Consider the following 62339-nt stretch of genomic DNA (forward strand, 5'->3'; position numbering starts at 1 on the left):
AGTTGGTGAGAGACTTTATTAGTCTCTTAAAGCATTTGAATTCTCATTGTAATCCAAATGAACGCTTCAACAATAACCAATTGCTTGATAGATTCATTAGGGGATTACGACATAAGGATATCTACAATAGCCTAGTCATTAGAGGTATCACCACTTGGGAAGTAATCACCACCAATGCGATCCAATTGGAGGATAATTTAATGATTCAAAGAGAAAGAATGTCTATTGAGCTTAAATCTATTAGCTCGCAAGCATCGGGGCATCAGCCAATGACCCTAAAGCCTATTCAACTAAGGAGCCAAAGATATCTGAGATGACTTTAGCAGATCTCACCAAGGCTATTCAAGAGAGTCTTAGAGACAATCATGCTCCACAAAACAATCATATGTATCCAAGAAGGGAGCAACAATGGTGCTCAGTATGCTATGGACCGCATAGTACCAGTGAATGCCCTACTTTTAGAGTAAAATTCAATGGGAACTGCAATGCCTGTGGGAGGTATGGCCATCAAGCTAAGGATTGCATAGTATTTAAGCGCGCGATGGCCAATAGACCAACCTTAGCATGGACAGACACACCTCGAGTGCCTGCATTGATGCCGGCCCCACCTCTTGAACAAACTGCACAACACATGGTCCCTAGGGACCAAAATGTTGTTCAAACAACACCCTTACCACCTCCACTACTAAGACCGCAACCACCACATCCAAGAATCACTTCTGTGAATCAAGTGGGTTGTGAGTCATCTATTGCTTGTTTGGAAGGCCGTGAGGAAGATATAGATTCTAATATTGCCTATGGGATGGATGTGCTTGAAGAAAGTCCACAATACTACATGGAGGAAAAATTGGGGACAAGTCAAACCTGTCTATCAAGTAGCTGCTCTTGCGGCAAGAGGCCAAAATATCAATTACACTGCTAAGAGACCACCTCTTCAATGCTATGAGTGTGGAGGTCCACATCGTGTAGCCGAGTGTCCTATTAGGCTACAAAAGAACGCCACACTAATGCAAACCAATCAAGCGAGCATGTCTCCCAATGGCGATACTCATGTGTAATCGATGTGGCATAGATCATTTGATTGCCCAATGTCCAAATAATCCAAATGCGCCAAAGATCACGCCATTAAACTTGATTGAGATTACCAAGGAGCCATCACAAAGTACACCTGTGGTACCAATAAACGTACTCACACGATCGATGCTCCAAAAACAAAATTATATCCTTGAGGAAAGAGACACGGCATCAATTGCCCAATCTCAAAAAAAGAAGAAAACACGAAAGAAGAGATCGCAAAAAGCAGCGAAGCTAGACCCCAGTTCAAAGACGAATATAGGGACTCGTGATGCCCGTATATATGAGCAACGCTGAAGAGGATTCCGATTCAGGTGAAACCATGGAGACCAAAACAACCACTAAGATAGAAACCAACAAGGAAGATCTTCATGAGCCACAATGGCCAGGATCCAAGAAGAAGATTAGAACTTATCCAAATCCTAGAGGAGATCGAGAGAGTCAAGCAATTAAGGAGTTTGGTAGAAGATACCCAAAGAGATCTAGAGCCAGCACCTAAGCAGATCCAGATTACAAACACAGTGTTCCCTACGCAACAACAACCTCACCAAGTCCATAGATCCTTAGCCATACCTAGTGTCATCCAAGAATAAATTGACTTAAAGTCATGGGAAAATGGACGTACTCACTTCTTGATGGAAAGAATGTTTACAGAGGGACTACCTGATCCTATCGAAGAAATGGAGATCCCATCTTCCCCACGTCAAGGGACTAAAGCCCAAAAGGTGCCGTTAAACATTGCCAAATTGATGGATTTCATGTCTTCAGAAGTTAGAAGCACCATCATGTCCAAACTATATAAAGACCCTGAACTAGTCTCAACTTTTTGAGCCTTCCTCAATGGAGAACTGGAGTTTGGGCTACCACAATTTGCACAGATGGAGCTGGGGAGATGCCAATAGAGGAGGAACACTTAGATCCACAACCCAACCTAGATGAGAACCTTGTTATACGAATACCTGTTAACAAGTTGGGACAATACTTTGAGGGTGATGAATCCAATGCGACCATACCAATCACTACTAAGGGATTAACTGTGAGGGGAATCCTTGATGGTGGCGCTGGGGTTAGCATTGTGACTAAAAATTGATGGGAAACTATGGGAAGACCTCACCTTGCGACCACAACCATAGTAGTGAAGATGGCCAATGGGTCTATTGTTAAACCTATTGGGATGCTAGAAGATCTCAAGATCAAGGTCTTTGGACATAAAATGAGGATTACCTTCATTGTTATGGATTTCTCCAAACACACTATGGCATCGGAGATGATCTTAGGACGTCCTTTCATGAGGGAAGCAAAAACGGTGCATGACTAGTCTAAAAACCATGTCTACTTGCAGTTCCAAGATTCTGTTATTTGAGTGGTAGTCGATCACATCCTCTAGGAAACATGTTTATAATTGATCATAGATCTGACACCACAGTTCACTCGGCCCCATTGTAGTATTGCTACACATGTAAAGCGGACACTGATGTTGGGGAAGATTCTCCTTATATGGATGTACTACCTAGGATGATTGAGTCGGACAATGTGGATTGGGTCCACCTAGCAGCAACCATAGACACTTGGGGAAATAGGGGGACGACCTGGGTAACACCTGAGGGGGATGAAATGCCACCACTTGTACCCTTAAATATGCTTGAAGCAATGCATATAGCTTCTGATGACCTACAAGATGAAGGTTTGATTGGCATTGGAACCAGTACCGCCTCACAAGACTATAGCCCACACGATTTGGGGTCAGAATCATCAATTGAAATTGACTATGAGGATGAAGAATCTGAGTTAAATCTTAGTGCAAATGTGGGGACAAACCATTCAGGGCCCATTGGTACCCCAAATGACATTCTATCCAAGGGAGCGAAAGACAGAAGAAGCGATTCATCTAGTGACTCTTCATTATAGATCGGTTGTAATCGAAAATTAGACAAGAAGAGTAAGAGATATAAGAGGCGACAATATCGAGAAAATGTGCGTGCTAGAATAAATGAAAAGAAATCTACAGCATAATGGCTTAATTATATAGGGGCATGTGATGCTCATCGAAAGTTGGTAGATAAATGGGGTGTACCTTCAAAGCGTTATGTGGTGTAGTCCACAACCCATTGACATCACACAATTAGAGGCTACAGAGAAGCCAAAGTTGAGCCGTACCGTAAGGAGACGACAAAATCGAGAGTTAGGTCAACAACAAAAGGAATCGGAAGTGAAATCACAGTCCACAAAACAACAGGACCCCACAGACTTAAACCCTGCACCTGAACATTTCAAATCCTACACCACAGAGGAACGTAAGGTTGTGTATACAAAGGCTCAAAGAAAACCTATCGATGGAAGCAATGGAGTCTATGATGGCCCAGCGATAGTTAAGGAAATAGAGTTAGCACACCTAGGAGAAGAGTCCAAACCTATTTTCATTGCCCAAGATCTGACAGAGACTGAGGAGTGTGTACTTAAAGAACTTCTCAAGGAATTCAGGGAATATTTGCCTGGACATATCATGATATGAAAGGTGTTCCACCTTCCGTGGCGCAACATACAATCCCCATGAATAGCATGGCTAAACTAGTTGAGCAACGATCCTACCCAATGAATCCTAAATATGCAAAAATCGTTCAAGAAGAAATTGAAAAGCTTGTGGAATGCGGATTCATATACCCTATTGAGCACTCAAAATGGGTGTCTTCAATAGTGATTGTGCCAAAAAAGAATGGGAAACTCAGAGTGTGCATGGATCTCAAGAAGGTCAATGCCGCCACTAGGAGGGACCGTTACCCCTTGCCATATTCTGAACATGTGCTTGAAAGAGTTGCAGGGAAGGAAGCTTATAGCTTTTTAGATGGGTACTCTGGCTACAATCAAATCACAATTGCGCTGGAGGACCAAGCTAAAACAACCTTTATAAGCAAATTTGGAGTGTTCGCATTTCATGTCATGGCTTTTGGCTTAACCAATGTCCCTGCTACCTTTCAAAGACTAATAAACACTGCTTTTAGAGAATATTTGAGGGAGTTTTGCGAAGCTTTATTAGATGACCTTTGTGTTTATTCCTCTTGGAAAGAATATCTATCATGCTTACGAAAAGTATTTGAGAAGTGAAGATTGTATCGCATCTTCTTAAACCCTTTCAAATGCCAATTTTGGGTTAAACATGCAGTCATTTTAGGGCATATAGTGTCCAAAAATGGGATTTCCACAGATAAGAGCAAAAATTAAAGCCATTGCTAAATTTCCACCTCCTACAAACTATAAAGGAGTTCAAAGGTTCATGGGCCATGTTGGTTATTACCGACGGTTTATTTTAAACTTTTCCAAGGTAGCTCGTCCTTTGTACAAGCTTCTTATTGAGTTTCAATGGACCGCAGAGGGTGACCATGCTTATGAGTCATTGAAAAAGACCTTGACTAGCGCTCCTATTCTACGAGTGTCCGATTGGAATGTAATTTTCCATGTGCATATTGATGCATCGAACTTTGCTATTGGGTGTGTTTTAGCTCAACCAGGAGAACATAAACTGGACTACCCCATTAGCTTTGCAAGTCGTCAATTGAATGATGCCGAGAGAAACTACACCACTACAGAGCGAGAAGGTTTAGGTATGATTTATGCAATGAAGAAATTTCGCTACTACCTTCTGGCCAACAAGTTTGTTTTCTATGTTGATCATCAAGCATTGTTGTATCTAGTAAATAAACCTTGTTCCACGGGAAGAATTACACGATGGTTGGTAATTCTCCTTAAGTTTGATTTTACCGTTGTGGTGAGACCTGGTAAAAGACATGTCATGGCGAATCATTTGTCTCGCATACCCAATGGTGAAGCCCCTACTGGAGTCGATGATGAGTTGCCCGATACTTCTCTATTCCTAGTCGAAACCATACCTAAATGGAGTGAGAAGATTGTGAACTTTCTAGTTAATGGTTTTCCACCCAAAGAGCTTCGTAAGGACATAGCTCGAAAACTGTTAAAAGAATGTGAACCTTACTCTCTCATTACAGGAACTCTCTACATGCTAGGGAAGGATGATATTCTTAGACGTTGTGCCCGTGAGGATGAGCATTTATACATACTGCAAGAAGCCCACATGGGTATAGCCGAAGGACATTTGAACTAACAACTAGAAAGGTGTTGCAATCAGGCTATTGGTGGCCTATCTTATTCAAAGATGCATCACTCTTTGCAAAAGGATGTGATGAATGCCAACGTTACAAGATCACACAACGAAAGGATAAGATGCCCTTACATCTTGTTAAAGTGACTCAACCATTTGAAAAATGGGGTTTGGACTTTGTAGGCCCAATTAGTCCGGCAGCTCGTAGCACTCAATTTCGATATATTATCGTTGCCACAAACTATGTGACAAAGTGGGCGGAAGCGAGGGCGACACGTAAGACCGATGCGAGGTCAACTGCCAAGTTTCTCTTTGAAAAAATTATTACAAGATTTGGTTGTCCCTTTGAGATTGTGAGTGACAATGGTACTCATTTTATAAATGGAGTAATAAAAGAACTCACTACCAACTTTATGATACCTCACCATAAGTCCACACCTTATTATCCACAAGCAAATGGCCAAGCTGAGAGCACCAACAAGACCTTAATCTCTATCTTGGCCAAAACGGTGGAAGCTCATCGCACAACTTGGGATTTAAAGCTTACATCAGCTCTATGGGCTTATCGTACTGCGTACAAAGTTGCCATTAACTACACATCGTTTAAGATGGTGTATGGCCAAGAAGTGGTTATGCCATGGGAGTTTGTCGTTCCTAGCCTTCAAGTAGCTTCTCAAGAAGGTTGGGATGGTAACCCCTTAGTTGAGTGATTATATTATCCTTAAAAGGCTAGATGAAGAGAGGCAATTAGTGGTGCAAAATGCACTTGTGGAGAAAGATAGGAGGAAGAAATGGTTTGACCGTCATCTAAAGAACAAAGATATCAATGTTGGTGAGAAATTCCTTATGTATGGAGTGCATAACAAAAAGAAAAAGTTGAAATATGCAAAAAAAGGACCATATAGAGTATGTGAGATCACCCCACAAGGAACCATTCATGTAGAGACTCTTGATGGAGTTGAAACCATTGGATTCCTCAATGGGAGCAAATTTAAAAGATACTATGATTCTTTAAGCCAAGAGGAGCTACATGCCATCCATAAAAAAGAGGCAGCCAAGGCACAAACAGAATTGAATAAGATACAAGCTCAAGATGAGGCTAAGGAGCGACAATAACACATAAGACGCCAACGAGAGGCTAACCTTGAAGTTACACATGCATTCCACGTTGAAATCGACGAGTATTGGTTGGACTCTGACACACCTCTATGATACCCTATTGAGCTAAACAACACCTATGGAAAAGTGCTATATAACGCCTTATTGGACACGGATGCTAAATATAATCTGCTATCATATGGGGTGTGGTGTCAGTTAGGGAAGCCACCTCTATCTGAGAGTATTATCAAAGTCAAGGGTGTCAACAAGAAAAAAACTTTGGTTTTCGGAATCTAGCACACTTCTGTCAGTTATGACAATGGGGTTGTAGCTCAAGACTTTTTGGTCATGCCTATTAAAACTATGGAGGGTAATATAAACCTAGGACGCACATGGATGATAACGACCAAATACACTATTGATTGAGGGACAGGGGGTGTCACAACACAGAAACCAACTCTTAGTGCTGCCACTCAAGCCATAGTCCTTGAGATATTGCCTCTTAAGGAAATAAAACCCAAAACATTGCATGTCCAAGAGATTGAACCATATGTCCCCATAGCCCAACTCTCTAGAGCTTCAACTGATGTAGTTGAAATAAAGCTTGAGACACACAAGACCCATCCTAATATAACAAAGAAAACATACAAGTGGGTCCCTAAGGCTTCTTTAGCGACCATAGCTAGTGCTAAAAGACAGGAGCCTGGTAAGAGACGTCCCATTAGTCCCAAGAAATATAAAGAAACGTTGCGTTGGATTCCTAAAAAACTATTGGAAGCCCAAGGCTACTATCAAAGAAATGATCAAATCTGGGTACCAAAACGTAGATTGTGTTCTTACCTGTCACCTGACCCATGTGCGCCCAATCCTGTAGCACCAAAACAAATTGAAGATCGCGGAAAGGAAAAAATCACGGAATGCTACACACCTGCTCCAGAGCTAGTTTGGGTACTGAAGAAAGAACGATTTGTTCAACCTAGCTCAGGAATAGGGAAATCAAATGAAGCTTCTTGCTCTTCGTGTAGTTCCTATACGGAAATAGAAGCTTCGACACAACCTCCACCTACCATTGTACATATCCATACAAGCAAGAAAGAGTTTGCACCTCCCGTTGTAAGTTCACCACCTACAACAATGTTGCAAATAAAATCATGGGAGAGTACCTTACCACTCTTGCAACTAGACGAACCGCATAGGGCGGTCAAAAACTATTGGTTAAAACCTTCACCCATAACAACTTGGAACAATTGGTTTCAAAAGGTGACGACATCATTCCAAAAGGTATGATCTACCCAAGGAAGGGGAGAGTGTTTGCTAACATCCATCATTCACTTGCTTCCCTCTTAACCTTCCTCCCTGACCTCTCAATCTCCAATCTTAAGGAATGTATATATAAAGCATTATACTCACAAAAACAATATAAAAAAGTGAAAGAGCAAGAGCCATAACACAAAATCATAAAAACACATTATGCACAAGAACACTGTTAGGAAATAAGACGTAGCTAAATAGATAATTGAGTAGATTACTTAATGGAGAGAGACAGATTTATATACACGAGATTATAGAGTAGAGAGAGAGAGAGAGTACACACGATATACGTGGTTCACCCAATGTGGGCTACGTCCACGGGAAAGCAGCCACTCAATGGCTTTAGTACTTCAAAACAAGAAGTAGTTTACAAATGGATTATACCCTTAATGGAGCTCCCGCCTTGCTTCACTCTCACCACCTCACACTCACCTTGTTGCATCAACTTCACACTATGAAATGTGTGTAGAAATGGCCTCCTTTTATAGGCCAAAAGGGCTGCCCTCTCTTATGAGAGACAGCCATCTGTAGCCGCCCTTGTGCGAATAAGTCCAAATCGGACCCTCCAATCCGCCCATGTGTGGCCGCCCTTGAGAAGACAAGTCCGCTTTTGAATTCAGCCACCGGCCATTGACTTTTGACCACCGGCCAACCGACCGGTTGTTTTCCGACCACTTTCCGGCCGCCGTCCGGCCATAATATTCCAGCCGCCGTCCGGCCATAATATTCCCCCGAGGCCTTTAAAGTTGCCCCTGATTCTTGTTCGTGAAAATTTTGGTTTTCGGTGAGTGATTTTCCTTCACGCACGATGGCTTCTCCTCATAATGGGGGCCTTACAAATGTGCGCTTTTACCACAGAAAATTACAAGGGTAAATCAGGCTCCATACTTAACAATCCTTCACTTGGAGACTGATCTCCAAACCAAACCTGTGATTACTTTCCATTCTGGCTTCTTATCCTTGAATGCCAATTGAAGATGAGCAAAAGCTCAACTTCTCCTTGTTGACCACCTTTGTAAACATGTCTGCAGGATTTTCACTTGTATGCACCTTTCCTAGCTTTAGTTGTCCCTCTTCCAAAAGAGTGCGTATGAAGTGATAGCTCACCTCAATGTGCTTTGTCCTTGAATGAAAGGCTGAGTTCTTCGCAAGATGGATAGTGCTTTGGCTATCACTGTACAAGACACAATTGTCTTGTTTAAATCCAAGCTCTTCTAAGAATTTGTGAAGCCACAAAATTTCTTTGCTTGCCTCTGTCATTGCTACATACTCTGCTTCCGTGGTAGAAAGTGAAACCACTTTCTGCAGCTTTGAAGCCCAGCTTACTGCTGTGCCTCCAACCGTGAACACATAGCCAGTAGTGCTCCTTCGAGTATCTTTGTCACCTGCCATATCTGCATCAGCATACCCTTCTAGAAAAATATCAGTTCCTCCAAAATACAAAGCATTTGTTGTTGTCCCTTTTAGATACCTAAGTATCCACTTCACAGCTTGCCAATGCTCTTTACCTGGGTTGTCCATGAACCTACTCACAACTCCCACTGCATGTGCAATGTCTGGCCTTGTCCAGACCATAGCATACATTAGAGAACCTGCCGCTGCAGCATATGGAACTTTAGACATATAAGCTATCTCCTCTTGTGTCTTTGGACACATATCCTTCGTTAGTTTAAAATGACCAGCCAAAGGTGTAGAAACTGGTTTTGCATTTTGCATTGCAAACCTTTCTAGTAGCTTCTTGATGTAATCTTCTTGAGATAGCTTTATTGTCTTCTTCGTCCTGTCCCTTGATATTTTCATACCAAGTATCCTCTTTGCAGCACCTAAATCTTTCATTGAAAAAGATTTGGACAGCTCCTTTTTTAGGTCTTTGATGTCCTGCATGTTAGCACTTGCAATCAACATGTCATCAACATACAACATTAGGATGATGAATTTCCCATCTCCCAAATTCTCCGTGTAGACGCAGTGATCTGAGTTGCATCTTGTGAATCCATGATCCAACATCCATCGATCAAACTTCAAGTACCATTGTCTTGATGCTTGCTTTAAACCATACAAGCTCTTCTTTGATCTGCAAACCATTTTCTCCTTACCTTTTACTTCATACCCCTTTGGTTGAAGCATGTAGATTTCCTCCTCTAAGTCACCGTGAGGGAATGCTGTATTTACATCCATTTTCTCGAGATTTAGATCATGAGCAGCCACAAGGCTTAAGACAAGCCTAATTGAGTTCATTTTTACAACAGGAGAAAATATTTCATTGAAGTCAATACCTTTCTTTTGAGAAAAACCTTTTACCACAAGCCTAGACTTGTACCTTTTCTTCCCACCTTCTTCTTCCTTTAGCTTGTACACCCATTTGTTTTGAAGTGCCCGCTTACCTTTAAGAAACTCAACCAACTCCCATGTTTGGTTGCGATGTAGTGAGTCCATCTCCACTTGCATGCTCTTCGTCCATTCTTCTTTGGATTCATGTTGCATAGCTGCTTCATATGATTCCGGCTCTCCAGAATCTGAGATCAAGAGATGGTTGAAGGAAGGAACAAACCTTTCTGGAGGTCCACTTGCTCTTGTAGATCTTCGGGGAATAGGTTGAGGCTCCTCATTTGGTTGACGTTGTTGCACATTGTCACCGTTTGCAGTCCTTGAGTCTTCACCGTCCTCAAGCTCCATGTACTCATCACCTGTTTCTTTTGTTTGTTTTCTTTCCAAGTAATCTTTGTACATATTTTGTTCGTTAAAAATTACATCCCTACTCCTTAAGATTTTACCATCTTCAGGATTCCATAGGCGATACCCAAAGTCTCCTTCTCCATAGCCAATGAAGAAACACTTTTTGGACTTTGCATCTAACTTTGATCTTAAGCTTCTATCTATGTGCATGAAAGCCTCACACCCAAACACTTTGAGAAATGCATAATTCACCGGTTTACCTGTCCATGCCTCTTCTGGAACTCCCCCATCCAATGCCGTTGAGGGTGACCGATTGATTAAGTACACAGACGTACTTACAGCTTCCGCCCAAAGCTCAAGCGGTAGGCCTGTATGTAGCCGCATGCTTCGTGCTCGTTCCATGATTGTCTTGTTCATCCTTTCCGAAATCCCATTTTGTTGAGGTGTCCTTGGGGTTGTCCTTTGCCTCCGAATGCCATTGCTAGCACAAAAGCTTTCAAAAGCTTGGCTGCAATATTCGCCTCCATTGTCGGATCTGAGGCATTTAACCTTGGTACCTGTTTCATTCTCCATAAAGGCTTTCCACCTTTGAAATATGGAAAATACATCGGATTTATTCTTCATGACATAAACCCATGTTTTTCTAGTCGCATCGTCTATGAATGTTATATAGTACAATGAGCCACCAAGTGATGGTGTACTTGCAGGACCCCAAACATCAGAATGAACCAACTCAAGTTTTTTATTTTTTCTTTCATTTCTAGAATTTTGAAATTTTACCCTCTTTTGTTTACCATAAACACAATCTTCATAGAACTCTAAGTCCACTTCTTTCAAACCTGGTAGAAGCTTCTTTGTTTGAAGGATTTGCATTCCTTTGGCACTCATATGCCCAAGTCGGTAGTGCCACACCGCACTGTCAACTTCTGTAGTTGCTGCACAAGCTGAAGGTTGCGTGCTAATAGTACACAAGTAAAGTGTACCGACTTTTTCACCCTTGGCAACCACCAAAGATCCCTTTGAGATCTTCCACCGGTTGTTTCCGAATGCAATGTTGTGACCTTCATCGTCCAATTGTCCTGCAGAGATCAAATTTTTGCGAAGAGAAGGAACATGCCTAACATCTTTAAGCTTCCATTCATTTCTGTTAGCAGTTTTGACAGAAACTGTACCTTTGCCGACAATCTCACAAGCTTCATCATCTCCCAAGTATACATACCCAAAATTACCTTTGGTGTAGTCTTGGAAATGTTGCTTGTGTGGTGTCGCATGGAATGAAGCCCCAGAATCTACTATCCAGGAATTAGACACATTGTCTAATGAGAGAATTAGAGCATCTTGCTCTACTTTACCTGCCACATTGGCCTCCGATGTTGGCTTGTTGTCTTGAGACTCTGTCTCCTTCTTCTTCTTGGACTAGCAATCCTTCTTGACGTGGCCCTTCTTGCCGCAGTTCCAACATTCAAGAACTGACTTTGTGCGTGACTTGCTCCGCCTTGAGCGATCACGATCCTTTTGGTTTTTGAACCTCTCCTTAAGCCTTCCTCTTGTTTCCACTGATAGTGCAGCACTTGATGATTCTCCTGTGCTTCTCCTTCGCATTTCCTCGCTTAGGAGAACACCCACAACATCATCAAACTTAAGAGTATTTGTGCCAGAGATAGAATTACTTACAGCCATCACAAGGCTGTCCCAACTATCCGGTAGAGATGATAGTATAAGGAGAGCTCGCACTTCGTCATCGAAATTGATTTTCACTGATCGAAGTTGACTTATGTTTGTGTTAAAGTCATTTAGGTGTTCTGCAACTGAACCATTCTCTGCCATCTTTAGATTGAACAAGCGCTTCATAAGAAATACCTTATTGGATGCCGATGGTTTCTCGTAGAAGTCGTCAAGTGACTTCATCAAGTCCTCCGTGGTCTTCATCTCCGAAACATTGAAGGCCATCGTTGACGCCAAGCTTAACCGGATTGTTCCCAGTGCCTTTCAATCAAGGACAATCCATGCTTCATCTGCCATTGTTGCGGGCTTCTTCGCAAGACCACCTAATGGCAAATAGAGGTCCTTCTGGTAGAGATAGTCTTCAATCTGCATCTTCCAATGTTGGTAGTTTTTGCCGTTGAACTTCTCAATCTTGAGCTTCCCTTCCTCCGCCATAACTCCCACTCAATTCAAGGAATCCTTTCCTTGAGATAATTTAGCTACGAACAAACCTTGCTCTGATACCAGTTGTTAGGAAATAAGACGTAGCTAAATAGATAATTGAGTAGATTACTTAATGGAGAGAGACAGATTTATATACACGAGATTATAGAGTAGAGAGAGAGAGAGAGAGAGAGAGAGAGAGAGAGAGAGAGAGAGAGAGAGTACACATGATATACGTGGTTCACCCAATGTGGGCTACGTCCACGGGAAAGCAGCCACTCAATGGCTTTAGTACTTCAAAACAAGAAGTAGTTTACAAATGGATTATACCCTTAATGGAGCTCCCGCCTTGCTTCACTCTCACCACCTCACACTCACCTTGTTGCATCAACTTCACACTATGAAATGTGTGTAGAAATGGCCTCCTTTTATAGGCCAAAAGGGCTGCCCTCTCTTATGAGAGACAGCCATGTGTAGCCGCCCTTGTGCGAATAAGTCCAAATCGGACCCTCCAATCCGCCCATGTGTGGCCGCCCTTGAGAAGACAAGTCCGCTTTTGAATTCGGCCATCGGCCATTGACTTCCGACCACTGGCCAACCGACCGGTTGTTTTCCGACCCCTTTCCGGCCGCCGTCCGTCCATAATATTCCAGCCGCCGTCCGCCCATAATATTCCCCCGAGGCCTTTAAAGTTGCCCCTGATTTTTGTCCGTGAAAATTTTGGTTTCCGGTGAGTGATTTTCCTTCACGCACGATGGCTTCTCCTCATAATGGGGGCCTTACAAATGTGCGCTTTTACCACAGAAAATTACAAGGGTAAATCAGGCTTCATACTTAACAAACATGACCCTTGTAATATTTGCACTCTAACCATCATCTATTTGCGTGTACAGATATGGCTAGTACGATAGAGTCATCCACATCTACCTTGGGTGAGAGGTACCCTCGTTACTTTTCACAAATGTTTCACACGGTCTTTCCGGTGCTTGCCCGTGAATGGGATTTGGTAGGTACGCTAGCATGTGAGAGGAATTTTGAGGAGTTAGAATGGCTGATACGTCTCTTGACCACGATCGATCCATACTTAGTAGAGAGTGTATCTCCCATTGCACAAGTCTATCCTTTTGACCAAGATGACTATAGGCGTCTAGTGATCTTCTTAGTAGACATTGGTGCCTCTGATGATGAAGAAGATTTACATGATTATACGGATGGCACATATGGTCTCACGGATGATGACTTTGTTTTTCTCGACGACGAGGATAGGGGTTTAGCCTTAGGGTTTCCCCTTGATCTCTACAATATCCTATTCCCTTGACTCTCTAGGGGGAGTGCAAATAATTAGGCTAGGGTTCCTTATGTTTTTCAATTGTGTTCAATAAGTGTTGGTACCTTTTCCCACTGATGTGCCTCCTAGAGGTATTCTTTGTGTTTCCTAGTGTGTACATGAAGGTGTTGCTGTTGTTAGGATTTGGACCTTCATGAAATCTTTCTCTCGTTCACACTTCAAATCAAGCACGACCATCAACACAAACATGTGTTTCTTGTCCATTAGCATTGCCCCTTATCTTTTTGCATCCATGTTTGTCTGTTGTAATTGTGATTGGTAGCATAATATTCAACGCATTTGCTTAGTATCAAACATTAAATTCAATGTAATTTTTGTCATAATCACTTGTCTAGGTTTAAAAATCAAGCAGTCCAACTAAGCTAATTTGACCAAGCTAGGTGTTAAAGATCTTCTCTTAATACCATGGGGAATGCCTTCTTAATAATCAATGGTTACTTATGCTCTTAATCCGATTTAGGAAGCATTGTGTGAAATGTACTAGGGCTTTCTAGTGGGCTTAGTCCCTATTGACCTTTAACTTAAGTATTATAAAGGGAGTTTACTAATGTGATGAGCCTGGGAAAGGTAACATTGTTATATGACCCCCCAAAGTTACAAAATTAAAATGCTGGAAACGAACAAACCAACAAAAAAATCAAAGTGCCACAATGTAAAATCTTAAGCTGGAAGAGAAACCTCAGCTTGATTTGGTACTCCACTCACATGTATCGCCTATGATACTAGAGCCCTAGAGGTTCCCACTATGAGCGTTTTTCCTTGAAAAGCAAAAAACCCAAGGCATACAAAATAAACACGCACATCAAAATTGAATCACTGTGAAAAGACTTTGGGGGGTCAAAGAAAAGTAAATAAGTCAGGAGATGATTTCATGAGAATTCCTTTTATCATAGCTTAACTACCTATAGTCAGCCCTCGGACATGAAATACTTGGCCTCGTGATTAAACAACTTAATTGATCAGAGAAAATTGAGAAGCTTGCCCATGGTATTAACAGTCGATCTTTAGTGCCTTTCGATCGTTAAATTAACACCCCAAACTTGTTTAATTTTTTATCTTTACAACTGTTTATATGTTTGATTATATTGCAATTTAATGTTTATTGCTGACAAATGGTTTAAAATTCTGTTACCAATCAAATTGTCTGCTTACAGCTGCATATGTTTTTTAATTGTATATGAAAATGCAATTACTGTGCCAATGTTGTTTGATTTTGTAGTGACTGAAGAAGGCTATGGACATTCATCGCAAATGCTCTTCCACCTCGACGAACGAGCTTCAACTCAATAGCTTCCGAGGACGGAATCTACATCAGGAGGGATGGCATGTTAACCCTCACGCACAATCCTATCACCTAAGACGGACGTCGTATTATTTATTTGGTAGAGTCAGGTACCGGGTTTGTCGGTCCAATAAGAAAAGGGTAAGAGTGATCGCCGATGAGAGACGCACTCTAATTGGAACATTCAAGGGATTAGTTGGTTAAGCATGGGCGCTCAAGTGTGAATGAGGCGAGCTCATATAAAAGTCAACTAAACCTAAAATTCACTCATTCTCTCATTTGTGCAATTGAAGAGTGCTCTTGCTCCATCTCCATCTTCTTCTTCTTCATCTCCTTGTGTGTGTGTGTATGAGAGAGAGAGAGAGAGAGAGAGAGAGAGAGAGAGAGATCAAGCATTGCGACGACGGCACGGCGACGACGAAGCGGTTGATCGCAGCGCAGCGAAGCGACGACTCCTTCTTCTTCGCGATGAGGAATCCTCCACGACAACAAGCGTAGAGCGGTGAGTGACGCACCATCACCATCTTTGAGCTTACTAGTTTAAGCTAATTGCGTGCTTGGAACCATTTGTGGCTCGCACACAGTGTATCGGCAAGTTCTTTGCATTGACACGTGCGACAGAAACGCAGAGTAGCGGACCGTGAAACAAAATTTTGCGTATAAAAATTTTGGCCACCAACAAGAAGACAACATGGGACCTAATTCAAGCCACTGTGCCAACACGCCTTGAACCCAAGATTCAATGGCAAGAATCCCATCTCAACTTGCTGTAACCAATCCACCACCGGGGTTGATGTGTCCCATTATTGGAATAAAACCACTTTATTAAAGAGGTCAGACGAGTCCCAGCACAGGACCGGTTTTCTATTGGGAGTTTTACCCAAACTACTCTTCCACTCACACCTGCTTGTCTGTTTTTGGTTTTTTCAATGTTATACAAGACGTCTGCCACGTTCAACATTTCAAATTGTAATATGAGGCGTGTCATTCGCTGACAGCTCCCTTCACACGAGAACAACGATGGCGAGCGTTCGTCTCTCTCTCTCTCTCTCTCTCACACACACACACACACGCACGCACGCACGCCCAACGACCTAAAGCGGAATGTTGTCTGTTTACAGCTGCGTGGTTACACCACTGTGTATACGCGGGGTGCTGTGGAAACCAGAGGTTGGCTGAGGCAACTGAGATTTGCTCGTTTCAACGGTTTCAGATCTCCTTCAAGGTCAAGTAAGGCGTTGAAGGTCAGTATTCCGATCTTTTTCTGCTTTGGGAAGTCTTCTACCTGATCGAAAATGAAATGCAAAGTACCCTTTACCAATCTGTTACTTGGGCATTTGGCTTAGTCGTCACATCTGCAAAGCTGAAGAATGGGGTATGGGTGCATTTGGATCCTTTTACTCCAGTTGAAAACTTTCAATCTGCCTAGCTACATTGTATTATATAATTATGAATAAGTGGAAATGAGTTGAGTTCAATATTCGATTTAGACAGGAGCATTTTTGCCTTTGTAGTGCATTGGGTGGATGGAATGAGCATTGTAAATTGAAGGGCTCTTTTTAGAAAATGTCTTTGCAAATTTGCAATTGTTTGGATTAAGTGAGTTTTGGTTGGAAACTATGCTTCATTTTCTACAAATGGAGGAGGTGAAGGTATTGCTTAGACTATTACAACCATTACAACTAAAGTTGATTAGCAAAACAATTGTATAGAGAAAAGATACATTTTGACAAGAGAAGCTACAATACTCCTACAGAAGGGTCATCTCCTGGGTTTCCCGTCTACATCTAGTAAGTGAGGGCTTCTTTGTGGTTGTGCCCAGCCTTGTGAGGCTTTTCTAGAGTCTAGGCATCGTGGGGGATTTACTAGCTTTTGTCAAGTGTGCCCACTACTTGGCCTTTTCAGAGGGCGCCTCTTTTATGAGCACTTGACCCTTGATATTCCCTTTTTAATGGGTCGTGGGGTATATATTTGGGTCGGGCAGCTTGTGAGGATCTCTATATAGGGGATGGGGGTCGTCCCATGAATCTCTCTTGTTTTCAAAGATCGTCCCGTACATGAAAAGCATCAAGCCCAAAAGTATCTATTCCCAAAAGCTACCGCCCAAAGTTGCCAGCACAATTGACAGAAGTCCGTACAGCCTGCCATGTCATCAGCCAACGCAAAAAGGGGGCGTCCATACATTTGCCACATCATCAAATTTTCTATTTAAGTCACTTTTTGTGTGTGTGTGTGTGTGTGACATGTGTGTGTGACATGTGTGTGTTTTTTTCTTAAGCCCCATTAGTTGGGGTCACCATAAGTTGTTGGGGGTTAGGATTTTAATTCTAGCCCTTCTTCAATACTTAGGCCACTCGGCAAGGATCCGTAAGTTGGTAAGAACTTCATCTTCGTGCTTCCGCTAGGCCCCTCGGCCAAAATCTACAGGTTGGTTGGGGCTAGGCTTAGGGAGCCCTAACCCGTTGGGTCTTTAGTGGCTTGACACGTCAGCAATTTGTGACAATGCCTACGTTAGGGGCGAGTGCACACACACATATATATAGAAGCAAGGAGGCCTCGGCCTACGCTCAGGGATTCTGAAAACGGAATCAGGTTCGGTTTGTGGAGCTTCACGCTCCAAGTACAGACGGAAACGGAATTGAGAGCTCGTCTATCATAATTTTTCGCACGTGAAGGAATTGACCATCAAGTCTGAGACTTAGAATGGAGCGGTTAGTTTGGTCTTGTGCTTGTAAAAAGATTCTCCCTAATAAAGATTCTCTTTTAAGGGGGGGACCAGAAGATCTGTCAAACGGGAGCGCACACGAATAATCAACAAGCTGAAAATAAATAGACTTTCAACCAAAAGAGACGAGGGAGAAGATTGACACAATATTTGGATACCAGAAGATGGGCTGGTCTCCCCCCCTTAAAGAGATTTTTTAATAGGGAGAATCTTTTACAAGCACAAGAACCGGAGTAACCCCTCCGCTCTAAATCTTAGACTCGATGGTCATTTCCTTCCTGTGCGAGAACTTTCGAGAGACGAGCTCTCAATTCCGTTTTCGTCTGTACTAGGAGTGTAAAGCGCCACAGATCGGTCTTGATTCCGTTTTTGGAATCCTTGAGCGGAGGCCGAGGCCTCCTTGTTCCTTTAGGTCACTCCAAGTGAGGAAAAACGAACTCCATGCTCTGTCTGTTAGAGTTTTGGCATCTCAAGTGAAATGTTCAATGTGATCCCATTATTTAGTTTGGCTTTTAGGTATTTATTTTACTCATTTGTCAAAGTTTGGGTAGGGCAATTTACTAGGGTTGCTATATAAGCAACCCTCAGCCCCCATTGTATTCACATCAGTTATTCATTGCCAAGGTTGGTTGGTTCAGGAGACTCTCTCTCTCTCTCTCTCTCTCTCTCTCGTGCTTTCTCCCCTTGGTCTCGACTCTCCACGCTTCCGCATCGTCGACTTTGACATGGTATCAGAGCCTTGGTGGAGCAAGGCGTAGTATCCAGAGAAGAACCATGAAGATAGTCCGGCGGCGCCATCAACTTCCCCTCTACCGCTTGCGTTTTGAAATGCAGGCCCCTGTGGACGCTTCCTTCTTCCGTGTTACACCCTCCTAGGCGAGCATCTTCTCCTGCGACAGCGTTTTAAAATGTTGCCCCCTTGTTGCTTGTGGAAAGCGGTGCCCCCCAGTGCATGCCAGTGATTTGCTGGCATTTTAAAACGCTAGCCTCTGCGCTAACGCCCACGACGGCATCGACAACCCCTCTGTTGCGAGCGGTTTAAAACGCCTAGCAGGCTCATCTCTGTTGGCCTCTTCGACAACATTTCAAAACACGGTTCGCCGGCAACCAATCCCCCCACTAGGCTTTTGCTTTATTTGTGCTAAAGGTGCCTACCGACAGCGTTTTAAAACGCTGCCAGTGGTTAGCCATTAAAGGCATGGACTTCAAAGAGGCCGTGCCGAGCCGTGCGGAGCAACTTGGAGACGAGGAGATTGGATCTCAAGAGAGGAGCGTCAAAGTACTCTTTGAGGAGCAATTTGGGAGAAGTACAGCTTGGAGCCCATTTCATGTGGAGCTCTCTCCGAGAGTGTGTGGAATAGCTTGGAGATTGTGCGGCCGCCCTATGGAGTGCGAGAAGGACTAGCAAATTCCAGATCTTGCATCTTCAATATGGCCCCCCCTTGCTCGAGTGCCCGCAACATCGACCAAAACCAACAAATGGCTATGGGTAGCAGATCAACCGCCATCCAGTTAGCGGCCTATGCATTGACAGAGTTCTCAAGGAAACCGGCAAATTGTTTGGCTCGAGATTGTGCAATGTGAAGCCAAAAGCAAATCGATGAGTTCGTCAGAGGACAGAGGCAAAGACAAGCTTGGCAAGGGTGACAGTATGAGTACTCAGTTAGCTGCCTCGGTGTCACGTGCACATCTAACCGTATGTGCATGTGTACAAGCTGTTCTTGCTTCTAGGGTTTAGGAAGCCTAGGAAGTGTTCTGGCACCTTTGTAAGCCTGTGCACAGGCTGTGCATGTCGAGGCACTTAGAGTAGCTGCATGCCCTTTGATTGCACAACCCAGGATCATTAGCATTATGATATAGTACCTAGCATGAGCATTTTCCACCGCATGGTTCCAACTTCGACCTTGCTTGTGAAACACCTCTTATAAGTCATTTAATTAAAAGTGACTTTTGGAATTCTTGTTTGTAAGTTTGTTGGGAAGTTTGCCCTACCCAACATCTATTTCCTATAAATGAAGACCTAGCACTAGCAGAAGAAGGCAGAAGAAGCAGGGACATAGAAAGGGCATGCACCCGTATCAGACAGGCAAGCACCCTCAGGCTCCCCAATGTTTTCTCAAGACAACCTACAGCGTTTTCAGCCACAAGCACCAGCGTTTCAGTTTGCAGCCCTTAGCCTGGCGAGAACCCGCTCCCACCGGGTTGCAGATCCTCGCCGTGTTCCCATCTACATCGAGATGAGCCTAGCGTTTCCAGATTTCAGCAGAGCAGCCTGGCGTTTTTCAAATTCAGCACTGACCAGCCAGCGTTTTGCAATTTCAGCCAAATAAGCCAGCGTTTTTGCATTTCAGCCCTAGCACGACTCGGCGGTTGTAGATCAGCCCCCAGTGCCGCCATAGTAGTAGATCCCCAGCAGACTACCTAGCGTTTTCAGCTTTCAGCCTTGACGCCGTCGTCATCGACACCATCGTCGTCGTCGACATCGTCATCGCAAATCCCGGACTTGACGATGACACCTTCGTCGTCATCGTCGCAGTTTCCATCGTCGTCGTCGACATAGTCGTCATTAGTACCACAACATCTAGAAGCATTGTACTAGACTTTGTGCAATCTAAAGCAAATACCTCTCTAGCAATACAGAGGGGGGTCCTTGGAGGGGGGTTTGGGACCCCATCTAGTGTCGTCTCTTCTCTCTCTCTCTCTCTCTCTCTCTCTCTCTCTCTCGCACTCTTTGCACACTCACTCACAGTTTGCATTCCACTCTCGTGTTTTGGTCATTGCACATTCTCTCATTAAGTCAAGGAAGGCTCTCCCTTCCGTCAGTAAAAGGAACCTTGAGCACCCACTAATAACTCATCCTGAGCCATTCACCATCGTTCACTTCCGCTGCACATTACACTCGGTACCCAAGAGGTCTAACAACAATTGTTTTAAATGTGGCATGACGGTACCCACGAGGTCCAACAACAATTGTTTTAAGTGTGACATGATGCTTTGTTTGGCTCGAGAGTTTGAAGCCAAAGGCAAAAGCAAGAACTCACAGATAGACAAAGCCAAAGGTAAGCTGGACAGAGATTATGGTAATAAATATTTGACAGAGGAGATCGGCATGGCACACGTGGTGGCGACCATAGTGGCCACGACACGAGATTTCTAGTCAGAGGGTAGTTGCCGCCACTAGCTTCAGCCAGAGAGAGGCTTGTGAGTGGCAGATGGGCAAATAGTGCTCCATATAATTAATTTCAACCCTTGTGTTGGCGTTCAAGTTATTGGTGTTTGAACCCGTAGGTCGGAGTTCAAGGCGCATGCATCTGGCAGGGAACCAATCAGACGTATCTAAAACACTATGGATGAGTGTACCAATCCATTGTTTTTGGTCAGATTATAAACAGGATGTGTTCCAAAGTTCATTGTTTGGAAAGTATTTTGGACGTGATGTGTTCACAATTCACGAATGGGGATTCTTGGACATAGTGTACTGTGTGGTCTACAATTCAATTTTCTAAAAGGCAACTGATGCTCAAGGTGGCTTTCTTCTAAGGTACAAAGTTGAGCGTAGCAAATCTGAGGTATATCCAACAAGGAGCTGTTGCTCGGGTGTCCATGGTAGCTTCTTCATCGACTTGGTCTCACTATTGATGTCCACTAGGAGCTGCAGAGAGGGTGTTTAAGAGTTTTGGCATCTCAAGCGAACTGCCCAATGTGATCCCATTATTTAGTTTGGCTTTAGGTATTTATTTTACTTATTTGTCAAAGTCTGGTTAGGGCAATTTACTGGGGTTGCTATATAAGCAACCCCTCAACCCCCATTGTATTCACATCAATTATTTATTGCCAAGGTTGGTTGGTTCAGGAGACTCTCTCTCTCTCTCTCTCTCTCTCTCTCTCTCTCTCTCTCTCTCTCTCTCTCTCTCTCTCTCTCTCTCTCTCTCTCGTAACTGAAACCCTAGCCTAGCCTGCAAGCCTTCCCCTGGGGCGAGGGGCAGCCCTATGGGGGGGGGCGTCTGTATCCCTCAGCCCTGTCCCACCACCGCCAGCAAAACTGAGAACTGTCCCGTCACCACCGCCACAGCCCAGCAGAACACGAGCTGTAGAGCCCCCGTTTTTTTGTTTCTGCGAGCTACACTCGTTTTCAATGTTTCAGCGAGCTGCAGAGCCCTCATTTCGGCGAGTGGCAGAGCCTTCAAGATTCATACTATTTTCCTCGTTCTCTGCTCATTTCCTTTAAGCTACCGTTTTCATCATTCTCTGCTCATCTCCTTTAAGCTTGAGCTTGGTTCCCATAGTCGGGCCTGCTCACACAATAGAGTCGAGAAAAACACCATCAACCAAGTTTGAGCTTGGTTCCCATAGTCGGGCCTTCTCACACAACAGAGTCGAGAAGCTCCGAAGATCCAATGGCCTCCTTCAATACACCAATGGCCAGCACACACAAGAGTTTCCTTGCGGTGGCAAGTTGCAACTGCTCCTAAGAAGGATCCCACCACTCGTCAAGAAGCAACGATTACTGCTCTTGAAGCTCAGATTCAGGAACTTATTGGAGAGAATGAGATACTCAAAGAACGCTTGCTTAAGTTAGAGGAGACGAAGATAGAGAGCCAAGCCCTACTCGCAAAAGCCCAAGGTGTTGAAGCGTCTCTTACTGAAACTGCCAAAGCAGTGAAGGAAACCCATGAAGCGACACACGAGAAGATCAACACCAAGATACAAGTAGGTTTACAAGAATGCAAACTACAAGAATCCCTTGGCCTTAAGGTCAGGATGAGAGGACTTCACGCACCTTGGTGCACAAGCGAGGACACTCTCGAAGAGGCAATCGCCAAACTCAATGACATTCTTCAACCTGTCAACATTGAGCCTGAAACCATTTCTTGGATCAATGACACACACAAGCATGTGCCACCCGAGCATTGTATTCTCACCTTCAAGGACAAAGAAGAACGGAAAAAGCTACTACGCCAATCTTGTCTCCTCAAGGGAACAATGTTTCGGATCACCGAAGAATTAACCACAAACCAACTCAAAGCCAAAGCAAGTGAGCTCAAGAAGGTACATGAAGCCCGCAAACAAGGTAAATGGGCAGTTTACCGAGGTGGTAAAGCCATCATCCAAGATTTTCGAAACCCTAAATTAGCTCTCTCCACAGTTGACCCTCCCTAGGTTTTTTGTTTTCCCCATTTCCCTTTCTTTTTAACCTCCCAATGGACCCTCAATCCTTTATTGATATGTATCTTCATCGTCATCTTCTGCTTAGTCGGAACCATTGTAATGTTTGTTTTTGGTCCATGGGTCATATCTGATCTCTGTGGACGATAATACAATTCATCTATCTATCTATCTACCGATCTCGCGCTTTCTCCCCTTGGTATCTACGCTTCCGCATCATCGACTTTGACATGTCTTCCGACGACAAGAACTAGAGTAACCCCCCTGTTCTAAGTCTCAGATTCGATGGTCAATTCCTTCCCGTGCGGGAAATTCCGAGAGATGAGCTCTCAATTCCGTTTTCTTTTGTACTTGGAGCGTGAAGCTCCACAGATTGTTCCTGAATCCGTCTTCTGAATCCTTGATGTAGGCCAAGGCCTCCTTGCTCATATATATATATATATATAATTCTTGGAACATCAAAACCAACGTGAACAAAGCTAAGATGCAAAATGGGAGGGAGGTAGGGAGAGCCAAAACAAATAAAAAAGGCACTGAAAGACCAACGAATTAGAGAAGCCCATGAAGCAAGCGCTGCCACTGACAAAGGACATTTCAACTATGGAAGCATGCATGATGGGAGGCTCGTTGGTACCAATAAACAAGGAAGACCCAAAGAGGCGCTAAAGAATGAACAAGCATATCAGACTACCGAGCCTGAATTGTTATTTTATACTGATTAAGGATTGTGACAGCTGAAGTGTGTGATGGTAGGTCCAGTGACCACCAAAAAGAAACAAAAACACAAACTAGAACAGAAAAAATCAGAAATTGAGGTACCACGCACCACCCACGCGTGCACTTAGAGGCCCGAGGTTGCTTGCAAACACAAAGTGGCACGTATTGCAAAAAGGGAGTGTAACCCACAAGCGCTGTCTCAAAGTGGTGACGTGGCTGCTCGAAACCCTAATTCTGTTGAAACCCTAACCCTAAAATCAAAAACCCTAATTTTGTTGAAACCCTAACCCTAATCCTAGCCCTAACCCTGATTTGTTGATGTGGCAAGCTGACACGTGGCTTGCTTACGGACACTAGCGTGATTTACGGAAAGCTGGGCAGATTTTGGCTTTTGCTTTTACTCAACGCAAGAGATGAGAGAGAGAGAAGCTTTTGCTTTTATTTTATAAAAGCATAGAAGAATGAGAGAGAAAAAGCTTCTGCTTTATTTTAAAAGCTTTTGATTGGACAACTTTTTGGAACTTGCTTTATTTTATAAGCAAGAGAGAGAAAGAGCCTTTGCTTTATTTATGGGCTTTTGATTTTCAGCTTTTGGGGCTCTGCTTTTGGCATCCCTTGTAACTTTAAATATGTGAGCAGGCCTCTCACAACTCAGAGCATCTGGACGCAGAGTCTGAGTGTGAGCGCCTGCCTGCACTCTTGTACTTTGAACTCAGATTAATACAAAAAGAAATACCGAAAGGGGCGCCAGTCTTTGGGGCCAATATCTCTAGGCACAGAACTCCGCCGGGCCAGTGTCGAAAAATAGCAAACTGTGAACTGTGAACTATGAACTGTGAACTGTTTTGAAGTGGTTATTTGGTGCTGTTGTGGTAGATTCTTGACTTGGAGTGTCCCAAGTCTGTTACAAGCGCGCGCGCGCACACACACACCCCCGCATACTCACACCAGTGTGCACACATATCTAACTCTCGAGGCCAGGTGGGTGCACTACAGCTTGGTTGGCGACTAGCTCCATGGGCTGCAACAGAGGGGCAGTGGGCAGGAGCTCTCCCATGGCAGATGGCAGTGGGAGCATCCTTGGGCGATCGTAGGTGGAAGGCAGTGGTGTCAACCTCTCTCTCTCTCTCTCTCTCTCTCTCTCTCTCTCTCTCTCTGAGCCCACCCATACTAGAGGTACGTTGCTCGACCGAGCCACTGAGCTAGGCAGATCCTGACGCCCATGACCTTGGGGGGTCTCCCACCACCGACAAAAGCTGCAACAGAAGATACAGATCACTCTAGCTCGACATGCAAGACGCCCAACCAGAGTAGTGACCATGGATGAGGTTGATGAGATTCGACAGTGACCGATGAGAGATTTCATCTGAACCCACCAACCCCAACCTTGAACACCCCCCCCCTTCCCCCCCCTTCCCCCTCCTATATCTCGTCTCAATCCCGAATCAACTTCAGATTTATTTCCTTTCTCCTTAGTGCCTTAGTGTTTTTAGTTTTAGTTTTAGTGTTGGTTCTTTGTAATGTCCGTACTTAGACATGATATCAGATTCACCAATTGTAACTTTTTGGTCTCATAGGTCATTTTGGCCTTTTGAAGACGTTAATATAACATTTCATTTCATTTCATCTCTCTCTCTCTCTCTCCCCCTTGCATGTATGATTAGGTGGGAAGTAAAGTGATTAAGGTTATGCTAATCCTAGTACCAACTTTTTGTGGGAAAGAATACTTGACGTTCATTTTTAAAGGTGCATCATATAGGTCAGTAATCATGGTGCTCGAGTTAAGTTAGTATGAATGTGCAATAGTGGGCAATAGAGTGTGTATGATAGATCGAGAGCAATTTCATTTATCACACGTGTGCCACTTATAGAATTTGAAGTACAATGAGTGATCACATTTTAAGCAATGCAAGAAAAGTGTGTTTCTTTTTTACCTTCACCTTTGGACTTTAACCTGGACCCTTTTATTTGGGCTATCAAGCTATCACAAAAACCTTAAGTAAGCCAATGTTTTAGAGATCTATGATGAGAATATCTGTCCTTTGACCTGGACCCTTTTATTTGGGCTATTAATTTATCACAAAAACCTTAAGTAAGCTAATGTTTTAGAGATCTATGATGATAGTATCCGTGTAAAGGACTTTATGGATGTGTATATTATTTGAGATTTTGAATAGATTTGAATGCCACGGCCCACATGGACACACGATTTTGTTTTCATGTGTCAAAATTTTTGCAAATGTGAGATGTAATCTTTTTGAGTATGATAATCAGATTTTATGTTCCAGATATTGACAAGAAGTACAAAAAAAGGGATTTGCAGGTCCGAGCTTCTTCAAGATGCCCCTTTTGTCATTGCAATTGGTGCTTGCGTACTCAGTTCCTTGGTGCTACAAAAGAAAGAAGAGGACCAGTCATTAAGTGCTTCTTTTGGGGAGGATGATGTCCGCAATGGTGCCATAACAATAATCAGTTTCATTCCTCTCTTTAATTGGCTGGTATGCCTTAGCCTATTCATGCCTTTATGTTAGAGAAAAACACGCTCTCTAAGTTGTTTGCTTGTTATGTACAAGAAATATGAGAAGGATTTTTAAAAAAACTAGCTGATTAAAAAAAAGAACTTGACCATGTTTTCACCTTTCAAAGGTGATGGTGGCTTCTTCCCGAATTCAAATAGACATATGTTTTAGTCATGGAAATTTCCCTATGAGAGAGGCTAATTTAATCTTTGACCTTTTAGGATCATGTTTCAACGCGTTGTGGTAGGAGGGAACGCCATCCCTTGTAGGAAACATAGAAACGCGTTTCCCCAAATTCGGGAGGGGTTTCCTGCATCTCAGATGCACGAATGCCCAAATCGTACAAATACGGCATACGCTATCTCCATACTATATGACCTTATGATACAACATATTGTTTGATATCAAATGGTTCTTGAGAGTTATGGAAAAAAATACAAAGTACGAATCTAAACCGTAGAATATGAAGTGTATAACACTATATTTTAAACTGTACCATACTTTCCTGTACGAGCGAATGATGACAACCTTGAACTTTTACTCATCTTTGGGGAAATGCAAAAAAAGTCTTTTATCCTAGAGGGGACCAGTTGATATTGTGTCGGAGTTGGGACCAATTTGATATTGTGTTAAATATTTCTCATTTAGTAGCCTGTATGGCCTTTCACCTACTTATCTTTTCATTTTTGTCTACTGCTCTAGATAACGTTAGGCTTCATTATGGCTGAGCATGCCGTGCATGTCTAGAGCCCGAACAACTTTGGCCCTAAACCTTTGTGGTAATGCATGCTTGTGGCATGAGAAAGATCGAGTAAACAAAAAGACTCGATTTTATTAATTTAGAAATGGCTGAAGCTGATACAAGGGGTATTGATTCGTCCTTGTCATGTGCAATGGAATTGGAATGGTGACAAGATCTAGACTTTACCCTTCCACGAATCTTTACTTCTTTCCTTCCTTGAATGTGTGCTACTTAGCACGAATGATGGTTCCTTTTAGAGAGAGAGAGAGAGAGAGAGAGAGAGAGAGAGAGAGAGAGAGAGAGAGAGAGAGATGAGATGAGATGAAATGAAATGTAATATACCCTCTCAAGGCCCCCCCACACCGTTGCCGATGTGGTATTTGCTTTTGATTGCGTAAATGGAATGTACACACATGCAATTCCTTAATGTAGACTCTATTGACTCGATTGGGGAATGTTGCCGTGCTAATTCTTCAAAATGTCACGTGACACATCCAACCCTGTGTGTCCGTGGACAAGCTACAACATGATCAGGGTTCAGTCAATCCAGTCAGTCCAGATTTAGAAGTGATCTGGCACTTTTTGTGAGTCTATTCGTAGACCCTGCATGCTCAGTCACTTAGTGTAGATGCATATCCTCTGGTTGCACACAGCATGATCATAAGCATTCCCATCAGATTCCATCGGGGGAATTTTCTAGTGCATTTAGCCTATTTTACCTATTTTTGGTATTTTTCACTTATTAATTTAAGTGACTTTCCAACAAAAGTAGGTAGGGCAATTTTGCTAAGTTTGTATATAAGCAAACCAAAGTTAGCAACTAAATGGCAGAAGAGGTAGCAGGAGCTCCACCGCTCAACAGGCACCTTCTCAGCAAGAACCCTCAAGACCCCATCAGCCCTAGCGTTTTGCTCATCATCAGCCCCCATCCTGCCCTGGCGTTTTCAGCAATTCTAGATCGCAGAAGCTCCCCTTGCATCTAGCGTTTCTACTCCCAAGCATCATCGCTAGCATTCCATTCCCTAGCGTTTTGGAAGGACCAACATATCTAGCGTTTTGGGTTGCAACTACCAGCGTTTTTCGGCCCTAAACGACAGCAAATTCAGCAGCGTTTAGGGTTCCAGCATCAGAGAACCGACATAGAGTCAGAATTCAGCAGATAGAAGATTAGCAGATTTCAGCCCATAGCGTTTTTGGACAGCAGTAGAAAGATTGCAGATTTGAGCCCTTAGGTCGACTTCGTCATCACCCTCGTCATCGTCGACATAGCCTAGACTTGCATCAGTCTCATGCATACCATTTGTACTAGATTGTGCAATCAATAGTAGACCACTCTCGCCGACGAGAGTGGGGCCTTCGGAGGAGGGTTTTACAACGTCTCTGTCGTATCTCTCTTCTCTCTCTCTCTCAGTCTCATACACTTGCACGCAGTGTCCATTCACTTTGTTTGTGATCATAGCATTCTCTCATTAAGAACAGAAGGCTCTCCCTTCCATAAGAACAAAAGAAACCTTGAGCACAGTTCGGAGCACTCATCTTGAGCAAAGCGCAAACATTTATTCCGCTGCACCTTACACAAAATGAAGCACTTCTGGGGCTGATTTGATGCACCTTTAGATCGGTCACGATGAGGGTTTGCTGATGGCCACCAAGGGGTAGATCTGGGGCTGATTTGCGCTCCCGAGTGATAGGAATGAAGGGCTAAAGATTGGCTGCAAAAACACAACAGTTTTGATGCGCTAAGCAGGGCTGAAAACGCAGGTGATGATGGAGTAGATGATGAACAGCGATGGGAGTACTTGATGTGGTGAGGGAATGGCTGAGAAGAGGCTCGATGGGTTACCGAAAGGTGTGGGCTCCAGCACGGAGTTTGCGTTAGCTTCGAGAGGCTTTTCCGGCGAGGAAACAAGCCAAAACTCCTAAAGCTAGATGTGGGTGCGATTGGGAAGCAAAAATGCCAAGGCTTCAAGTTGCAAAAACGCTGGGCATATCAGTTCTCGCGTTCCCAATCGATGAAAAAATGCTATGCTGAGGGCTTCTTTTATATCAACTTTTTAGGTGCCAAGTCGGAAAAATGTGCAAATGTGTGCACATGTGAGTTTAAGCGATAACTCATTGATTTGTGAACCATTTCATGAAGGAACTAGACCGACATGTTCCTCTAGCCTAGACCTACGTGCACGTCATGTCAGATGCCCACCAAAGTGTAATAAAATCTATCAAAACACGTGTACAAACCATTTATGCAAGAGGGTTTCAAAATTGGAAAACCTAATCTAATGGATTCGTCCGGACATGCAAGTCCTACAAGCAGGCTCATAAAATTCCCGGTACTAATCCTGCTAGGATTTTAAACACCCCTATCTAGAGATATGTACATAATTGGCTCTGGAAGTCGATGAAGCATGTCCATGTGGCACGCAGAGCCATGTGCACGTGACATCCTTTCAATTTTACATCTATCACGAATTCTTGGCCCTTCCTATTTTTCAACTCTTAGCCCGATAGTCCACTATGACATTGTTTTGGGCGTGCCAAGGCATACCTAATAGAATATCACACCCTTCTAGAGGCATGATGTTGAAACTTTTAAGTCCTCATGCGCTATGTAACCTTGACAATGTAGCCTCAACTTGCAAATGATAGGCGTTATGGCGATGTTATGCATGTCGCTAACGTTGCATCCATCTGTGGCCCCATGTCTTCAAGCTTGATTCCCAAATCTCATGCGTAAGCTTGTGAACATGGAGTTGGATGAGTCTAAGCCTGCATCTGAACACTTGAGCGCTTTTACAGGTATCTTGAGTCAGCTGCAAGACTTTGGTTTGCAGCCGTTTGATGACAAGCTAAAGGCTATTTTCTTATTGATGACTTTGCCTGACAATTGGGAAGCTTTAATAGTTTCTTTGAGCAACAATGCTGCTTTGACATTTGATAGTGTACGTGGTTCTATTCTCAATGAAGAGATTAGAAGAAAGAACAGTGGTGAAAGCAGTAGGTCAACATATATGTTAGAGGTAGGTCTGAACAGAAGAATATTGCAAACAATAGAGGCAAGAACAAGAGTAAGACCAGGGAAAAGCGTGTGAACATTAACACACGACCCAAAAAACTCTGCGTCGACCTCTCTCTCTCTCTCTCTCTCTCTCTCTCACGCTCGAGATCTTTGAACTGCATCACCTACACCAAGAAGGAACTTCGCCTCCTTCAATTCTCTCGTGTGTGGTGCTAGATTTCCAACTTGGGGTGTCCAAGTTTGTTACACAAATCCCCCTGGGAGTGATGCAGTGAACGAGAACTGGCACATAGAGTATAGGGAAGTGCCAATTGCCATGCCCTGAGGACATGATCAATCCAATTCCAAAGCTTTGCGGAAGAACTTCTCACGAAACAATGCCTTTGTGAAAAGATCTGCGAAGTTGTCGCGTGTTGGCACATAAGCGAAGCTTATCTCTCCTGCTGAGAGTCTCTCCCTGACATAGTGGTAATGCACCTCAATGTGCTTTGTGTGAGCATGAAAAACTGGGTTCCTCGCAATTGCCAATGCGCTTTGACTGTCAGAGTAGATGATGTTGGTAGTGTCCTGTCTAACACCCAAATCAGCCATAAGGCGTCTGAGCCATACACACTCAACCGTAGCTGTGAAGACTGCCCTGTACTCAGCCTCACAATTGGAAGTGGCCACAGTAGGTTGCTTCTTTCTCAACCATGATATGCATGAAATGTCGAGCATGAAACAGAAACCACTTGTGGACACTCGCTTGTCAAAATAACCAGCCCACTGTGAGTCCAAAAAAGCATGTAAATCTGGCGGCAATGATCCCCCCTTGCGATAAAACAACCCAAGATGTAAAGTGCCACTCAAGTAGCAAAAGATCCGATTGACAACCTGCCAATGCTTAGACCCTGGGCTATGCATAAATCTGCTGACTTGTGAGACTGCAAACTGAATATCTGGCCTTGTGTTGCATATCATATAAGGCATCCAACAACAGTTTGGTAAAGAGTGACATCGGCAGGATCACCAACATCATGAAGACTCAATTTCAAACCTGTTTCCGTGGGAGTGGCAATAGGTTTGCAATCTTCAAGTCCAAATTTACATAGCAATGTCTCTATGTAACTTGTCTAACACAAGGCAATACCACCATCACACTGCTTGAACTGTATGCCCAAGTAATGATGCAACAGTCTCAAATCTTTTATCTTGAAGTAGCATTCAAATCAGCCTTGAATTCAGCAATATGTGCCTCATTCGGACCAGTGATCAACAAATCATCCACATATAGGACATTGATGAGAAGTACATCGCCCTCACGCTTTGCATACAATGTGCTTTCTGTTGGATTGTCACGAAAGCCTTGTTTAACCAAATGAGTGTTAGTTTTCTCATACCAAGCATGAGGAGATTGCTTTAACCCATACAAAGCTTTCTTACATTTGTACACTTCATCTTCCTGCCCTTTAATGACAAAACCATAAGGCTGTGTTACATAAACTTCCTCAAATATGTTACCATTCAAGAAAGCAATAACATTATTTGATTGATGTACATCCCATCCAAAATGAGCTGCCAGTCGTACGACAAGTGGGAGCAAAAGTCTCTTCATAAATTACGCCTTTTTGCTGTGCATAGCCTTTTGCAACAAGTCGAGCCTTATAGCGATCAATCTCACCATCCGGCTTACGTTTCAACTTGTAAACCCACTTCGTACCAATGGCCTTTTTGCCAGGAGGCAAATCACATAAAGTCCATGTGTCATTTTCTATAAGTTCATCATATTCTAATTGCATGGCAGGCATCCAATTTCCTGAATTCTTTGCTTCATCAAAAGACAGAGGTTCCTCAACATCACATAAGCTGAAAACAGCCAACCCAATGAGCCGATTCATTGGCCACAACACCAGTGGATGACCACTAGACCAGAGATGGCGAGTGGTAGCAAGGCCATCGGTGGCCTAATGCCCTAGTAGTGTACCATCCATTCCAGCATACCCAGTCCAACTCATTCTCTCAAAGATATTTGTTCGTGTATATTGTCGATGACTTAGGGGCCTCAACACTTCCTTCATTAAAGTAGATGATTAAAAATATAGGTATGTAGGAGGTGCAAAATCCTTCACTCAGCACAGCTGTGGATAAGGAATCGTGCTGGTTGTTTCAGTTTCAGTCTAAAATCTATGGTGTAAACATCTATTATTAAGGAAGATTTCTTGAAGTCTTTATGGCGCATTAGAAACTGAGAAGGCCTTATATTTTTACCTGCCATGATCTGGATAATGCAGTAGGTTGTTTAGTGGTTGGATCAATTTATTCATTGTTGTAAGGCACACGTTGCGTCTATTTGTGTTTGCAGGGCTGGGTGTTTGCGTGGCTAGACACAAATGATCAGCGTTACCTCTTCTATGCCTCCGTTTATCTTGCTCCATATGTCAGGTAAAATGTCATCTGCAACTTGCATCCGATGGTTGTCTTCCATTGTTTCGCAGACTTTTAAGTATGATATAATTTTCTCTAGGACTGGTTTCTCCTTCTCCACGGATGAAAACTGGCTGCTGATTCTAAGCTATTTTGCTTGCATAGCGCATGTCCAGGTATAGTTTGTGTTTACACCCTTTCTTGTGATTGCTGAAAGATTTGAGCACTTTTGCAATACTAAATAGTGATGTGAACAGTTGGAATTGTGATTCTTCATTATTGATGCATGCTGAAACTGTTTATTAATGGTTGCTTGATGAATGGCAAAGCTGGTTTCTGTGGTTAATATTATTGATCAGTTTGTTTGCATCCAGGCTCATGTTTATAAAATTGAATGCCTGGTTTGCTTGTCTTGTGTGATTTCTATTGTATTACTTTAAATTTTGGAAAATTACTGGATTACCCCTAAAATTTATGGAAATTCCCTCAAATTTCAAAAATTTCCAAGATACTTTTGTACCAATTTTGGATTGATTGCCCCAAATTTTGCATAGTTTATTCTTTTTCACCATTGAGATCTATCTTTTAAGTGTCTTAGACAAAATTTTTCATGAATGAGCTCACAAATAGAGAATTTTTTGTCTACACTTAATGAGCCATTTCATCTCGAGAGCCTATGATATCACCTAAAATTATAGTTCTATCATCTTCTACTGATGGAGAAGCAATCTTCATGTGGAGGATTGCAAAAAAAGAAGTCTTTGGAGATGTTTGCGAGACTAACGAAGGGTATTTTGGGAATATTGGAAAAATTTGGGCATTTTGGGAAATTTTGGCATAGCATGAGGGGTCTTTTGGGAATTTTTGAAATTTGAGGGGCATTTTGAAAATTTCCACAAATTTTAAGGGTGTTTTGGTAATTTTCCCTGAAAATGTTTATATTGGCTGTTAGAGGACATTCAGTTTACATGGCCTATTGTTAGTCATAAATGTAGAGGCCACATTTAAATATTTAAATGTGGGACAGTCTCTACCTGTCATTTGGTGCGATGTTGATGTTTTCTTCAAAGCAAGATTCGAAGTTCAAAAGCATTTTCGTCAAAGTCTTGCTTCTGTGCCAAACATCAAGTGGAGTCATTTCTTTGATTAGCTCATATTGGTATGGTTGAACTGCTATTGCAGTTGGAAGTCAACTCACAGAGTGTCGGTATAGAGTCTGGGAAAACTTTTCTTCAAGATGGATTGCGGAATTTAAGACAAAAAGTGAAGCTAGAACTCCCTGGGAAGAAGCAGGCCAGGAATTTTCATGTAAGAGGACTACCAAGGTATGCGTTTCATTAACCTAAGGGCTTTCTTTTCACTAAACAATCTTGATCTCTAGGAGTCGCTTTTGTCTGATCATGAGGACGCAAGTCCACCTGTGGAGGAAGATTTCTCCCAAATTGAGCTGTCAGAGTTCGATAAGAAGCTGTCTAGCATGAGAAAAGGTGGGGAGGCTGTTGAGAGCTCTGAAAAATCAGAGAAAAACAGTCAAAATGCTGAGATCTCTGATGAATGATGCGTTCCCACTAATTTCGAGTCCTCCAGCAGGATTGCTTCAAGTTACAAGGAGAAGCAAAGCATAAGCTGTCTATGTTACAAGGAGTAGCAAAGCGTAAGTTGTCTGTGTAAAAAGAAAATATTGTTCTTGAAGTAGTTTGGATCATCAGAGACCTTAAAATGTATATAGCTTGTTTGGTCAATTCATATTTGTTCCTGCATCTGTGTGCGTCAGAAGATTCCCCCTTGTTTGCCTCATATTCCTGTATAATTGCAAAGGAGGTATCTGAGGAAGACAGGTGTGGTGATTAACCGATTGTTATGAGGCATAATCTTAAATAAGATGAGTTGTAGTGTGGCTAATATGATTGTAGCTCTAGTTTTTTGACGTTAGGGTTTATGTAATGGAGGAAAGTTCTTTTTTAGACAGGGTTGCAGATTTGCAATTTGTGAAACAAGTATTAATTTTGGATGCAGTTAACAGCATCTTTGCCAAAGCTCTGTAATCAGAATTGCGACTCAAAATACACTGGCATTATGGGAATGAGCGTTGCTTTGGTCTCAACGGGAAATTTGAACCGTTTGACTCTGGTTTTAATACTGGTTTCATTGATTGGTGATCTACTTTGGATGCAGTTAACAGCATCTTTGCCAAAGCTCTGTAATCAGAATTGCGACTCAAAATACACTGGCATTATGGGAATGAGCGTTGCTTTGGTCTTAACGGGATATTTGAACCGTTTGACTCTGGTTTTAATACTGGTTTCATTGATTGGTGATCTACTCCCGGGAGGAGTAGTGAGAAATGCTGTTTTGGTATTGTCTGAACCTCGGGACGACGCAGACGGGATGTTTGAGGAGCGTTCCGTTGTATGCTTGAAAACCTCGGAACGACATAGACGGGATGTTTGGGGAGCGCTTTGTTGTATGCTGAAAAACCTCCGAATGACGCATTGGGATGTTTGGGGACCGCGTTTGGTTGTATGCTTGAAACTCCTGCTTCATTTCTAGAATGTGCGCTCTTGGTGCTGGTACATCTCCGGCAGAAATGGGCCCAAACGTCTCCAGTAAGAGTCATCATAACTGTCTGTAGGGAAACAATTGCTGCTATCAGAAGCACTCACATACAAATTGGGCCTTCTAGCTCTTTCCAGAGTCTGCATTGTACGGGTAATGATGTGGCATGCTAATGTGGTGCTGTTGCACTGGCTTTTGATTGGACGCCCCCCCAACATGTTTGTCTTCTGAGCCAAGCTGCTTTTGTTACACCGTATGTAAATAGCACTGCTTTTAGAGTTTCTTTTGGGCCCTAAAGAGCTATATGGTTGTGGCCAGGGTGCAAGTTGTATCCCAGATTATGTTAGTAATCTCACTTGACGATTATACTTACAATTGGTGAATAATAACAAGGAAATACTGCGGAAGGGGTGCCCAACTTGGGGGCCAATGTTTATGAGAAGGTAACTCTGGCACTTTGTGTCTTGCAAGGTGGTTCTTGTCTGTCGTTCAGATCAATCCATACGTCCGTATGGTTCTGCCCTGTCCGACTGTTTTGTCAGTGCCTGTTTGGTCGGTTTTACCTGTTCTGCATGGTCTGTTTGACCGTTGACTGCTCAGCAGCTTTTTGGGGGCAGTTTTGCAGCTTTGCATTGGCTTTTGGGTCCTTGAGAGCATAGGATATTCTCATAGGATGCGTTTGCACAACTGCCAAGCCCTCTACGGCTCCATGGGTGAGGCATGAGGCTTATCTCCTTTGAGGTTTGTGAGAGGCACTTGCAAGTGCATCCAATGTGTTCTCTCTCTCTCTCTCTCTCTCTCTCTCTCTCTCTCTCGGCGAGACATAGGAGACCCTTGTGTAGACTCTCACCATGGAGGACATCAACATCCAGATTTTGATACACATCCACCCATTTTGTATCTGTTCTCTGAGACACCCCCACTTTTTTTATATGTACCTCTGAGGCTCTTGATACCCACCTTTTACAATTCTAGTAGTGTTTTTCTTTAGTTAGTTTCTGTCTTTTTATTCAGACCTTGTATCACATTCACCATGATGTAACTCTTTCATCTCATGAGTCATTCTGGCCTTTAGAAGACACTAATATAGTAGTTCATTTCATTTTTTTCCTCTATCTCTCTCTCTCTCTCAAAATGGTAAAACCTTTCTACCACCCAAGTGTGGTAGATTGGTTATGCCATTTCCCTCTTGAATAACTGGTCTTGAGTTCAACTCCTCGTCGACTAGATCTTTAAGGTCTCTTGGGATAGTTTCCTACGACGTTAAAACTCTCTTCTTCTCGGGTGTGTCGGTTCTTCTCGGGTGTGTCGGTTGATGTGTTGTGTGTGTGCTATCACCCAAGTGTGGTAGATTGGTTATGCCATTTTCCTCTTGAATATCAGGTCTTGAGTTCAACTCCTCGTCCGCTAGATCTGTAAGGTCTCTTGGGATAGTTTCTTATGACGTTAAAACTCTCTTCTTCTCGGGTTTGTGGGTGGTGTGTGTGTGTGTGTGATAATAAAAATATGAAAATGGTATAACCTTCTATCACCCAAGTGTGGTAGATTGGTTATGCCATTTCTCTCTTAAATAACAGGTCTTGAGTTCAACTCCTCGTCGGCTAGGTCTTTAAGGTCTCTTGGGATAGTTTCCTACGACGTTAAAACTCTTTTTCTCGGGTGTGTGTGTGTGTGTGTGTGTGTGTGTGTGTGTGCGCGCGGGCTAATAAAGAGAGCAAAGTGGTATAACCTTTCTATCACCCAAGTGTGGTAGATTGGTTATGCCATTTCCCTCTTGAATAACAGGTCTTGAGTTCAACTCCTCGTCGGCTAGATCTTTAAGGTCTCTTGGGATAGTTTCCTACGACGTTGAAACTCTCTTCTTCTTCTTCTCTCTCTCTCCCTCTCTCTTTCTCTCTTTGACAATGGCAAAAGCACATGTCATGGCATTATGCATGATGTATCTCTCTCTCTCTCTCTCTCTCTCTCTCTCTCACTTCCAAGGCATCCAACACATTGATGCAATGTGAATGTACGTAATGCCCAATGCCCACTGCAATTACTTCCTTCTCAAAGCACAATGGCAAATGCTTGACAAATCAAGGTGGCCGTCCTCTCAAGCAAGCCACTCTTGCACAAGCGGTCGGTGGTTGCTCCAATATAACCTTTTTCTTCAAAGAGAGACATGTTAATGGAGATAAACCTCGCATGCACCATCTTTGTCCTACGACGTTAAGACTCTTCGTCTTGGGTGTGTGGGTGTGTGTGTGTGTGCGCGCGCTAATAAAAAGAGAAAAATGGTATAACCTTTCTATCACCCAAGTGTGGTAGATTGGTTATGCCATTTCCCTCTTGAATAACAGGTCTTGAGTTCAACTCCTCGTCGGCTAGATCTTTAAGGTCTCTTGGGATAGTTTCCTACGACGTTGAAACTCTCTTCTTCTTCTTCTTCTTCTCTCTCTCTCTCTCTCTCTCTCTCTCTCTCTTTGACAATGGCAAAAGCACATGTAATGGCATTATGCATGATCTCTCTCTCTCTCTCTCTCTCTCTCTCTCTCTCTCTCTCTCTCTCTCTTTGACAATGGCAAAAGCACATGTAATGGCATTATGCATGATCTCTCTCTCTCTCTCTCTCTCTCTCTCTCTCTTCCAAGGCATCCAACGCATTGATGCAATGTGAATGTACGTAATGCCCAATGCCCACTGCAATTACTTCCTTCTCAAAGCACAATGGCAAATGCATTGACAAATCAAGGTGGCCGTCCTCTCAAGCAAGCCACTCTTGCACAAGCGGTCGGTGGTTGCTCCAATATAACCTTTTTCTTCAAAGAGAGACATGTTAATGGAGATAAACCTCGCATGCACCATCTTTGAGTGCAACTTCTCTTTCAATAGTTTCCGGATCGATGGATGGAAGCATATGGTAGAAGCCATTGTTGTGGTGGAGACCATGCGATGGATAGAACGGAAAGTTATACCACGACATGTGTACCACGAAGCTTGCTTAATGAGAGAGCGTGGATTGACAAATCTTTTGAGCTGGTGCGTGCCAGATAGGCAAAGTATGGATGCTCCATTCTTTTCGTTGGATAGAGTGATTGCAAGAAGAGGGGCATCACCATGTCCTCTTGGCACGTGTTTCTTGCGAGTGTTGGATATGTGAGTAAAAGGAAAGGTCACATTTTTATCAATCCATTGCTACATTTGTCGAGCTAGACTTGGGGTAAGCCACAAACAACCTTTTTATATGAGGTTTCTCATTGCCTCTTTTACATAAACGGTTAAAGTGTATGCTCATCTCCTTTTCTCCATCGTATGCTGGTCCGGCCAATGTTGTTTAAGTAGTCACCGACAATGTCTCAAATTGTGTTTCTATGGGCAATAAGTTGGAGGATGAGTTTTTACCCGTATGGACTCCATGTGTGTCACATTGCATTGACCTTCTTTTGGAGGACATAAGCAACTCAACTTTTGTGAAGGATATCTTTGGACAAGCACTCTCCATTGTCGAGATACCTTGTGGGTAATCGTAAAGTAAGGTAATCTACGATTACAACCCACAAATCCTTATGGTTGGATTTGGTTTTAGAGACCACATCTAAGAAGTGAAGTATGACTCATGTCTAGTATAGAGCTGAACAAGAAGCAATGTGCAAGTTGCACAATTTGTTAAGCATTTACTCGAAATCAAGAGGTCATGCATTTGTGGTGGAATGGGACATTGAACATGTATATATTGAGCGGTTCTTGCAGATGGATATATCTGATAGCAAACATAGGTGGTGCACACATGGAAATGAGTTTTATATGAAGTGGGCAAGACCCGCTTCAATTGTAAGACATTTGAAGATCGATGTGAAGAATGAGCGCCCATGGCTCATACAACTCATAGACATTATGAAAAAGGCTGTAACTGCAGGAATTAACAAAGGGTCTTACAAGTGCCTATGTTTACAAAATAGAGGATGACTATGTATCGTTGGTAGTTTACTTTTTGCTCTTCATCTGGCCTTACATTGACATGAAAGCAAAGCAATGGTTACTGTATCACAGGAAAAAGTATTTTAAAAGGCCCATTTACATTCATATAGTCTAAGAGCTTATGCAGCAGTGTACAAGATGATTTTTTTTTACAAAGACTGTGGGCTGTTGTATGCACAAGAAATGGGCAACATGGGAGCAGACGTCATAGATCAGTCTGGAACTCACTCAGGACTTGCTCGTCAAGAGGGAGGCCTTTTTTAGCAACCGAGGACGGTAATGCGGTAAGGCAGGAAGGTCTTCCTTGCGAGCTCGTGCGAATCAACTCTTTGCTGCAGGTAGTTCATGTGGTGGGTGAGGACGCTGCCGTTGGGAGATCTCTTGCTACCAGAATGCAATGGTGAGCGATTGCAGGAATTTGTGGGCGATCCCCATTTAGGGGATATGGGCGCTTGGACCTGGGGCCGCCGCCTGCAATTGGAGGTACTGCTACTTGCGTGAGCTTTTGGAGTTGGGTGCTTATCATGAATGCATTGCGCATGCACCGATCGCGATTTAGCTAATTCCTGCGAAGGAGCAGCAATTCTGCCCGATTTTGCATCGCTAATTAGAGAAAGCGATTTGAGTTCAGGTGGCATTGGATAGCGAGGCGCTGCGCCTAAATGTTGTGGGCTGTCAATAAAACATTGCGCAATAGCTGAACTTGGTTCTTCCGCTGTTCCACCCGAGCTTGATGCGCTCAGAGATCGCCATTTGAAGCCTTGCTGAAGGCGAGGAATTGCGCAAGAATTGCGCGATTTTGTAGCGTTTGAAAAAGGCGATTTGAACTCAGCTGGAACTGGATTGCGAGTAGTTGCTGCTGAATTTGTTTCATCCGCGATTCTGCCGGATCTTGAAGCGCTCATAGAGCTCGATTTGAAGCATTGCTTAATGCGAGGAATTGCGCAATTAGCAGGTGGGTGCCCAATACTTTGTGCATCCCCGCATTCAATTGCCTGCGAGGAAGCTAACTTTGAAGTGTTTACAGAGCGCGATTTCGTGAAGAATGCGTGGATTATTTGCCCTGCAGGGAGGCATCTTCGTCTTCTATGAATTCTTCTTAAAAATCTGTTGGGTTTTGCGGGCACCTTCTTTTTCGGTACTGCATTGATGACAGAAGCTAGAATAGCAGTATTAATGGCATCCTCAGGCCTCGCTGCAGAGATGATGGGCCGTGGAAAATGGTGGTCGACTGCTCTGACAAGCTCAGAGATTGTCTTGGATTTGCTGCTATTCAAGCTAGGTGCCGCCCACCATGTTGAGCTAAGCGTGGGAGAAGGAGGAATGCTTCTGATCTCTTCATCACCATCGTCAAAGAATGCAAAATCAACATCATTCTCTGTATTGTTAGTGCTAAATGTAATATGGGAGCTTGATAAATTACATGGAGTCTGCAAATTCATATAACCAGTACTATTAGCCATAGCCAAAGTCTGTTGATGGAGGTGCCTATAATTAATCCACTAAGCACACTATACCCCACCTTAATTTAATACCTTAGTGCTGCCCAGTTATAACGTGAATTTGAATTTCTATTCAATTGTATAACGCCTTTAAAGTTCTCTTGAATAGGCACACTTTTCCTTCACATGACAATGTTGAAAACCTTTGGTACATCACTTTCACTTTTCTCTTTCTTTTTCTTAGGTATGAAGAATCACAATCTATCTTCTGGAACTCTTTCAAGACTTTCATAATAAACAAAAACACAAAAAAAAAGAGCATGGTAGATTAAAAATACAAAACTAAAAGTGCTAATTTTTCATTAGCGAAAAGGAGGGTCGCCTCTAAGCCCTTAGATCTTTGGGCAAGCTGAAAGTTATTTGTTTTTTGTAATTTGCATAAATTGCCTCGGTTTTTAATGAGGTATTATGCAATTGTTCGTTCTATTTTAGAGATCATTTGCAAGAAAAATTGTTGCTTTATGATTTTTAAACTCATTAAATTGGCCAAATGAGCTTTGTATCGGTGAAATGGAGGAAAAAAAATCCCTCTCAATTAAAATGCTATTGTATCCCTGATTAAGCAAGAGTCACTTTTAGGTAGCGAGTAATACTAGTCACAAACATGAGAGAGAGCCTACATAGTCAAGTCTCATCCAAATGTTACTTTCATGACCTTAACTACGTCTTCTAGAAAAACACTTCTAGCCCATTAGCATCATTCAACCCTTAGTCCATAAAGACAATGCAAGCACATGTAGCTAAACAGTGTCCGGAAAAATCCTTTATTCAAAACATACATAAATCCCTTAAGCCATTTACATTATTTTCATGCATAATCTAAGCAAATTTTTCCCTTATCACTCTCCTCTCAACCAATTGTCTTGAGTTTCTAACTGGCTCAAAGCTAAGCTGAGACCCACTTTTCCCGAACACTATCAATGCTAAGTTAAGTATACACATAAGTTTTTATGGAGAATCATACTTGGGACAACGTGTCTCAAATTAAAATGTGCACTTGATATTCCCACGGGTTCTCAGACTTTATCTTAGCTTTTCCAAGCAATAAATTCAATCATGGATATGAAAACCTAGAACCTCCTTAATCTTTACATGCGTGTGAGAATTTTACTTTACTCATGCTTATCTTTCATGCATGCATGTGAGAATTTTACCTTATCCATAATCTTTATCCTTATCCTTAATCTTTGCATGCATGTGAGAATTTTACCTTACTCGTCCATACCTTTCATGTCAATCTCTGTTCTTTGCATTCTATTAGCAATTGAAAGTCATCGACCTTTGCTTTGAGACCAAACAATCCCATCCTTAGAGAAGTATAAGTCGCTTGTATTATTATTATGACTTCCTAAAAGAAAATTTATTGGCTTTACTACAAGCTTCAAAATGAGATCACGATTAACCAATTATGGGTAGAAAAAATATATTTTATATTATTCTTGATATTCTTCAAAAGTTAAAGAGAATATATTGTAATGGAAATGGCTTATGAACTTGAGAGTAGTGGAATTAAGAAAATTAAAGAAAGCATTTTTGTAAGATTACTTTGTGAGCATAGAGCGTGAACTTAATTGATGGTAGCAACATAAACACAGTACTTAGTTAACTTGCCAACTTTTGCAAGAGAGAGAGTTTAGAGAACATGACAACAGTTGAGGACCGGATTTATGTGGAACCGGTACCCCCTTCAATAGGCATTTGTGTTATAGTTTCTCCTATCGAGAGAGACTTGGTACAATATAATCTTTGTGTTCCTTTTGACCTAAGTGATGCTATGAAGATGAAAAGCTTCATGCATCACGAGCATAACATGAACTTTGTAAAAAGCATTAACTATCCCAAGCCTCAATCCCAAGGCTTCAAATACCTTCGAAGGTGGAGAGAGCTAGCGGGGAATGAGGGTAGGGCAGAGGAACAAGAAACATTCATAGGAGAAAGAAATAGTTCCTCACTTATCATCACTCTTCTTGCTAGCATACATAATAGCATAGTAATGAAGATGGAGAAGATGACAAGCTTAAGCATTGAAGCATGGCTCTTGCTTGGATTTACATTCCATAGCCAAAAGTGTTGGTGTAGGCTCTCAACTTCTCTACTAGCTTGGAGAAGGAGACAAAGCTCTTGCACTTTGCACATCACACAATGAGAGTGTGTGTGAAAGAGTATACCCCCCAAGCTAGCCCCCTTCTTGCTTTGGTCGACCCCCTCTTCTAGCTAATGAAAGAAGCTTATTGGACCCCTGCAAGCCTGGCCAATCACATGCAGAAAGGATAACAAGAAACAAGGGTAGCTTTGGGACAAGTGTCCCCCTTTCTCCTTTGAGGGAGAGGACGTGATAGATGCAAAAACAATTAATCAAATTAAGTAATTTATCATTGGATCCCTTTGGAGGCCAACCAATAGGCTTTAAACACATCATGAGGGCAACATGAGTAGGTGCTTGACATGTGCCCATGCTGCCTCTTGAGGCTTGGGCTTTCCTTGTGTGTGAATGTGTGTGTTCTCTCTTACTCCCCTAGCTGCTTTAGGGCCCACCCCTTCTTGAGTAGGGATTGCATTTGACTTTTTGAACACCTTACCCTCAAGCACCTTAGTCAGCAATCATGACAAAGCACCTCAAGCTTGGGTAGTGTTCTCACAAGAACCTCAAGCTCCCTAGTTGGCAAGCACGACAAGCACCTCAAGCATCTTAGTCAGCAAGCACGAAAAGCACCTCAAGCACCTTAGTCATCAAGCATGACAAGTACCTCAAGCACCTTAATTAGCAAGCACGAGAAGCACCTCAAGCTTGGGCCGGGTTCCCACCTCAAGCTTTGCTCTAGCTTACCTAAGGTCAAATGACTTTTTAACACTAACCTTTGGAGGTCTTCAATGAAGCTAACCCTAAGGTCTTGTAAGGTCCATTGACTAGCCTTGCTCTTTGACATACCATCTCTCATTTGGGCCCCTTTACCATTGGCCCCGTGTTGAGATAGATATGTAAGCACATGTCTATATTCCTCGGGGCGGTCACTTATCAAAAAGCTTCCTATATCACGTGCGTTCAAGAGGTTATTAATAATACCTCAATATACATACTATATTTACACTACATGCCTATTTAAAAAACCCCCACCCCCCTTTGTATGTATACATTTTGATACATTTTGATCTTTTAATAATCCTCTTCGGTTAACTCACGTGATAGCATACACATTCTAAAAAGTGACCGCCCCGGGCTATATTCTAACCCTTGTTCCCATTTATTCTCATTGAATGATCAGTTTAATATGAGAAAATCATTTGGGATGGTTAGATATTAGATTTTATGACATTACCTCTCTCTTGAAACCATAGTCGTCCTCGACTATGAGGTAGAAGAGATAAAGCCTTAGTCATTAGTCAATCTTTCTTAGCGGGTAGAGGATCCCTTTTTACCCTACGACATCTTTCCAAGATGGATGACTAATCCATTTGGTGCTTGAGAGACATAGCTACCGCAAGCATGTGTGCTCTTTAGTCCATTTCATTCTCCCAAAGTAGAGTGATAAATTTTTGGTGTTTGAGAGACGTCGTCATCACAAACATGACTGTAAGCATGCATACTATTAAAATTTGTGTACAATAAAAAAGAAAACTAGTCTTATACGACAAAAATATTGGTCACTCAAAAGAAATTTGTACATTTTCTTACTCTAATGTAGCATTGTAAGCATTGACAAGGTTCATACTATCCTTAAGTTGTATTTCTTGCATCCATCTCGCATCTTCAAAAGGATAATTTTTTAATTTAATAAGATATTGTTGGATAATCTTACCATGTTGTAGTACCTTGTCTTCATGCCGAAGGATAGCTTCAGTCTTCGATTTTGGGAGGGTCTTCAATAATTAGTTCACTTGGTGGCTCCCCTTTGTAGAGCTTAAGTAGGATCACATGAAAAGCATTGTGTATGAGCCAATGATTCGGAAACTTGAGTTGATAAACCATCTCATTGATTGGCTTCAAAATTTGAAAAGGACCATAGTATCTTTTTGTTAATTTAGCATAATACTTTTGATGGCATGTAGGTTTTTTGCCCGTCGCTTGCCTCAATCGAGCCTTGGGAAACTTAAGTAGGACCCAATCATTTTCTTCGAACGTTAAGGCCCTTCTATGCTTGTTAGCAACAACTTTTTGCCTTTGTTGAGAGATGGATATAGCCTCCTTAATCTTTTGAGAAGATTCTTGTAGGTCACTGCTATACTCATTGGCAAAACAAAGATCTTTCCATGTACTTTAAGTTGCAAGGGACTTTTAGGTCTTCCCTCAATAATTTCAGAAGGTGCTTTTCTCGTAGAAGTATGTAGAATATTATTGTACGCATACTCTACAAGAGGTAAGTAATTTTCCCATTGTGAGCATTGATCTACTTCTGTAACATAAGTCTTTAGTAGATCAAGTATCGTAAGATTGGCTATCTCACTTTGGCCATCCGTTTGTGGGTGATAGGCCGAAGAGAAATTCAATCTTGTTCCTAGATTTCAAAGAGACCTTTCCACAAATTACTGGTCATTCTAAGATCTCTATCTGACACTATGGATGTTGGAAATTCATGGTGTTTGAAAATCTGTTATATGAGGAGAGTTGCCATTTGGTGTGTCTTAACACTAGAATGGTAACAGGACACTTTTATGTCCTTGGACACTTTTGTGTCCTGTTAAGTGACCATTTTGCTTGAATTATTTGAAGAGTATGAAAATGAATTTTTAGGTGCTATATATCCACAAAGTTTCCTTATGAGCTGAAAAAAACTTGACATTTTTTTTGGAGTATCGATTTCACCATTAACCTTACTCTTGCACAACATTTTTGAACCTAAACTGTGTGAAAAAACGGGTCCTTTTTTTGGCTTTTTTTTTCAATTTTTTGCAACTACACCACTCTAAACTTCATGTTTGTGAGGTTTAGATTGCTAGAGGATAAGCCTTCATAGTTCTCAACATGTTTTGATGCTTATAGGGAGAGCTGAGTGTTAAAATTGAAAGTTATGACCAACTTACAAGAATTGCATAATCCTGTTTTTTTGCCAAAATTAGCACTTTTATGATTTTTTTGGTGGCTTTCTTGATATCCAAATTCAATTTTGATTGTGTAAGTGTAATGTATAACATAAAGCTAATCTCCCTTGAGTTTTGGGGGACCTAATACACTATATAGCATAATATATGATGATGGTTGAGTTTTTTGATTGCTGAAAAATACGAGACATTTTAGAGTAGCAAGTATAACGTTCTCAACTTTGCTAGTTTCTTAGGCCAATTGTGTGTATTTTGTAGGTAGTAACCATATCTAATCATAAAGTACAAAGTTGGCTAGATATTGAGTAGTTTCTATGGGTTTGTAGAGGTCATAATGCTAAACCCAGTTTTTTCATGTTTGCTGTATTTAGCACTTTATCATTGCCCCCAAGGTTCCGCTTATTAAGAGATCCATTATCCTTTTGACATGCTCCATGGCTCCTTTTGAATCCAAAGGCCCAAAGAGAACTAAGAAAACATGTATGTAGTATCTATATTGAGCGTGACTATAGAAACTTTGATGATAGGTCCACAGAATGGAAAAAATGCAACTTTTTTGTACCCTTTTTTTTGCCTTAAAAAAAATTAGCGAGGTAAAAGCAACCATATGTTCTGATCACCAACCCATTGAAGTTAACGGGGCATTTTATCTCATGTCCTACAAAAATCTCCACTCTTATTTATATGCAATCAACCGTAAGAAATTGTTGTTTTGGGCAAAATGCCCCCGTCCATGAACTTTGGAGGCTTGTAGTGACCAAGGGACGAGAAATCTTACAAGTTTCTCATTTTTTCCATATGTAGTAGTCCTTGAACTATAAGCTCATGAAAGGATTTTTCAAAATGAGTGGATCCACTATGGTTTTGGAAATTTTTCCCAAAACCCTGAAAGGACAATTTTATGTCCTGTTAGGTTACCAGTCTAGTGGTAATAGTCTTTTTGACAGGAATAAAGTGTGCTTGCTTACTAAACCTGCCGACTATTGTCCATATTCCCGTATTCCCATGGATAGACTTGGTAATTCAAAGATAGAATCCATGGATACACTCTCCCATGGTGAATTTGGAATAGGCAATGGCTGGAGTAATCCAAGTTTCTTCCCTCTGTCATACTTGGTCTTGTGGCATACGACACATTTTGAAACATACTCTTGTATGTCCACTTTCATGGTAGGCCAATAGAAGTACGTTTCTACTTCTTGAAGAGTAGGTTGAATGCCTCTATGCCCCGCATAGGGAGGAGTATGGGATTCATACATGACTTTCTTGCGAAGGGAGTGGGTAACACACAGCCTATTGCCGTGGAGAAGATAACCATCCTGCAAGGTGAATAGTTCCTCTTTCTTCCCCAAAGCAAGGACTGACATTATGTCTCTAAAGTCAGGGTCAATAGCATACTCATCTATCATAGAAGATAGATCATTGTGAGTTGCTATAGATACCGCATTTAACTTTTGGTCGTCATGAAAGTGCATCGGCCACTTGATTGTGCTTACTAGCAATGTGAGCAATATGAAAATTAAATTGTGAAAGAAAATTTTTCCACCTCATTTGTTTGTCCAAAAGCTTGGTTTGCATCATGAAGTAATCGAGACTTTGATGGTCTGTTCGTAATATGAATCGAGTCCCCGATAAATAGTGCTTCCATGTGTCTAGGGCATGTAGAACAACTAAAAGCTCTTTTTCATAAATGCCTAAGACCCGTTCATCCATATTGAGCCTTCGGCTCTCATATGCTATGGCATGCCCTTCTCGAAGCAAGACTGCTCCAAGGCAATCACCACAAGCATCACATTGCATCTCAAATGGCTTTGAGAATGGCAAAAGCATTGAGGATTGGTTGCGAGGCAAGCTTCTCTTTAAGCTTGTCAAAAGAATTTTTCTCCTTAGCAGGCCATGAATACTTAATATTCTTCTTTTGTTAAGTCATGTAATGGTCGTGCTATTTGAGAAAATTTTGCTATGAAGCGTCTATAGTATGCACACATATCAATAAAGCTTCTTAGCTTATGTAGATTCCTTGGATTAGGCCATGCTTTTATTACCTCTAACTTTGATGGATCCATACAGATACCATCTTGAGAGATAATATGACCTAAATATTGAATCTCTTGAAGGAAAAATTTGCTTTTCTTTTGGTTGAGAAAAAGCTTGTTCTCCCTCAATGCTCAAAAAATCACTTGGAGATGTTGCTTATGTCTCTCCAAGGACTTGGAGTAGATGATGATATCATCAAAGAACACTACAATGAATTTGCGGTAGGGTCTAAAATTTTTCTCCATTAATCAATTGGACGTGGATATAGTGCATTAGTCAAGCCACAAGGCATGATTAGATATTCATAAAGACCAAATGTTGTGCGAAATGCGGTCTTTAGGATATATTCATACACTATCCTTATTTGATGATAGCCACTTTTAAGATCAATTCTACTGAAGTAGATAGAGCCTTGTAGCTTATCAAACAAATCTTTTATCCGAGGCACGAGAAATCTGTTTTTGATAGTGATATGGTTTAGTGCTCAATATTCCACACACATACGATGTGCACCATCTTTGTTTTGCACTAAAAGGACTGGAGAACAAAAGGGAGAGGAGCTAGGCCTCACCATCCCTTTATCTACCAATTCTTGTACTTGCCTCATGATCTCCTCTTGTCGAGCTTGGGAAACTCGATAAGGAGGCTTGTTAGGCGGTGACCTTCCTCGTAGGAGCTCAATTTGATAGTCATCATCCCCTCGTTTTGAAGGCAAGTACATAGGGATATCATCGATGAACACATCTTGGAATCCTTTTAGAAAATTAGACAAGTCTAACTCTTCTTGATTCCTACCATTTACATTTGATGAAACATTAGGACTTTTAGGGACTCTTTGCAAAAATCATGTACGCAAAAATTGAGCTCTTCGTTGATTTATCAAAAGTAGGAGGATTTACAAGTGGTATAGTATGACCAGACTCACTAGCATCTATATACATGTTCTTTCCCCTGTAGGTGAAGTAGATTCTCCTTTCAGGGAACTTCATGTTGGTAGCCATGCAGTTGAACCATGGTGTCCTAGGATAGCATCCTCATGTTGGAGAGGAGAGATAAAGAAGTCTTCTTTGTGGACATAGCTTTGGACATGAAGCCTCAACTTCCCAATCAAGGGAGTAACAGAGGCTTGCTGTCCCTTGAAAGCGGTATCGACAGTTACAACATCTCCTATCTCAAAAGATTGAATGCCCAATCTGGTAGCCAATTCCGTTGATATGAAGTTGTGAGTAGAGCCAGGTTCAAACAAGATGAAAGCATCATACTTCCTTACCTTCCCCGAAGCATAGGAGGGAATTGATCCTTTGCAACAATGAGCATCCTCTTTTAGAGTTTCAATGGTGGAAGCTCTAGGAGTCTCATTGTGATCATTTCTTGGGGCAAGAATGATAGCCATGTCCTTGCTCCCCACACTTAAAACATTTATGGTCCTTGCGAAAAGCTTCAAGCTCTTCAGGAGAGAGTTTGTTTTTACCTTTGTAAACTCCCTTCTCCTTGGACTTATTGTTGTTGGAATGCCTTGGGAAGAATTTTGGGCATTGGTTTTTCCCTTTGCTTCATTTTTGTCTTTGTTTTCCATGGGCTTGATATTCCGTGTACCCCCTTGTTGAAAATTGATGCGCAAAGTAACCATGGTGTGGTGGATTAATTCTGTGATAGAACCAGGCCGTTGAGAGTTGACGTATTCGGCCATCTCTTAAGGTAATCCCACACAAAATTGTTGCTTTTGCTCGACAAAGTCTATCTTTTGAAAGACAATAGCCTTGAGATGTGGAATTGGAGCTGATCTCTTTAGATAGCTGATTCCAATGTTAGAATTTAGAGCTACTGGTAAGTCGCCAGTTCAATCAGTGAAACTGGAATAGAGAGAGGAAACTAGACTGAAATAGTTATCTGAACTGAAATAGTACACTGGAATCAAAAACAGACTGAACAATTGGAAAAGTGTTTGTAGTTTCAGATTCATAGTTTAGGAATAACCAGTACAAGATGTAACAGACTGAAGCTCAATTGACCACAATAGTAATGATTACAAAATGAGATTACAATTGAAAATATTGTAGCTCAGGAAATACTTAGAAGCCAAATCCAAGAGAACTAAGAAGTAAAAAAACAGTAGCCCGATTACAATGTAATGGGTCCTATTTATAGCCTTCTAGAAGTTACTGTAGTAACTGCCGTGGTAATTACTGATGTGTGACTGATCCACTGTTTGGCTTTCCAAGAGACAGTTCTCGCCTGCTGAAACTGTCTTCGCCTTCTACATCCTTCCCTTCTTTCTTAAACTTTGGTATAACTCCCAAATTTTTTGAAAAAAATCCACCGTATGATTCTTCTTTGGAGTAATTTCATTTCATAAATACACCCAGGTGCGTGGACTGGAGTTAGAGGAGTCATATCTGCTGTTGTGGGTGTGCCCATCCTGGCATATATCACATGTTTTACAAAAGCTTCTGACATCAGATATTAAAGTTTGCCACCACAATCCAGCCTGCAGAATCTTCTTGGAAGTAATATCAGTAGAGAAATGTCCTCCAGAATCCCCATTATGTGCCTCTGAAATAACTTGCATTCTTCCCTCCAAAGGCACACATCTTCGAAGAACCCCATCTACTCCTCCCAGTCTGTAAAGTGATCCGCCAATGATGGTGAACTTCAGACTTTTAATAATCAGAGCCTTCTTCTGATTCTAAGTCCAGTTGTCTGGGAATCCTTCCTTAGAAAGAAACTGATACACATCATACATCTCTGGATCAATTGTTTCTGCAGCTGCTATCTAAAATAGTTCTGCATCCACTGGCTCATCTCTCAAGGGCACCTCAGAGTAGCCATCCGTACTCCTGGACAGGAAATCAACATCACAATGGGTTTTATTGAGCTTATGGAAAATACAAAATTCAAATTCCATCAGGAACATCATCTATCTTATCAGTCAGCCTTGAATAATGACTTTGTTAATAAAAAATAATAATGCATGATGATCCACATAAAAATGAAATAGCTTGCCCAGCAAATAATGTCGAAATTTAGTAGCACTGAAAACCATTCCTAGGGATTCTCTTTCAGTAGTTGTATATCCTTGTTCAACCTGACTAAACCTCCGACTGGAAAAGTACACTGGATAATCAGTTCTCCCTTTAGGCTGAGCCAATATTATTCCCATCACCAGTCCTGAAGCATCAACATGTACATGAAAAATGACATCCCAATTCGGTTGTCGAAGTATTGGCTTACTGATAATAGAATTCTTTAAACTCTAAAAACTCTCCTCACATTCAGTAGTCCAAATGAACTTGCTGGTCTTCTTTGTGAGCTCATACAAAGGTAATGCCTGGGAAGAAAACTTGTGCACAAATCTTCTATAAAAATTGATATATCCCAAGATAGAACTTAACTCTGATGCATTGCGAGGCTCCTTGGCCTATTGGACACACTGAATCTTGTCATTAGCCATTTCTATACCATTTTTGGACACTACATGTCCTAGTAGCCGTCCCTTCTAGACCAAGAAAAGATTTGAATGGATTTAGACAGATCCGCTTTTCCTGACAACATTGGAAAACCATTTCTTGAAAAAGTAAATTCTTCTCCTCTGTTGAATATACAATGAAGTCATCCATAAATATGGCAAGGAATCGGTGAAGAAATTCACTGACTATCCATCATACATTGCTGGAAAGTCGTTGGTGCATTGTAAAGACCAAATGACATAACCAGATACATGAATGCTCCCCACTCAGTGATAAAAGTAGTTTTACTTTGGTCCTCAGGAGCAATCTGTAATTGGTTATAGCCACTATAACCATCCATAAAGCTATACATCTCATAACCTGCAATTTCATCAAGCAACATGTCCGTGAAGGGTAATGGAAAGGGATCCTTAATGGTTTGAGCGTTCAGCTTCCGATAATCTACACATACTCTCAGATTTCCATTCTTCTTGGGCACCACCACAATAGGAAATAACCAGTCACTACTGGCTACCTCAGTAATGAACCCAGCCTTCAGAAGGTTATCGATCTCTTCCTTGACCTTCGGAGCATAATTTGGATTAATTCGGTATCATTGCAACCGCACTGGTCTGGCATATGGTTTCAATGGTATTCGATGTTGACATACCTCTGGATCTACTCCCTTGAGATCAGTATGTTCCCATGCGAACATATCTTTGTCCTGTTGGAACCTATGTCAGGCCTCCTCTTCCATCTCAGGATTCAGATGTTTCTTGACTTTGATCATTCTAGGATTTTCCTCAGAACCTAAAAATTCCATTCCTCTATTTCTTGATCATCTAGAAGCAACCAATTAGGTCCACCACCCTTTCTTTTGGTTGACTCCTCGGCATAATCCCAAGACGGTCCCCTGAGCTCTGAACTGCTATTCTGATTTTCAAGTAACTTCTTCAGAGTTTACTTGTTCAGAAACCGCTGGCTTACTGGAATCAATTGGTTCTTTTGGCCTTCCAGTCAGCTGAACTGGGCGTTCTCCAGAGTTCAATTCAGTGAACTGGTCTGTAAATTGCTTCTTTTTCTTTTTAGCATGATCCTTGTCCAATAGCACTGCGTTGAGATCTATGTCGATTAATGAAAAAATATTCATTGCCGCCAGCATTCTCTCAATTTTCTTCACCTTATACTTCTGGCAAATCTCTTCTAGTCGCAGCTTCTTTCGCCAGCTCCTAGTGTTGTTCGTCTGAATCTGAATTCTGCTACTGACACCTTGTATTGTCAGAGTCTAATTAGCATAGCCCTGAACAGCCTATGCCATTCGCAACCATGGGCGCCCCAGTAGCATCCCATATGCGCCTTGCACATCTAATACTAGGAAGCTAGTTTTGAACTTTTCTTTGCCCATTCTTATCTGCATACTCTCTATCATACCAGTTACCTGCACCACTCGATGATCCGCCATTCGAACTTTGAAAGGTGCTGGTTGCAAGTTTGTAATACCCATCCTTTGCTGAAGGTGTGTCCCCAGGATATTTACTTCTGCTCCGCCATCGAGTATGACACCAGATAGTGGCTCCCACTGTTTTCTAACCTTGTAATCTACTTGGATCACCGGCACTTCTTCATCTCTGATAGCAGCCAAGTCAACAGCTCTGGCTTCCGTCTCAGCCTTCCTTCGCTGTGTGATGAACTTCGCTGTTTCAGGCAAAGTTTTTCTAATGTCATCTAGTTCAACTGTGAGTGTTTGAATTCTGCCACAAATCTTGACATGATATTCCTCCCTCTCATGATTAGAGTTGTTATCAGAACTTGAAGAATCGAAAGTATCCGCACAGTACCATTCCTTTGTTCTGGTGCTTTCAGCTCCTCTATCAGTCCCTAATTCTTCCATCAGTCCCTGAACTGCAGCCAACATGGTCTCAAGAATCCCAGACCCTTATTGATCTAGTTGTGCTTTCTCAGAAGACTGGGCTGGTATCTTCTGAATGACCCGAGCATCAGAACTCAGAGCAGCTTCTTGGCTACATCCTCTGTGATTTTCACTGCCAATTCTCTTTGCTCCTGCCATTCATCAACCACCTTTTATTTACCCTTGGCCTTCCACACCTCTCTCTGCTGAGCCCATTTGCTACTTTCAGGACTGACTGGTTTCGCCGGCTTATTTGGAATTTCCTCAATGACCACCCCTTTGCTGCGTGTAATTGCTCGTACAGGAACTGGCTCTGGAGCCTTTGCCTCAGTAGCTGCAGTAGTAGGTGTTTTTGGACACTGAGCCGCGAAATACCCATACTTACCACAAGGATAAGATTTTAGGCTTCGGTTCTAGAAATTACCACGATCTCGACCTCGGCCAGTACCCCCTTGGTACCTGCCACGCCCAGTACCAGTACCACTAGTACCTGATTTTTCTTCTTGGGGTACACTGGTAGTCTGCACTCTAACTGGTTCAGTATTGGTAAATTCCACCACAGACAGATCTTTTTCCTTCTTGAAATGATGAATACGAATGCCACAGTTGTTTCATAAATGGACATATGCTTTGCAGTAAGTACAATGTGGACATTCATTGGAAACATGATCTTTGGATTTACACTTTGAACACCAGGTTTCCATTCTTCTTACTGGTTGTTTGGTCTGGCTGATTTTAGAAATCTGCGGTGCTATCTCATCAATCTTTCTGGACCAAGACCCCTTCTTGGATTTGTCTTTGCTCTTTTCATCCGAGCTACTTTCAGAGCTACTGGAGGTCTTACTGGAATCAAAATTCTCAGTAGAAGTACTGCTACTACTGGACCTCCTCTTCTTGTGACTCCTTTCCTTCTTTGCCTGCTGCTCCAGCATAAGGGCTCGTTGCACCAAATCATTGAATTTCTTTGTTGGTGCGGGCACCTCCTGTTCCCTAAGCTTTTTACTGCGTGGAAACCATTTAAAAACCATGCTCGCAAACTCTTTTCTGATGGTGGTTCTTGCAGCTGCCTGGTCAACTCCTTGATTTTCTCAACATAACTTTTGACTGATAATTTTCCTTGCTTTATCTTATCCAATTCACAGAGGATGTCCTCATTGTCTGAATATTCCAGTCAGACAGCTTTAAGCAGTTTGTTACATGATCTGAGTTGGCAAGCTGGGTAATGGTAGTACCATTTCCTTGCTACATCTTTTAGTGTCTGAGGAAAGTATCCCCCCCAGTCATCTTCATCAATATTTTTCAACTCAACATACTGTTCAATGGCTTGGATATGAACATTTGGATCATCTTTCTTTCCACCTTTGAATACTAGAAAGAAATTTTCAATGAAGAGGTATAATCATGTCTGTCAGCATCATTTTTGCCTCTTCTTACCTTAGGAACCTGACTCCTTCTTGAAGACATCTTGTAATGGTCTATATCGGCATCCCAATCAATTTCTTCATCAATCTCAGTTTTTGTCTCCTCCCTTGCTTTTCTACTGGAACTGTGGCGACTACCTTTACTGTCTTTGGCCCCAATATCCCTCTGTGTGGTCCGAGAACTCCTTGTCTTGCATTCTTCCCTCTCAGCCCTTCTCCTTCTGGACTGACTGGAGTGCTAAGAGTCCTTGGCCTCATCAACATGACTATGCTCCTCCTGAGTCTCAGTCTCAGTCATCGGATCGTGCTTAGGATCAAAATCTCTTTCTGATTCCTCAAGAATAGGGTCAATGCGGTGTGATGGTTTACGACCACAGCTGGTTTTGGGCGCCATCACTACAACTGAAAATTCTAACTAGGAGAAGAGTTTTCTGGTCAACGAGCAAACAACTCTAACCACCGTGATCGCCAAAATGGAATTGGAGCTGATCTCTTCAAATAGCTGATTCCAATGTTAGAATTTAGAGCTACTGGTAAGTCACCAGTTCAGTCAGTGAAACTAGAATAGAGAGTGAAAACTGGACTGAAATAGTTGTCTGAACTTAAATAGTACACTGGAATGAGAAACAGACTGGACAACTGGAAAAATGTTTGCAGTTTCAGATTCATAGTTTAGGAATAACCAGTACAAGATGTAACAGACTGAAGCTCAATTGACTACAATAGTAATGATTACAAAGTGAGATTATAGACGAAGAGATTGTAGCTCAGGAAATACTTAGAAGCCAAATCCAAGAGAACTAAGAAGTAGGAAAATAGCAGCCCGATTACAATGTAATGGGTCCTATTTATAGCCTTTTAGAAGTTACTGTAGTAACTACCGTGGTAATTACTGATGTGTGACTGATCCATTGTTTGACTTTCCTGGAGACAGTTCCCACCTGTTGGAACTGTCTTCGCCTTCTACAAGATGTAAATCCAAATACTTGTCTACATATTTGTGGATAGACTCATGAGGGAGAAGCTTCAAATTGAGCCATTCGTGGCGGTAAGCACTTTGTCCTTTGCATCGCTTGCAAGAAATTGCTTCATGATGGAAACTCGTAGAGTTTTTCATGTCTTTGGGGCTTCGTCGTTGTCACAAAGGCTAACCCACCATTGAAGAGCTGATTTTTGGAAGTGCATAGCTACATGAGGTAGCTTGCATGCAGGACTCCGTGAAGCCCTCGTCTCCAAAGGCCACATCAAATTGCTGGATGAAGGACAATACTTTGTCGTTGGCGCCAAAGGTGCCATCATAGGTGAGAAAAGAGATACTCTTTTCTCCCTCTTTTAACTTCTTGAGCTTTTGTGACCTTCGCCATGCAGGGTATGATTTGTGATGTCCTTCCCTCTTGTATTCTCTAGGAGAATAGCCATAGCTTTCGTCGAAAGAAGAGGAAGGTGAAGAAGAAGGAGAAGAGAGTGACCTCTTTCTTGGCATTTTCTTCCTTTGTTTCCTCTCTTCCCTTTCAGAGTGACGAGGAGAAGGACTGTGGGTTAACCGTTTTCTCTTGGAAGGAGTTGGCGACCATCTAGACCATTGTCTTCGTGGAGCCACATCTTCAGAGGAACTTAAGGATTCATTACTTTCTTGCTCTTTGGATTCCTCCTCTCGTATGTGAGAGAGTCTTTTTTTGGAGGTCTCTTCAAGAGGCCTCCTAAGCTCTCTCTCCTCTTGAAGAGGAAGGGAAATCCCATAAGCGTGAGGTTATTGAGTAACTTCAGCTTGCAAAGCTGGGTTGCCCATATCTTGCTACAACCTAGTAGCAAGATAATTGACAAACATGGGGGCATCAACATTAGCACCTTCATGTGCAAAATCAAAGTTATCAATGTTCATTCTACTCTCTTGGTTATTGTCAGTCATGTTAACAAAATTTATGTGCTTACTTAGTGTATTCTTTGGCAATTCAAAACCTTAGTTGCTACTCCTCTTAGCCTTTGAAAATCAGCACTTAAGTATCTACACCCACGACTCAAATTGGTTAGTTATAAAGAGTAGTGGAGTGGGTCTAATATTGCAGAGTTTTCAAGGGATAGCTCCTTTTAGACTTCTTATGGCTCAATAATGGTAAAGCAGTAGGCAAATCTAAAAAGACTTCATTATTAAGACCAAAGCTCTCGAGGTGTGCACCATATTCCACATAGTGGACTCAAGAAAATCGATAATAGATCCCAGTCCCACTTACCCTAATATAGTTAACAAAATCAACCATGATAAAAATGTAATGGAAATGGCCTATGAACTTGAGAGTAGCGGAATTAGAAAAATTAGAGAAAGCATTTTTAAAAGATTACTTTGTGAGCATAGAGAATGAACTTAATTGAGGGTAGCAACATAAACATAGTACTTAGTTAACTTGGCACGAACAATACTTTTGCAAGGAAGAGAGTTTAGAGAACATGACAACAGTTGAGGACCGGATTTATGTGGAGCCGGTTTTCCCTCCAATAGACATTTATATTATAGTTTCTCTCATCAAGGGAGACTAGGTACAATACAATCTTTGTGTTCCTTGTGACCTAGGTGATACTATGAAGATGAAAGCTTCATGCATCACGAGCATAACATGAACTTTGTAAAAATCATTAACTATCCCAAGCCTCAGTCTCAAGGCTTCAAACACCTTCGAAGGTGGAGAGAGCTAGCGGGGAATGAGGGTAGGGAAGAGGAACAAGAAACATTCATAGGAGAAAGAAATAGTTCCTCACTTATCATCACTCTTCTTGCTAGCATACATAATAGCATAGTAATGAAGATGGAGAAGATGACAAGCTTAAGCATTGAAGCATGGCTCTTGGTTGGATTTTCATTCCATAGCCAAGAGTGTGTCGGTGTAGGCTCTCAACTTATCTACTAGCTTGGAGAAGGAGATGGAGCTCTTGCACTTTGCACTTCACACAATGAGAGTGTGTGTGAGTGTGTGTGGAAGACTACACCCCCCAAGCTAGCCCCCTTCTTGCTTTGGTCGACCCCCTCTTCTAGCTCATGAAAGAAGATTATCGGACACCTACAAGCCTAGCCAATAACATGCATAAAGCATAACAAGCAACAAGGGTAGCCTTGGGACAAGTGTCTCCCTTTTTCCTTTGAGAGAGAGGACTGATAAATGCAAAAACAATTAATCAAATTGACTAATTTATCATTGGACCCCTTTGCAGGCCAACCAATAGGCTTTAGGCACACGATGAGGGCAACATGGGTAGAGGCTTGACATGTGTCCTTGCTGTCTCTTGAGGCTTGGGCTTTCCTTGTGTGTGAGTGTGTCCAGCTATCTTTAGGGCTCGCCCCCTCCTGAGTAGGGACTGCATTGGACTTTTTGAACACCTTACCCTTGAGGGCGAGATTTTTGAAATGGGGCCTCGAAACCCAAACCAATGGGCCTACCCTCACAAAATGTTCGTAAAGAGGTACGCACACTACTTGGGGCACCACCTTCTTTTGGGAGTGGAGAAGGAAACCAATCAAAAATGACACTTGCACTCACCCACTCAAGCAACACACTTTAAAAACCCCCTTACTCTATATACACTTTGGACACTTGAACACCATCAACGGTTATGCAACCCAATGCCGTGCATCAAAATGAAATATGCAATTTGTGGAATAGCATTCACCTTCTCCCCATAAGAATACCCATAATACATCCCAACTCTTCCTCTCTCAAGCACTCATCAAAAAAATCATGCTCACAAGACTTGCCTCTCAAACACACAAGAGAATCACTTACATCAAACTAACACACTTTGCATAGAGAGCTCATCTCCATCTATGCAATGCCGTGACACAAATAAAATCACCATGAGAGGTAGCCACATGCATATGTAATGAAGCAAAAGAGAGTTGGAGTGAGAAATTTCTTTAGACCAATTGAATAAGTGTGGAGAAACAAACCAATGGTAAATTGAGAATAGAACACTTAGTTGATTTCTCGCACACCTTTTAAGGGGAGAACCGACGCTTGCTAACCATCACGAATTGCGACACTTGAAAGTTTTGAAGATGATTTCATGATCATTAACATAACCATGAGAGAGATCATGATGTATTTACAAGTTATTGAGGTGCTACAAATGATTTATTGGGTTGATGGAGTAAGAGATTGTAGAATGGAAAGAGTGGAGAATAGAGTTGCACTTCCTCCAAAGAGGAAGGTTAGGAGGGAGGATGTGAAAGAGGGAGAGTTGGGGTTTTCTCTACTATTGATCAAGAAACAACATGAAGTTGAAAATATAGGTGTGTGTGTGTGTCCTTGAGTCTCTCCAAGGGGGGCTATTTATAGTTGTGTAGGAGTGGGATTATGCTACACTTAATTAGAGTAAGTGATTAGACCTAATTAAGTGTCCTTTGACCACTCATTGAATATTGGACATAAAAGGGACTATTTATTCACCAAAAATATCATTTTAGACCGTGAAGGCTCCATAGGGGTGCATAATGTAGGTGGGCCCCACCATGAGGCCCTACGGGTGGCTCCTGCGGGGTATCTCAACTTGTCTGTCTTGGCATTTAGAAAGCATCTTTAGGTTGGTCCCATCACATGCAAGTGACCTTGAACACTCATTGCTCTTCTAGAAGATGAGTAGGGGAAAAATAAGATCTCACTCTCTTGATTTACTTGATTTATAGTTCCCTTTTGCTGCGAATCTGACAGATTTACACTATTTTGACCATAACTTTTTACCTGTAGCTCGGAATGACATGCTTCAAAAGGCAAAATTGACCTTCTCAACATGTTTGATATGAATTTGGACTATTCTTCACGCCCATGCACCAAGGAATTCGGTTTGGAAGGTCCACACTAGGCTAGGGAACCTTTTGCTTCAAAGTCTTCTTGTATGGGCCCTTTGCTTGTATGCATCCAAGGGGAATCATGCTTTTTCAAAAGGCTATGATGCTTAAACAAATAGAGGAGGGCCCAATATTATTTGCTTGTGAAAAGAATATACAATTGGAGTTTTTTTGAAAGGAGAGAAACTATATGTATATTCTTAAGAGATATTGGGCCACCTATGTAGGGGGCATAGAAGACTTGTAGAGAGGGACCATAATCTTTGGTAAAGACAAGTGGAGAGTTGATTTCCATGGGAATTTATCTATAAGGGGTGGAAGATGGATATATTATTTTCCTACTACTAATTCACAAGAGGTCAGAAAGTTTGGGGGTATATAGTTGGTTATTGTATGCGTACTTTTATTTACAAAGCAAAAAGAAAAGGGTAGTAATATAAAAATATGACTAAGGTGACATTCTTGGGAAGAGTACAATGTATGTGTCGCCACAAAGGTTAAACGAAGAGAGGAAATTTACTCTAGATAACTTAATAGCGTAGAAAAATATATACACATATGAGGAAGAGGACGTTGAGTAGGCTGAGAAATGTTGCAAAAAGATGGTTACCATTTTATGCCACTCACCCTCAACCACCTTAGTCAACAAGCATGACAAAGCACCTCAAGCTTGGTTAGTGTTCCCACAAGAAGCTCAAGCTCCCTAGTCGGCAAGCACGACAAGCACCTCAAGCATCTTAGTCAACAAGCACAAAAAGCACCTCAAGCACCTTAGTCATCAAGCACGACAAGAACCCCAAGCTTGGGCCGGGTTCCCACCTCAAGTTCGGCCCTAGCTTACCTAAGGCCAAAGGACTTTTTAACACTAACGTTTGGAGGTCTTCAATAAAGCTAACCCTAAGGTCTTTTAAGCCCCATTGGCTAGCCTTGCTCTTTGACAGACCATCTCTCTTTTGGGCCCCTTTACCATTGACCCCGTGTTGAGATAGATCTGTAAGCACATGTCTATCACTACAACACTAAATGAAGATATCGACGCGTATATATTGACGGCCATGCTTTTCCACGCGTATATCGACGACATTAGCGGACGTCGATATACGCGTCGCTATATACGTCGCAGTGTGCGTCAATATACGCGTGAAAAAGCATTTATTTGCCATGCGTATAGCGACGCGTATATCGACGCAAGAAAAATTGGGGGAAAAAAGCGAAACCCGCGTGCAGGGGCCATTTTCGCCTGCTCGGGTCTTGGCCGAAACCTGCTGCGCAGGTATTATGTCCATCTCCACCCTCCCCAACCCCTCTCTCTCTCTCTCTCTACCTCTACATTGTGTGTGTGTGTGTGTGTGTGTAGGAAAGAGAGAGAGAGAGAGAGAGCGGTGTGTGTGTGTGTGTAGAGGAAAGAGAGAGAGAGAGGTGTGTGTATGTGTGTGTGTAGGAAATAGAGAGAGAGAGAGAGCGGTGTGTGTGTGTAGAGAGAGAGAGAGAGAGAGAGAGAGAGAGAGAGAGAGAGAGAGAGAGAATTAATGTATGCTTAGGAAATTAAAATTAAGGAAAAAAAATTTAAAGAGAGAACTGAAATGAAATGTTATATTAACGTCTTCGAAAGGCCAAAGGACCTATGAGACATGAGACAAGAAAGTTACAATGTGATGGATCTGATACAAAGTTAGAGTAAGAAGATGACAAAATAAAATATTATGGAATCCTAAACTGCTGGGTGTGGACTAAACGGTTAAATGAGCTAGTTGGGATAGGTAGATCTCCTCCATGGTCACTACTCTGACCGGGCGTTGTGCATGTCGAGCCAAAGTGACCTAGCTAGATCCTCTGATGCAGCCTTTGTTGATGTTGTGTAGTCCTCCGCAGTCGTGGGCGTCTAGATCTCCCTAGATCAGTCGCTCGTTCGATCATTAGAGAGATAGGGAAGTAGAGAGCGAGCGAGAGAGAGAGAGAGGTAAGTAGAGAGAGAAAGAGAGAGAGAGATAGGAAATAGAGAGATAGAGAAAGAGAGTTTATATATATATATATATATATATAGAGAGAGAGAGAGAGAGAGAGAGAGAGAGAGAAGTGGAGCTCCAGGAGTTATGGCAGAGAAATAGGAAAATAGAGAAATAGAGAGAGATAGGAAAATAGGGAAAGAGAGATAGAGAGAGAGAGAGAGAGAGAGAGAGAGAGAGAGAGAGAGAGAGAGAGAGAGAGAGAGAACGAGAGATAGGGTACTTAGACAGAGAAGAAACTATGGAACTAAAAGAGGCAGAGGGGTTTTGCCTGCTACATGCATTGCCATGTACACCTGGGAGTGCACGTATGTGTCTACCCATATAGGATTTGACCAATAAAGACAAGATTTTGACCCGGTGGTCCTGATCTCCGTACACCTCTTGACCGAGGTGTACGGAGATTGGGCAAGATTAGAGAATGCGAGGTAGTTTACATTGTGAGGAGTATATATATATATATATATTAAAACAACATTCATAATCATTGTAGATGGCAACGTCATCAACTAACATGGAGGAAAAGATTGCATGCTCGTGCACGCTCTGCAAGTATCAAATCCTGCGCAAGCGTAGGATATGTAATGAGCATGTGCACAAGTACGGAGAGTTTGCTAGAAAAACCGTACAGAATCTGCGATACAACTCCTACGGAATGGGCATTGATTTTCGCGACATAGCACCTACATCTGAGAGAGAGAGAAAAAAGATTTATGCGTGAAGGTCCGACCAATATAGAGCCACGGATGGAAGCAGAAAAGGGCTTACAGACAGAAGACGACGGCATGGAGGAGATGCTGGATGCCTTCTTCCAGACAAGCGAGGAGAACGCGAACGAAGCAGCACCAGAAGCCGTGCGCTTATCTCTTGAAGACATGTTGAGGAAGTTGGCACGTCAACCAATCTATGAAGGCGCCAAAATATCTGTGCTTCGTACTTGTCTGTCGTTTTTGAATCTTCAGTCAGTGTATGGGTGGTCAGATGCAAGTGTCACTGCTTTGTTTAGGTACGTAATTTACAAAAGAGATTTTCCGATTGCAACGGTGATGTGCTCGGAGAGCTTTTTAATTTAATGTGGCTTAAATAGGTTATTGCGGGAGAAACTTCTCCCGGCTGGCAATGAAATGCCCCTCTCCAGGCCAAACGCAAAGCAACTTCTGAGATCAGTTGGCTTGGACTACAACAAGATTCATGCATGTCCAAATGATTGCATTCTTTTTCACAATGAATTCGCAGATTGTCTGTCGTGTCCTAAGTGCGGAGCAACACGCTACAAACAAGATGCAGTTGGC

General features: G+C 42.2%; 2 protein-coding genes across 3 annotated transcripts; one reads left to right on the plus strand and one right to left on the minus strand.

Annotated features, from left to right (window-relative positions):
* The first annotated feature begins 15930 nt into the window (after positions 1-15930).
* LOC147421045 (zinc finger matrin-type protein) lies at positions 15931-34576 on the plus strand. Of its 2 annotated transcripts, none has more exons than XM_086504937.1 (7): positions 15931-16080; positions 16173-16295; positions 25948-26157; positions 32278-32357; positions 32440-32515; positions 33522-33664; positions 34356-34576. In XM_086504937.1, the coding sequence occupies exons 1-7, from the start codon at positions 16072-16074 to the stop codon at positions 34357-34359; spliced, it is 645 nt and encodes a 214-aa protein (XP_086361063.1). In that variant the 5' UTR covers positions 15931-16071; the 3' UTR covers positions 34360-34576. The 2 variants fall into 2 exon arrangements, with proteins under 2 accessions (XP_086361063.1, XP_086361062.1); XM_086504936.1 differs by lacking the exon at positions 34356-34576 and adding an exon at positions 33721-34241 and having other exon boundaries at positions 15932-16080; positions 33522-33647.
* A 4096-nt stretch (positions 34577-38672) lies between these two features.
* LOC147421046 (uncharacterized) lies at positions 38673-40418 on the minus strand. The gene has a single exon (XM_086504789.1). It carries the CDS (start codon positions 40316-40318, stop codon positions 39116-39118), a length of 1203 nt encoding a protein of 400 aa, XP_086360915.1. The 5' UTR covers positions 40319-40418; the 3' UTR covers positions 38673-39115.
* Positions 40419-62339: the final 21921 nt, after the last annotated feature.

The sequence above is a fragment of the Adiantum capillus-veneris genome, chromosome 28 (assembly GCF_014529385.1).
Source record: "Adiantum capillus-veneris isolate H3 chromosome 28, ASM1452938v2, whole genome shotgun sequence".
NCBI classification, from domain to species: domain Eukaryota; kingdom Viridiplantae; phylum Streptophyta; class Polypodiopsida; order Polypodiales; family Pteridaceae; genus Adiantum; species Adiantum capillus-veneris.

What these genes read in the sequence shown, in the direction of transcription:
- LOC147421046 (XM_086504789.1), bottom strand. Translation starts at nt 40,318, where the DNA reads ATGGCTAATAGTACTGGTTATATGAATTTGCAGACTCCATGTAATTTA.
- LOC147421045 (XM_086504936.1), top strand. An exon ending in TATCTTGCTCCATATGTCAG is followed by an intron (nt 32,358 to 32,439) that starts GTAAAATGTCAT and finishes AATTTTCTCTAG; the next exon opens with GACTGGTTTCTCCTTCTCCA. An exon ending in AGCAGGCCAGGAATTTTCAT is followed by an intron (nt 33,648 to 33,720) that starts GTAAGAGGACTA and finishes CTTGATCTCTAG; the next exon opens with GAGTCGCTTTTGTCTGATCA.